We start from the raw sequence: 72089 nt of genomic DNA, 5'->3' as shown, positions 1-72089 counted from the left end.
ACACAAAAAATGTGGCAAGATTCCTTTAGGCGTGTCGGGGATATACCCCACGGTATGACCCGGCCGGAAGTATGACCCGGCCGGACTTGGTGGCTCACAAAGACCTGGCACGTATTTGGTGACTTACTGATGACCCCAACGGCGGGTCAGATAGAAGACTAGGCCCAAGGCCCAGAAGGCCGGCTCATGTTATGGTGGACCGGTTTACGAGGAAAGGCATAAGAAGTTTTCCCTTAAGGGGCAGACTAGGATTCCACTTGTAATAGACTAGTCCTAATCTTAATAGGACTCCACATGTAACCCGCCCCTTCAACTTATATAAGGAGGGGCAGGGCACCCCAAGAGGGACAAGCAAGAAACAATAATATCTAGGGCTAGACACAATTAGAGGAGAGCCCGCTTACCGGCGACTCTTTCATAAGTATAATGAGATCTAGGCACAAACAACATGTAAGGCTATTACCGGATGATGTTTCCCGGGGCCCGAAGCTGTCTAAATCCTTGTATTGTGTTGCGTCTCTCGATTTCGCTCAACCCCTCTCAAGTTACTACAAAGATGCATTGGCCTCACGATTAAGTCTTCACAGTAGGACATCTGACGTGACAATTCCATGACAGTTGACGCCCACTGTGGGGCCTGCGCACGGTGGTGTTGAGTTTTTGGAGGGATTTCTTTCAAGGATCAAGAAGATCGCAATTAGCCGGATGAAGAAGAGCCGGCACAGAAGAATCGTGTAGGATGACCCGGCATGGGACCATTTTTGAGCAAAACTGGCGTGTTCATCATTTTATGATCAGAGTCGTGATTAATTCTACCGGCTCAAAACCAGAGCCAGGGTTGCATGCGGCCGCCGCAAGCGCCGTACGGATCCGCTAGCCAGATCCTCTCGGAGGACGGCCGCAAATCGCCAATCTAAAGCAGGCAAGACTTTCCGCTCCAATCGTGCGTACATGTGCTTGGGTTACAGCAATGAAAAAAATGGATCAGACCCGGGAGCGGATAACGACCCCGACCCGGATTGACCGCATCGGGATGCCTCTGTTGCTTCGCAGCTTCTGCCGAGACCGTATGGAGTTCCAAGGAGAGGTGATCCGTGATCGACTAGCGGCCACCTTGGCGTACGTACGCGGGGGCACGAGCACGCCTGATCTGCTCCTGTTTATCCACTCCCATCAAACCTCAGCTGATGGATCAAGTCCCGGGGCAGCAATCGGTAACTTTTCCGTGTGAACTAGCAAGGTACTAGTAGTGCGTACCGGCTCAGGTGGTAGTACGTGAGTACTGATCGCTTTTGGAATAATTCATGTGGAGGACAAATCAAATCCAAAGCACTTCCAATAGTACTCCAATAGCACTCTGCTTAAGTACTATTCCAACAATTGTTGCAAACGCTGGCTGATCGTACATCAACCCTAGGAGCGACAGTTAAGATTAAAAAAAATTCCAGCATACATCAGAAAATTTGTTCATTGTTGTCCGGCATGCCGCAACATGCATGGGACTCTGACAGAATCACCACCCTGTTAACTCACATCGGCTGGCCTTCAAGTCACCAGTCCGCCGTTGCCGACCGGGCGTTGCTGTGGTTTGCGGCGTCGTGAACTCGCCTGAGCCGCCGCGATGGCCCATTGCTGATTCTGCCGCAAGCTGCCGCCGCCGTCGAGCCATCCTCGCTTCACCGGTTTCCGTCGGGCCGGGCCTGAGCCGCCGTCTCAAAATTTGTTGCTGTCTCTGCCTCGAGCTGACCGCCTTCGAGTCGCCACTGTCCGCCTGGCCGGGTCTACTTCAGTCGCCGCTGCGAGCCGCCGTCACCTTGGTGATTCGCCGTGTACCGCCGTTCGCTTCTGCTGAGAGCCGCCTCAACCTTACTATGCCGGCTTCCGTGACGTGGCCGTCGTTGGCACTCCTCTGCCTATGCTTGACTTTGCTCCGCGGTCGCTGGTTTTGGCCGTCGTCCCTTTGTCTGCTGAGGACTTTGCCACTTCGCCGCCGTATGGAGTCATCTCTCGCGTCTACAGCTGCCATCGGGTCTCCTGTACGAGCTAAATTGCCACACCGTCTCTGTGCAACCCGGCCGTAACGACCCTTGCCAGTAAGCCGCTGCGGGTTAAAACCGCCGCCCTCGATTGGGTCACCTCTAGCGCGCCAATCTCAACCTGCGACGGGCTGCCGCGGCCCGAGCCGCCTTGCCTCGTTCCTTCGGCCACTGCGCCAAGCCGTTCTGGCAAGCCACCGCTGTAACCCGCTGGCGCGTTTTCTCGCTTCTGTGACCGCGACTCTGCCTCCGCCGGTGAACCGGCCTACAACTACAAAGCCGCCGCCCCTTTTGCCATGCTTTGAACCGCCCTTGCTGTATCCGCGGGGGCACGTTGAGCCGGCCGACTGATTTTTTCGACGCTACAGCCGTTGACGAGCCTCTATAATTGCTGGAGGTGTTTGAAGCACTGTATAACATGGTTGCGTGCAAGGCTTTTCAGTTTTTGCAAGCAGTACGGAAAGCCATCTACACTACAAGTCAAAATTCTTTGTGTTCGGCTGCTATGCAATGTCGGGACAGAGGCAGTATTTTCCAAAGACGGCAATGATGCAGGAAAGAATACGGAGCAGTTTCAAAAAAAAAGGAGAAAAAAAGGGGGCCCCGACCTCGAGGGAGACTTGGACGTGGATAAGTCAAGCCTGCTACGATTTGGAGAGCCACCCACGATCCGTGACTCACCTTGCTTCGCACCTGCAAGCCGCCGCCCCGAGCAGTTTTGTTATAATGAAAAAAAACACTTTTCATCATGTCAGAAGATATACGAGGCGTTCACGAGGTGAAGATTACACAGACTATGGCAAATTCTGGCAAAGCCCTTAAAAGGATCAACACAAAAATTCTTGGTTATCTACGGACGTCGTATAATGATCATCCGTCGTATAAAATCAGGATAATTATTCACTACAAATGTGGTTTATACCAGGGTGCGGAGCACGTACTGACAACATTGCGTCCGGCGTTCGTCCGTGTCACGTTACCCGGTAAATGGATGTGTGCAAGATGACACCCCTATAGCCCGGTCTACGTCGACTCACCGGGACCGTGTCTGCGATCGACTCGCCCGTTCGCTCCGGCTTACAATGCCGCGGCCGACTCATCTCTCCGAGCCACTTCTGATGCTGCGGTTGTTTTGCTGTCCGCCCTACGGTCCAGCCTATTCAAAGTACCGGATTGACTAACGGACTTTACGCACAGATCATCTGTCGTTCACAAATATCAGGTGATATCCATCTAAATTTATCTTATTAACATTTATTGTTTTTTGTCAAAGAACAATTGCTCCGCCCTGTAATATTTTTACATAGGACAATTTGTTATGCCATTATACCGCGGATATGGAGTGCATGCACTAACATTCGTTTATGCCACGCTGCTCGACAGACATGCGTGCAAGCCGCCATTCCCACGGTCCAGTCCGCATCAACTCGTCAGGACCGCACGAATTGCCCAATAAAGCGCGCACAAGCCGCCGTCCCCCGCAGTCCGGTCTACGTCAACATACGGCCGACTCGCCCGTCTGCACCGGCTTACAACGCTGGTGCCGACTCTCCCTGTCTGCACCGGCTTACAACACCGCGGCCGGCTCATCTGTCTTCTCCCGCGACCGACTCGGCCGTGATTGATTTCAGCTTCATGATAGTGATCATCAACTCTGCGGCGCATAATTTCTGGCCTAACATATCAGGTGAAATCCATCCATTATATTTTTATATTATATATTGCTTTCTTTAAAAGAGCAATTACTTTGGCTTGCAAGTTTTCCAATGCAGGACAAATTGTCTACTGTAAAAAGGGATTATTATATCACTAAGCTATTGAATAACTCATGCCGGTTTATATCACGGTTAAATATGGAGAATCTCAAGCCAACTCCTCGAGTTGTCTTGAGACTTGGGGGCTACAATGACATGACTCGGGAACTCCGGATCATTGGAGGGAATGATAACCCGCTTCCAGAGGACACTGCCATATTGATGAAAATTTAAAGGCCATCAGAAAATTGTCGGTTCAAAATAAAGATTCCGGTTTAAAATCCGGTTCAAGAGACATCTCTCTCCCGCAAAGCTTTGAAGCTCTCAAATCCGGTTCAAACATCCGGCTCAAGGTAAATTTGTCTCTTACAAAGCTTTTGAAGCTCTCAAACCCGATTCAAACATCCGGCTCAAGGACAATCTGTATCCCACAAAGTTTTGAAGCTTTCAAATCCGGTTTTAAAGTTCCGATTCAAAAAGAATTAATCTCTCGCAAGATTCGAGTTCTCGGAAAAAATTAAAGGTTGCCAAAGAGAACTTGCTGCCATGATGCGTGGTTCAAACATGGGTATCCTACTTTACGGCTTATCTTATTATGGTCACTAGGGGGCTTCCTGTTCAAACATAGGTCGTATTCGAACCAAAGAGAACATAGCTGTCGTAACCCTTTCGATCGGCTCAAAGCCAAACTCACTAGGGGGCTTCTTGATCGTATCTGAATCACAGCTTAACCCCTTTTGGGTCCGACTTGGATCGTATTCGAATCAGGGTCGTTAAAAACCTCTCAAGGTCATTTGGGGGCTTCCTGTTCAAACATACGTCGTATTCGAACCAAAGAGAACATAGCTGTCGGTACCCTCTTGATCGGCGCAACGCCAAAGCCACTGGGGGCTACATGATCGTATTTGAATCCTAGCTTAACCCCTTTGGAACGGTTTACTGATCGTATTCGAATCAGAAACCTCGATTTTTATTTGGTTTAAGTTTTTTCAAACAATCTTTGGTTTTGTCTTGAGACCTTTTTGCTCATATCTGAAGTATATGTGTGTGGTTTCTATTAACCTGGCTCGACTTTTGATGATAAGTCGCCATATATGACAATCATAAACATTTGGAAGTTTTGGCTTCTAAACATTGGGTTATCACCCTTACTGCATAGGTATCCTAAACCGGCAGTGCGATTCAATATCACAAGAACTGGTTTTCCAAACCGGATTATATTATTCTAATCTTTAATAGCCAACATGGCTGGATTTTTTATGGTTATCAATAACCAATATTATGATTGAGGTTTTCAAAGTCGCTTCAGTGCAATGAATATTATTTTATCAATGGATACAATTTATTCTACAATGGAAGGAATAGTCCCGAGTCGCTGCAGGCTTACGACCCGGCACTTGGGGGCTACATTATTCAAATTGAGATTACATCAAAATATGCAGGTCCCATGTCACTGCCAGCATGCATCATGGCACTTGGGGGCTAATGCAAAGTCATTTTTACTGGCCTTATTGAAGACCCGACTCATCACATTATAATGAGTCGGCCCTTGGGGGCTACCAATTGCTCCTGTCAAAATTCAAGGTACACAAGCCTCAGTCCATTATATTGAAAGATCCACTACTCAATTGGTAGAGTACAAAGCTCTTAACCTTATGGACGTGGTTTCAAGCCCCATGGTGGAGATTACATCATATGATGTTATTATCAACGAATTATATACAAAGTCCCAGCTCAGTATTATCTTACTGAGACGGCCCTTGGGGGCTACACGTTGCTGCTCAAGTCTACATGATCATATTTACAAAGTCCCTGCTCATTATTGCTTAATGACCCAGCCCTTGGGGGCTACATTGGTAAAAGTTTTTATGGGCATCAGGCAATTACAAGTCCCAGGTTGCCGCAAGCATGACAACCCGGCACTTGGGGGATACATATATGGAGTATTCAATCTTTATTAGTGACTAAGATGAACAAACATGGATTTCTTCAAAGTGGTAGTATTTATATTGAAGCAAGTCTTAAGCCATCACTTTGTTCTGCTCAAGACTTTGGGGCTACAGATAATATGGATATAAGGGAGAAATGTTTTCCAATTTTCAGTTTTGAGCAAACCAGATTGACCCGGTGTCTACAACAATCATGACCCGGCGTCACCAACAATCATGACTCGGCGTCACCAATAACTATGACCCGGCGTCGGCAACAATTATGACACGGTGCTATCAATATTTACAAACCGGATATTTTGGCAATGATAAACCGGCAAGTTCTACAAGCCGGCTGAAAATCAGATGAGTATTTCAAGACCAATATTTTTGTTAAGCATTGGGAGCTAAATCAAATATTCTTCACAATATATTTCTGTGAGAAGCCAATTGATTATGAAGCTGGTCTATTGACCCAGCCTTTCCAGAAGAAGGAAATAACAAGGACTTAAGGGTGATCAGGATCAGTTTAACATGGATAAATCCAAATTAAACTGGGGGCTAATGTCGGGGATATACCCCACGGTATGACCCGGCCGGAAGTATGACCCGGCCAGACTTGGTGGCTAACAAAGACCCTGCACGTATTTGGTGACTTACTGATGACCCCAACGGCGGGTCAGATAGAAGACTAGGCCCAAGGCCCAGAAGGCCGGCTCATGTTATGGTGGACCGGTTTACGAGGAAAGGCATAAGGAGTTTTCCCTTAAGGGGCAGACTAGGATTCCACTTGTAATAGACTAGTCCTAATCCTAATAGGACTCCACATGTAACCCGCCCCTTCAACTTATATAAGGAGGGCAGGGCACCCCAAGAGGGACAAGCAAGAAACAATAATATCTAGGGCTAGACACAATTAGAGGAGAGCCCACTTACCGGCGACTCTTTCATAAGCATAATGAGATCTAGCCACAAACAACATGTAGGGCTATTACCGGATGATGTTTCCCGGGGCCCGAAGCTGTCTAAATCCTTGTCTCGTGTTGCGTCTCTTGATTTCGCTCAACCCCTCTCAAGCTACTACAAAGATGCGTTGGCCTCACGATTAAGTCTTCACAGTAGGACATCTGACGTGACAATTCCACGACAGTTTGCCAACTTGTGGCTCTCATTTTGATGAACTAACCTTAGGCAAGTTTGGCAAAAATGTGTGGCAAAGTGTGGCAATGCTAGTCCTAGAACCAAACAGCCCCTTAATGCCTCTGGACATTAAAGGATCCTCCATGCTTGCTTCGCCAACAGGGCCAAGTTGAACAACTCGAAATCCTTAAAACCCAATCCTCCCATACTCTTTGGTTGTGTCATCACCTCCCATGAGACCTAGCTAGGTTTCCTTTGGCCGTTTTTACTTCCACACCGAAACTTCCTTATTAACATATTTAGATGCTTACACAGTCCCCTAGTCAGCTTGAAACATGACATGGAGAACACTAGGACCGTCTGAGCCACTGATTTAACTAGTACCTCCTTCCGTGCCATAGACATTGTTTTCTCAATCCACCCTTGAACTCTGCTCCACAAATAGTCCTTCAAATACTTAAAAGCACCATTATTCGAAGAACCCACATGAGAGGGCATTCCCAAATACTTAGCACTTAAAGTCTCATTTGAAACTTGTAACAAAACTTTAACTTCCTGCCTAATGCTTTCAGGGCATTTTTTTATTGAAGAATATAGGTGATTTTATCATGCATTGGGCCTTAAATCTGCTTTAGTTATATAGTACTGTACAGTGAGTCCTGTAGCAGACCGGGTCCTTTGCTGTAGCAGACCAGGTCCTGTCCTATAGCCGGTCGGGGCTGTCTCCTAGCCGGGTCCTTCAGGCACCTGTTTGGCTCCTCCTCGTTTTGTTGGCCAACCCGGTTGGGTATCCCCTCGTCAACGCTCACGGGTAGCCCCTACGGCGACATTGGTAGCCACCTCGAAGCAACACCGCTCATCGTGGGTGGGAGTGGAGAGGGAGGCCCACGAGCGCGTCGGGGGGCGTCGAGGTGCCATGTCGCGTGGTGCCGGCTCTAGGAGGGCTAGACACCGACAAGGCAGGTTGTGGGCATCGGCAGCGTCGAGCCGGGAGAGAAGGCTCGCATGATAGGCAGGTGGGCGGCGTGTACGAGTGGCTGAGGGAGAGAGTTCGCTGACATTGTTTGAGCGTGAGAGAAAGCAAAATGGGAAAATGAGAGAGAAGAAAAGACATAAGGATGAAGGAAAGAGCTGGGTGCGATGGGTGAGTGCATCGGCGCGAGGAAAGTGAGCGGTCTCGCGCTCGGCTGCGTAGCACAATTGTAGACCCTGGATTTGGCCCTGATCAGATGTCGCCCTTCGATCGGTCTCGCCCTCGGCTACGTGGCACAATTCGGAATGCATAATTTCCAGAAGAGTTGAGGTTTTTTTTCTTCCTTCTTGATATGATAGAGGACTTTGCTTTATAATAACAAAAGCGGCCTTAGAAATATCATTGGGCTTGGTAGCCAGCGCGTCACTTCGCTGGCTGGCTAGGGTTTCTATCCATTTCGTAGGCGGCTGCGTTTCCTCCTTCACCTCTCCTCTATAAAACAGCGTCGCGTCCGGGTGCCACTCGGCTTTCACCCGCACCACCCGCACCCCCACCCCCAGCAGCTCACCACCCCAAGCCCAGCGAGACGAGAGGAGAGCGAGAGCGAGAGCCACCGGCGGCGAGATGCAGATCTTCGTGAAGACGCTGACCGGGGAGACCATCACGCTGGAGGTGGAGTCCTCGGACGCCGTCGGCAACGTCAAGGCCAAGAAAAAAAAAAGGCCAAGATCCACGACAAGGAAGGTACGAGCCTTCGCCCATGACCGCCTACATCTACTCGAACTCGACCGATCCTCCCCACCCAGTCGCGCGTGTGCTCAGCTCAAATCGCTCTATTTTGCTCGGTAATCTTGCCCCGAAACAGAGCAGTTTGACATGCGTGACGGGAATTTTGGGCTAGAAATTAGGCATGCGGTAATTTTTGTGCTTAATCATCATCCATGGATTTGGTTGGATAATGCTGTAGTTTGCCCTCTTTTCCTAGGTTATGTTCCTGGATCTGAGCAGCTGCTCTGTTTCCGCAGCTGCTCTGCTCGATTTACAGTTCAATTTCGGTATCCCCTGGATCAAACTGTGGGCGTCTTTAGGTGCTGAACTAACTGTGAACGCTGTGTTGGTTTCAATGATCGCAGGTATCCAGCCGGACCAGCAGCGCCTCATCTTCGCCGGGAAGCAGCTTGACCACGGCCGCACCCTGGCAGACTACAACATCCACAAGGACTCCACCCTTCACCTCGTCCTGTGCATCATCGGCGGGGACAAGGGCTCCTGCTACCCGTCCAAGATAGAGCCGAACCTGCTTGCGCTTGCCCTCAAGTACAATCAGCAGAAGCTCGTCTGCCGCAAGTATGGACTGTTTCCTTTACTATACCACTGAATTGGCGCTGTTACATGCATTCCTGGATGCTTATGAATGATAAAAGCCTGTGAATTTAGATGTTTCTACGTGGTCTGTTCAATGGGGATCATTATATCTCCTGTGTGGTTATTTTGGATCCAAGAACTACCTTATTCCCATGATTAAATTGGATCCAGGAACTAGCTTATTGGCATACTTCTTATAAAGTACTAGTTGAGGTGTATAGATGGAGTATTTCTTCCACTAGGCGTTGATATATGCTGCTGTTGCAATGCATGCTTGTTATCCATGATCTGCCATGGTCTGTTTGATGGGTGTTGATGCATATGTAGATCATATCATATCTCTGGGTGGTTTGGATCCAGGGAACTATCAGCTTATTCGCATACTTTTCATCAAGTACTAGTTGAGGTGTACATGGACTATTTCTTTTATGATATGCAGTTGTTTACATGCTTGTATCTGGATGTCTATGCATGATAGAAGTTTGTGAAATGTGATGTTTCTTTTGCGGTCTGATCCATGGGGATGGATGCATATATGTAGACCATATCTCTGTGTGGTTTGGATCCAGGGAATTAGTAGCTTATTAGCAGGCTTTTCATCAAGTACTAGTTGAGGTGTAGATGGACTATTTCTTTCATGATATGCAGTTGCTGACATGTTTGTATCTGGATGTCTATGCATGATACAATCTTGTGAATTGAAATGTTTGTTTTGTGTTCTGTTTGATGGCGATCGATGCGTATGTAGATCATATCTCTATGTGGTTTGGATCCACAAACCTAGCTTATTAACATACTTTTCATCAAGTATTAGTTGATGCATTACCCTATTTGCCTTATTACAGGTATTAGTCATTCACAAGAGTCTATGATATCCTAACTTGTCCATGATTGTGCATTGCAGGTGCTATGCGCGTCTACCCCTCAGGTCTGCCAACTGCCGCAAGAAGAAGTGCGGCCACAGCAATGACATCCGGCCCAAGGAAAAGCTCCGCTACCATGACTGAAGCACTTGAAACATGATCAAGTGACATGTGATAGCTGGATTAACTGGGAGTTCAAAGTTTGGTTCGAGTCTTAGTTTCTTGGATATGAAGTTTCATCCTAGTTAAATGTTGTCCCTGAAACATTCTAGCCTCTTGTAACAGTTTTTGTCTTGGTATGTGCAATTTGCTCTTGCATGAATGATGAAATCAAGTATTTGAGGTCTACTAGCTTGAATGATATGATGAAGTCAAGTAGTGTTCTTGCTTCCTGAATTTTTGTCCTGGCTGAATCAAGTTTCTCACGGCAGCATTTGCTGCTAATTACTCTAAAACACAAGTTTTCATTGTCAAAATAAAAATAAAGATATGCAACTCTGCACTTGCTGGTCTACATATGTATCTAGTGTAGCATGAACTCTGCTGAAAGACAGTACCCATTTTGTTAGGAAACCAAATGCCATCTGTATGCAGAACAGAGTTGCTGCTCTGAACAATTACCTTGTCACCTTATATTGCCAGCAAGTGTCAATCAGATCACACAGTAGCTTTATAGATGAAATTTCACTGTGACTACGTCATAACCAGGTACATTTTCATCCCAGTTGCAGCCCCCTTGTCTTGTCCACTGAGAAAACATGTGAATAATGATGCTTGTTTTTTTGTCTGTTCAATACATGGGGATCATACCTTTGGATCCAAAGTACTAGCTAGTTGAGGGGTAGATGGACTAATTCCATCGATATGCCGTGGTTTACATGCATGATAGAAGCTTGTGAATTGAGAGATGTTTGTTTTGTGGTCTGGCATATATGTAGATCATATCTCTCTATGGTTTGGATTGAGGATGATAGCATACCTTTTACCAAGTACTAGTTGAGGTTTAGATGGACTTTCTTTCACTGTACATCAATGCATGTTTGTATCTGGATGTCTATACATGGTAATAGCTTGTGAATTGTGAGATTTTTTGTGTGTGTGGTATGTTCGATGGGGATTGATGCACGTGTAGATCATATCTCTGTGTATCTTGGATCCAGGAAACTAACTTACTGGCATATTTTTAATCAAGTACTAGTTGAGGTGCAGATGGACTATTGCTTTCACTTTAGATAGATGTCCCCCATTGCTGGCATGTTTCTGTTGTATATATCTGGATGTCTATGCATGATAGAAGCTTGTGAACTGCAATATTTCTGTTGTGGTCTGTTTGGGGATTGATTCATATGTAGATCATATCTGTGCATGGTTTGGATTCAGGAAACTATCTTATTAGCATACTCCCTCCGTCCCGAATTATTTGTCGCTCAAATGGATGTATCTACAACTGATACATCCATTTGAGCGACAAGTAACTCGGAGCGGAGGGAGTACTTTTTATCAACTAATTGTATAGCACAGCTGTGAACTAGTTAACTGCAAGGACCATGTCATGTTCAGTACTAGTATCTCGTGAAAGACCTGTATATAACCAATAATCAAAACTTGCCACTGCTCCCTGGAAGTGACCAGTGTGTCCAATCTTGAGTACCAACAAAAGGCCCATACATGGAACGGTTACTCTGAAATGTCAGGTCCTGATCTAAGCGGTCCACCTCCACGCCATTTCCCTCCTCGTATTTAAGATATCATGTAGCACCAGCCAGTACTTATGAATTTGATATATCGGTGAAACAAAGGTTTAGTGTTGGTACAAGTCTGAATGTTCACTCAAACATCTCCATGAACTCTGAAAAAAGTTTCAGTACAAGCAATGCGACCCTGCTCAGATTCAGAACCCTGCCTTCTCATCTCCTCCCCACATTCGCTTCGACACCATTGCAACCCTGCTCGGTGTTATCCTCGACATCATTTTGGAGTATGATGCAAATCAGCTGCTGATCGATTGTGAGAGTTAAGAGAGACCGACACTGCGTATTGATGTGACTATGTAAGAAAATGCTAGTAGAAATAAGTAGTCATGCTTCGGCACGCCCCACTTCAGATCTTTGAAAAGTGAAAAATTCGTCCATAATATTTATCAAGGATAGTTCCTAGGGACTTCTCACGGCAAATCCCGCCCGCGGGCGACAAAAGTATGGGACAACGCTCAAAGGTGCAGCGGCGTGGGCCGGCCTAGTTCGAACTTCACTGCACCCTTATGTTTTTTCGTTCGTTGTTTTGTTTTTTTTTTTTGTTTGTGGCTTTTGTGTTTTGGTCTTTCTTTTATTTCTGGATTTTATTAATTTATAAAAAAATCGGGTTTTTATTCTGGATTTGGTTTTCCTCTTGTTTTTTTTGTCTTATGCTTTTTCTTTTACTTTTTTTAGTTTTTATAATATATATTTTCTAATATACGATGAATAATTTTTAAATACACATTGAACATTTATTTAATTACAGTGATTTATATATATATATAGTAAACTTTTTTAATGTATGGTGATTTTTTTGTGTGTGTCATACTTGTTAGCGCGTGTTGCCTTCAGTCATGGACTCATGTTGCAGCAGGTCAGAGCGGGCCAGGTTTTGTGTCACTTCCTCAAGGTTCAGGTCTGGAATGTAATTCTGTTCTTCATCGGTAACAGAGATCACTTTAGTGACGTCAATCTCTGGGTGTGTCTTCTTCTTGCGATTTTTGTGAGCGTGCTCTTCCATCGGACCATGAGTAATATCCAAGTTTCACACAGCAGTTTCAATACTTATTTCTGAACCAGAGTTCATTTCTTCTTCAGTAGTAGTGTCATCCATCTGCTCATTGCTGCAATCCATGGCCAATTCTTCAGAGAGCTCCAGACCCATCTCATCAGCGCCATCAGACCCTGGTGAGAGCAGAGGGGCGAATGCAGTGTCGCAGGTTCTCTTCTCCACGTGAGCAATAGAGAGTGCATTCTGACCAGAAACAAGGCGCAGGTTAAGCCTTGATTGCAAACGCAACAAAGTGTAGTGGAGCTTCTTGCACAGGTCAAGAGCTTGCTGATCGGGAGAATGTCAGCATAGGTGGCATGGCCTTATATATGACAGTTGTTAAAAACATGATCAGATTTCTGAATGGCAGAATGCAAACATTCAGTGTGCCTCTGATGAAACTGAAAGGGCTGCACATGTCTCCTGCCACGTACGGTAGACTGTTTTTTCTTCCAAAAATTCCCGCTTTACCTTATGAACGAACGAGGGACTTCCTCTGTGTACCAGTATCCCGCCATAAACGCTCGGATGTGTTGGTATGTTTTGGTACCCATCTATAAAGGCAGAGGGATTTCCCTCCTTATTCTGAGAAATATTATTGCCCAAATTTGAATACTTGACGAGAGTAGTTTGCTTTTTACCAAAATGCTCACCCTAAATATATTTATTTAGGGACAGAGGTACTAGTATGGTATCTTGGGTGAAGGTATATTGGGCAAAGGAGAGGTTACATTTGAAGGGATTATGGAAATCTTGGGTTTCCATAACAACCATTTGCTGCCTTTTTCCAACAATTCCCAACTAAAAACAATTGCAACAGGAGAAGAGTAAAAAAACAAATCCGCAAAAAAAAACTAAAAACTAAAAACAATTGCAACAGGAGAAGAGTAAAATGCATGGGCGGGATGGAATGTAAGTTGACAGTTGGAATAAAATTTAGACGATCGAAAATAATCTCCTAGGGAGGGATGGATGGAATGTAGCGACCAGATCCGCATAATCTCTGAATCAGAATGCCCATAATCCTATAGTCCAAAACATGACGAAGGCCAAATTTTTCCCTTTTTAGTTTTTACCAAATCAGGGGAGAGATGTTTGAGGGAAACCGTTGAATTTAGGGGGCGGTGGTGAGATTAAGTTGACGAGGGAGAGAGAGTAAGGAAGGAACCCGTGACGTATGCTACGGCTCAGATCGGAAATGCAGGCGTGGGTGGGCCCTTCTGTCCCTGGCTACCGACAACGCGTGGGGCGAAGCAAGATGGCTCGTTCCAACGCTCGCGTGCTAAGGAGTGTTTCTGCGAAGGATAAACCTGGGGTTAGAATTCCAGTCATCATTCAGAGATTGGTCGTCTACCATCTTTGCCTTCTCATGTGAATCTTTGTCAATCTCTTAATTGATCATATGTAATATGTTGGGTGGAGACTTTCAGCGCGGGGGAAACTTCCAAAACATATAGCTTGCCTATTCAGGACCCTTTTCCGTGGTAGGTTCATGGATTCTTGCCGGCAGCTGAACCGTAGAGGCATGAGTAAACTTGATACCAGGAATTTGTTCCTGTTGCTCCTCCAGCCTGTTCAACTGGAATAGAAGAACTTGCTCACAGCGCACTATATCCGGGCAGGCCTCCAACTCCCTCTTGATCTTCTTTATTCTTTTATTAGCCAAGTCACCCAAATCATTCCTACTCCAGCCACAACGGAGAGAAGGCACTCCCTGGAGACTGTTGCAGCCCCACGTACGTGTCTTTGCAGCCTCCCATGCATTCAACACGAGGGCATCGCAATCTTTCTCCATCAACCACATTGCCTTGAACTGCTTCAATGTGTCGAGTGTTCTGTTTTGCCTCATAGGTCTCCCTCCCTCGACGTCCAGGATAACCGGCCAATGATCAGACTTATGCGGGTCTTCATTTACCACTTATAACCGGGAAAACAATCACACCAAGCTGGATTGGCAACAACCCTGTCAAGTCTTTCACGGATATAGCCCTCAACAAAAATTATTATTTCTCCAAGTAAAACACCACCCTCAAAGCCGAGGTCTTTAAGATCACAAAAAGAAAGGGCATCTTGGAAATTTTGCATGCAAGTTTGGCTACGGGAAATTCCCCCTTGTTTCATAACTAAACATGACCTTGTTGAAATCACCAATGCACACCCACGGAATTTTTTCTTGATGATCAAGGGTGCGGAGCAGTCGCCAAGTTTCTGATTTGTTCTTTAGATACCCGTGATTCTCCATTTGAACCCATCTTCCTCAGTCATAGTTGTATCAATATGCATCATCCCTTTCCAACTCAAGGTCAGATTTATTCCCCTACGCCAGAACATGGCAACCCCGCCACTCTTCCCATCATAATCTCTATCCACCATATGCATGAGACCCAATTTTGTTCTGAACTTATCTAACCTCTTCTCGTTGAGCTTAGTTTCCAACAAAAATAGGACATCAGGGACTTCCTTCTTCTGGACCTCCAGAATACCAAATAGGATATCAGGGCTACTCCTTCAGCCCCGCGTCAGTGGTGTTCTCTTGTTCATTCGCGACACGGTCCTCCTTCGGTTCTTTTTCCTTAGCCTCCCATTCCATATCATCCCAAACCGACCCTCTCTTCCTACCACTGATAATAGCAGCATTCAGGTCGGTATCTCCCTTTCTATTCCTCCCTGTTATTTTCTTATATTCTCCCATGTACCCTATGCCTGTCCCTTCACTATGTTGGGGAACGTAGCAATAATTCAAAATTTTCCTACGTGTCACCAAGATCAATCTAGGAGATGCTAGCAACGAGAGAGAGGGAGTGCATCTTCATACCCTTGAAGATCGCTAAGCGGAAGCGTTACAAGAACGCGGTTGATGGAGTCGTACTCACGGCGATTCAAATCGCGGAAGATCCGATCTAGCGCCGAACGGACGGCGCCTCCGCGTTCAACACACGTACAGCCCGGGGACGTCTCCTCCTTCTTGATCCAGCAAGGGGAGAGGAGAAGTTGAGGAAGAACTCCAGCAGCACGACGGCATGGTGGCGATGGAGCTCGTGGTTCTCCAGCAGGGCTTCGCCAAGCACTATGGAGGAGGAGGAGGTGTAGGAGGAGGGAGGGTTGCGCCAGGGAAGAGGTGCGGCTGCCCTCCCACCTCTCCACTATATATAGGGGCAAGGGGAGAGGGGGAGGCACCCTAGGGTTTCCCCTAGGGGCGGCGGCCAAGCAGATTGGATCTCCCTAGGGAAAATCCTAGGGAGACATGCCCCCCAAGCCAAGCAGGTGGAGGCGCCCCACCTCCCCAAGTAACGTGGGAAAGGGTGTGGGGGGCGCACCACCCCTTAGTGGGCTGGTTTGCCCCTTCCCCTTTGGCCCATGAGGCCCTCCAACACTTGCCGGGGCTCCCGAAACACTTTTCGGTCATGCTGGCCATAGACTGGTACCCCCAGAACACTTCCGGACTCCAATACCCTTCGTCCAATATATCAATCTTCACCGCCGGATCATTTCGGAACTCCTCGTGATGTCCGGGATCTCATCCGGGACTCCAAACTACCTTCGGTAACCACATACTATTTCCCATAACAACTCTAGCGTCACCGAACCTTAAGTGTGTAGACCCTACCGGTTCGGGAACCATGCAGACATGACCGAGACACCTCTCCGGCCAATAACCAATAGCGGGATCTGGATACCCATATTGGCTCCCACATGTTCCACGATGATCTCATCAGATGAACCACGATGTCGGGGATTCGATCAATCTCGTATTCAATTCCCTTTGTCAATCGGTATGTTACTTGCCCGAGATTCGATCGTCGGTATCCCAATACCTCGTTCAATCTCGTTACCGGCAAGTCACTTTACTCGTTCTGTAACGCATGATCCCATGACTAACTGCTTAGTCACATTGAGCTCATTATGATGATGCATTACCGAGTGGGCCCAAAGATACCTCTCCGTCATACAGAGTGACAAATCCCAGTCTCGATTCGTGCCAACCCAACAGACACTTCCGGAGATACCTGTAGTGCACCTTTATAGTCACCCAGTTACGTTGTGACGTTTGATACACCCAAAGCACTCCTACGGTATCCGGGAGTTGCACAATCTCATGGTCTAAGGAAATGATACTTGACATTAGAAAGCCCTAGCAAACGAACTACATGATCTTGTGCTATGCTTAGGATTGGGTCTTGTCCATCACATCATTCTCCTAATGATGTGATCCCGTTATCAATGACATCCAATGTCCATGGTTAGGAAACCATAACCATCTATTGGTCAACGAGCTAGTCAACTAGAGGCTTACTAGGGACATGTTGTGGTCTATGTATTCACACATGTATTACGGTTTCCAGTTAATACAATTATAGCATGAACAATAGACAATTATCATGAACAAGGAAATACAATAATAACCATTTTATTATTGCCTCTAGGGCATATTTCCAACAGTCTCCCACTTGCACTAGAGTCAATAATCTAGTTCACATCACTATGTGATTGTAATGAATCCAACACCCATGGGATTTGTTCATATCTCGCTTGTGAGAGAGGTTATTAGTCAACGGGTCTGAACCTTTCAGATCCGTGTGTGCTTTACAAATCTCTATGTCATCTTGTAGATGCAGCTACCACGCGCTACTTGGAGCTATTCCAAATAACTACTCTACTATACGAATCCGGTTTACTACTTAGAGTCATCCAGATTAGTGTTAAAGTTTGCATCGACGTAACCCTTTACGACGAACTCTTTTACCACCTCCATAATTGAGAAAATTCCTTAGTCCACTAGTTACTAAGGATAAGTTCGACCGCTGTCATGTGATCCATTCCTGGATCACTCTTGTACCCCTTGACTGACTCATGGCAAGGCACACTTCAGGTGCGGTACACAGCATAGCATACTATAGAGCCTACGTCTAAAGCATAGGAGATGACCTTCATCCTTTCTCTCTCTTCTGTCGTGGTCAGGTCTTGAGTCTTACTCAATACTCACACTTTGTAACACAGCCAAGAACTCCTTCTTTGCTGATCTATTTTGAACTCCTTCAAAATCTTGTCACGGTATGTATTCATTTGAAAGTATTATTAAGCGTTTTTGATCTATCCTTATAGATCTTGATGCTCAATGTTCAAGTAGCTTAATCCAGGTTTTCCATTGAAAAACACTTTTCAAATAACCCCATATGCTTTCCAGAAACTCTACATCATTTCTGATCAACAATATGTCAACAACATATACTCATTAGAAATTCTATAGTGCTCCCACTCACTTCTTTGGAAATACAAGTTTCTCATAAACTTTGTATAAACACAAAATCTTTGATCATCTCATCAAAGCGTATATTCCAACTCCGAGATGCTTACTCCAGTCCTTAGAAGGATTGCTTGGAGCTTTGCATACTTGTTAGCATCTTTCAGGATTGTCAAAACCTTCTGGTTTTTATCACATACAACCTTTCCTCAAGAAAATCGTCGAGGAAACAATGTTTTGACATCCTATCTGCAAGATTTCATAAATAATGCAGTAATTGCTAATATAGTTCCAACAGACTCTTAGCGTCGCTATGAGTGAGAAAGTCTCATCGTAGTCAACTCCTTGAACTTGTCAGAAAACATCTTAACGACAAGTCGAGCTTTCTTAATGGCGACACTTACCATCATTGTCCGTCTTCCTTTTAAAATCCATCTGCACCCAACAGCCTTACGACCATCAAGTAGTTCTTCCAAAGTCTATACTTTGTTTTTATACATGGATCCTCTCTCGGATTTTATGGCCTCGAGCCATTCTTCGGAATCCGGGCCCACCATCCATAGCTCGTAGGTTCATTGTTGTCTAGCAACATGACTTCCAAGACAGGATTACGTACCACTCTGAAGTAGTACGCATCCTTGTCGTCCTACGAGGTTTGGTAGTGACTTGATCCGAAGTTTCATGATCACTATCATAAGCTCCCACTTCAATTGGTGTAGGTGCCACGGGAACAACTCCATGTGCCCTGTGAAGGAAATATGCCCTAGAGGCAATAATAAAGTTATTATTTATTTCCTTATTTCATGATAAATGTTTATTATTCATGCTAGAATTGTATTAACCGGAAACATAATACATGTGTGAATACATAGACAAACAGAGTGTCACTAGTATGCCTCTACTTGACTAGCTCATTAATCAAAGATGGTTATGTTTCCTAACCATAGACAAAGAGTTGTTATTTGATTAACGAGGTCACATCATTAGTTGAATGATCTGATTGGCATGACCCATTCCATTAGCTTAGCACACGATCGTCTAGTATGTTGCTATTGCTTTCTTCATGACTTATACATGTTCCTATGACTATGAGATTATGCAACTCCCGTTTGCCGGAGGAACACTTTGGGTGCTACCAAACGTCATAACATAACTGGGTGATTATAAAGGAGCATTACAGGTGTCTCCAAAGGTAGATGTTGGGTTGGCGTATTTCGAGATTAGGATTTGTCACTCCGATTGTCGGAGAGGTATCTCTGGGCCCTCTCGGTAATGCACATCACATAAGCCTTGCAAGCATTGCAACTAAGATGTTAGTTGTGAGATGATGTATTACGGAACGAGTAAAGAGACTTGCCGGTAACGAGATTGAACTAGGTATTGGATACCGACGATCGAATCTCGGGCAAGTAACATACCGATGACAAAGGGAACAACGTATGTTGTTATGCGGTCTGACCGATAAAGATCTTCGTAGAATATGTAGGAGCCAATATGGACATCCAGGTCCCGCTATTGGTTATTGACCGGAGACGTGTCTCGGTCATGTCTACATTGTTCTCGAACCCGTAGGGTCCGCACGCTTAAGGTTACGATGACAGTTATATTATGAGTTTATGAATTTTGATGTACCGAAGGTTGTTCAGAGTCCCGGATGTGATCACGGACATGACGAGGAGTCTCGAAATGGTCGAGACGTAAAGATTGATATATTGGAAGCCTATATTTGGATATAGGAAGTGTTCCGGGTGAAATCGGGATTTTACCGGAGTACCGGGAGGGTTACCGGAACCCCCCGGGAGCTATATGGGCCATAGTGGGCCTTAGTGGAAAAGAGAAGGGGCTGCCCTAGATGGGCTGCGCGCCTCCCCCTTCCCCTAGTCCTATTAGGACTAGGAGAGGTGGCCGGCCCCCTCCTCCTCTTTTCCCCCTCCGCGAATCCTATTCCAACTAGGATTGGGGGGGAATCCTACTCCCAGAGGGAGTAGGACTCTCCTGGCGCACCAAGCTTGGCCGGCCAGCCTCCCCCCCTCTACTCCTTTATATACGGAGGCAGGGGGCACCTCTAGACACACAAGTTGATCCACGTGATCTATTCCTTAGCCGTGTGCGGTGCCCCCTACCACCATATACCTCGATAATACTGTAGCGAAGTTTAGGCGAAGCCCTGCTGCTGTAGTTCATCAAGATCGTCACCACGTCGTCGTGCTGACGAAACTCTTCCCCGACACTTTGCTGGATCGGAGTCCGGGGATCGTCATCGAGCTGAATGTGTGCTCGAACTCGGAGGTGCCGTAGTTTCGGTGCTTGATCGGTTGGATCGTGAAGACGTACGACTACTTCCTCTACGTCGTGTCAGCGCTTCCGCAGTCGGTCTGCGTTGGGTACGTAGACAACACTCTCCCCTCTCGTTGCTATGCATCACATGATCTTGCGTGTGCGTAGGAATTTTTTTGAAATTACTACGAAACCCAACAGTGGCATCCGAGCTTAGGTTATTTATGTTGATGTTATATGCACGAGTAGAACACAAGTGAGTTGTGGACGATACAAGTCATACTACCTACCAGCATGTCATACTTTGGTTCGGCGGTATTGTTGGACGAGACGACCCGGACCAACCTTACGCGTACGCTTACGCGAGACCGGTTCCCTCGACATGCTTTGCACATAGATGGCTTGCGGGCGACTGTCTCTCCAACTTTAGTTGAACCAAGTATGGCTACGCCCGGTCCTTGCGAAGGTTAAAACGGAGTCTATTTGACAAACTATTGTTGTGGTTTTGATGCGTAGGTGAGATTGGTTCTTACTTAAGCCCGTAGCAGCCACGTAAAACTTGCAACAACAAAGTAGAGGACGTCTAACTTGTTTTTGCAGGGCATGTTGTGATGTGATATGGTCAAGGCATGATGCTGAATTTTATTGTATGAGATGATCATGTTTTGTAACCAAGTTATCGGCAACTGGCAGGAGCCATATGGTTGTCGCTTTATTGTATGCAATGCAATCGCGATGTAATGCTTTACTTTATTACTAAACGGTAGTGATAGTCGTGGAAGCATAAGATTGGCGAGACGACAACGATGCTACGATGGAGATCAAGGTGTCGCGCCGGTGACGATGGTGATCATGACGATGCTTCGGAGATGGAGATCACAAGCACAAGATGATGATGGCCATATCATATCACTTATATTGATTGCATGTGATGTTTATCTTTTTATGCATCTTATCTTGCTTTGATTGACGGTAGCATTATAAGATGATCTCTCACTAAATTATCAAGAAGTGTTCTCCCTGAGTATGCACCGTTGCCAAAGTTCGTCGTGCCCAGACACCACGTGATGATCGGGTGTGATAAGCTCTACGTCCATCTACAACGGGTGCAAGCCAGTTTTGCACACGCGGAATACTCAGGTTAAACTTGACGAGCCTAGCATATGCAGATATGGCCTCGGAACACGGAGACCGAAAGGTCGAGCGTGAATCATATAGTAGATATGATCAACATAATAATGTTCACCAATGAAATTACTCCATCTCACGTGATGATCGGACATGGTTTAGTTGATTTGGATCACGTGATCACTTAGAGGATTAGAGGGATGTCTATCTAAGTGGGAGTTCTTAAGTAATATGATTAATTGAACTTTAATTTATCATGAACTTAGTCCTGGTAGTATTAGCATATCTATGTTGTAGACCAATAGCTCGCGTTGTTGCTTTCATATGTTTATTTTGATATGTTCCTAGAGAAAATTGTGTTGAAAGATGTTAGTAGCAATGATGCGGATTGGATCCGTGATCTGAGGTTTATCCTCATTGCTGCACAGAAGAATTATGTCCTTGATGCACCGCTAGGTGACGGACCTATTGCAGGAGCAGATACAGACGTTATGAACGTTTGGTTAGCTCAATATGATGACGACTTGATAGTTTAAGTGCACCATGCTTAACGGCTTAGAATCGGGACTTCAAAGACGTTTTGAACGTCATGGACCATATGAGATGTTCCAGGAGTTGAAGTTAATATTTCAAGCAAATACCCGAGTTGAGAGATATGAAATCTCCAACAAGTTCTATAGCTAAAAGATGGAGGAGAATCGCTAAACTAGTGAGCATGTGCTCAGATTGTCTGGGTACTACAATCGCTTGAATCAAGTGGGAGTTAATCTTCCAGATAAGATAGTGATTGACAGAATTCTCTAGTCATCATCACCAAGTTAGTAGAACTTCGTGATGAACTATAATATGCAAGGGATAACGGAAACAACTCCCAAGCTCTTCGTGATGCTGAAATCAACGAAGGTAGAAATCAAGAAAAACATCAAGTGTTGATGGTTGACAAGATCACTAGTTTCAAGAAAAGGGCAGAGGGAAGAAGGGGAACTTCAAGAAGAACAGCAAGCAAGTTGCTGCTCAAGTGAAGAAGCCCAAGTCTGGTCCTAAGCCTGAGACTAAGTGCTTCTACTGCAAAGGGACTGGTCACTGGAAGCGGATCTACCCCAAGTGATTGGCGGATAAGAAGGATGGCAAAGTGAACATAAGTATATTTGATATACATGTTATTGATGTGTACTTTACTAGTGTTTATAGCAAACCCTCAGTATTTGATACTAGTTCAGTTGCTAAGATTAGTAACTCGAAATGGGAGTTGCAGAATAAACAGAGACTAGTTAAGGGTGAAGTGACGATGTGTGTTGGAAGTGGTTCCAAGATTGATATGATCATCATCGCACACTCCCTATACTTTCGGGATTAGTGTTGAACCTGAATAAGTGTTATTTGGTGTGTGCGTTGAGCATGAATATGATTTGATCATGTTTATTGTAATACGGTTATTCATTTAAGTAAGAGAATAAATTGTTGTTCTGTTTACATGAATAAAACCTTATATGGTTACACACCCAATGAAAATAGTTCGTTGGATCTCGATCGTAGTAATACACATAATCATAATATTGAAACCAAAAGATGCAAAGTTAATAATGATAGTGCAATTTATTTGTGGCACTGCCGTTTAGGTCATATTGGTGTAAAGCGCATGAAGAAACTCCATGCTGATGGGATTTTGGAATCACTTGATTATGAATCACTTGATGCTTGCGAACCATGCCTTATGGGCAAGATGACTAAAACGCCGTTCTCCAGAACAATGAAGCAAGCAACAGATTTGTTGGAAATCATACATACTAATGTATGTGGTCCGATGAATATTAAGGCTTACAGCAGGTATCATTATTTTCTGACCTTCACAAGATGATTTGAGCAGATATGGGGATATCTACTTGATGAAACATAAGTCTGAAACATTTGAACAGTTCAAAGAATTTCAGAGTGAAGTGGAAAATCATCGTGACAAGAAAATAAAAGTTTCTACGATATGATCGCAGAGGTAAAATATTTGAGTTACAAGTTTGTTCTTCAGTTAAAACAATGTGAAATAGTTTCACTACTCACGCCACCTGGAACACCACAGCATAATGGTGTGTCCAAACGTCATAACCGTACTTTATTGGATATAGTGCAATCTATGACATTTCTTACGATTTACCAATATCGTTTTTGGGATCATGCATTAGAGACAGCTGCATTCACATTAAAAAGGGGCACCATCGAAAATCCGTTGAGACGACACAATCTGAACTATGGTTTGGCAAGAAACCAAAGTTGTCGTTTCTTAAAGTTTGGGGCAACGATGCTTATGTGAAAAAGTTTCATCCTGATAAGCTCAAACCCAAATCAGAGAAATGTGTCTTCATAGGATACCCAAAGAAGACTGTTGGGTACACCTTCTATCACAGATCCGAAGGCAAGACTTTTGTTGCTAAATTCGGAATCTTTCCAGAGAAGGAGTTTCTCTCGAAAGAAGTGAGTGGGAGGAAAGTAGAACTTGACGAGGTAACTGTACCTGCTCCCTTATTGGAAAGTAGTACATCACAGAAAACTGTTTCTGTGACACCTACACCAGTTAGTGAGGAAGCTAATGATGATGATCATGAAACTTCAGAACAAGATACTACTGAACCTCGTAGATCAACCAGAGTAAGATCCGCGCCAGAGTGGTACGGTAATCCTGTTCTGGAAGTCATGCTACTAGATCATGATGAACCTACGAACTATGAAGAAGCGATGGTGAGCCCAGATTCCGCAAAGTGGCTTGAAGCCATGAAATCTGAGATATGATCCATGTATGAGAACAAAGTATGGACTTTGGTTGACTTGCCCGATGATCGGCAAGCAATTGAGAATAAATGGGTCTTCAAGAGGAAGACGGACGCTGATAGTAGTGTTACTATCTACAAAGCTAGAATTGTCACAAAAGGTTTTCGACAAGTTCAAGGTGTTGACTACGATGAGAGTTTCTCACTCGTATCTATGCTTAAGTCTGTCCGAATCATGTTAGCAATTGCCGCATTTTATGAAATCTGGCAAATGGATAAACAAAACTGCATTCCTTAATGGATTTACTAAAGAAGAGTTGTATACGATGCAACTAGAAGGTTTTGTCGATCCTAAAGGTGTGAACTAAATATGCAAGCTCCAGCGATCCATCTATGGACTGGTGCAAGAATCTCGGAGTTGGAATATACGCTTTGATAAGTTGATCAAAGCATATAGTTTTATACAGACTTGCGGTGAAGCCTGTATTTACAAGAAAGTGAGTGGGAGCACTACAACATTTCTGATAAGTATATGTGAATGACATATTGTTGATCGGAAATAATGTAGAATTATTCTGTAAAGCATAAAAGGAGTGTTTGAAAGGAGTTTTTCAAAGAAATACTTCGGTGAAGCTGCTTACATATTGAGCTTCAAGATCTATAGAGATAGATCAAGACGCTTGATAAGTTTTTTCAATGAGTACATACCTTGACAAGATTTTGAAGTAGTTCAAAATGGAACAGTCAAAGAAAAAGTTCTTGCCTGTGTTACAAGGTGTGAAGTTGAGTAAGACTCAAAGCCCGACCACGGCAGAAAATAGAAAGAGAATGAAAGTCATTCCCTATGCCTCAGTCATAGGTTCTATAAAGTATGCCATGCTGTATACCAGATTTATTGTATGCCCTACCACTGAGTTTGGCAAGGGAGTACAATAGTGATCTAGGACTAGATCACTGGACAGCGGTCAAAATTGTCCTTAGTGGAATAAGGATATGTTTCTCGATTATGGAAGTGAAAAAAGGTTCGTCGTAAAGGGTTACGCTGATGCAAGTTTGACACTAATCTAGATGACTCTAAGTCTCGGTCTAGATACATATTGAAAGTGGGAGCAATTAGCTAGAGTAGCTCCATACAGAGCACTGTTGACATAGAAATTTGCAAAATACATGCGGATCTGAATGTGGCAGACCCGTTGACTAAGGTTCTCTCACAAGCAAAACATGATCACACCTTAGTACTCCTTGGGTGTTAATCACATAGCGATGTGAACTAGATTACTGAATCTAGTAAACCCTTTGGGTGTTGGTCACATGGCAATGTGAACTATGGGTGTTAATCACATGATGATGTGAACTATCGATGTTAATCACATGGTGATGTGATCTAGATTATTGACTCTAGTGCAAGTGGGAGACTGAAGGAAATATGCCCTAGAGGCAATAATAAAGTTATTATTTATTTCCTTATTTCATGATAAATGTTTATTATTCATGCTAGAATTGTATTAACCGGAAACATAATACATGTGTGAATACATAGACAAACAGAGTGTCACTAGTATGCCTCTACTTGACTAGCTCATTAATCAAAGATGGTTATGTTTCCTAACCATAGACAAAGAGTTGTTATTTGATTAACAAGGTCACATCATTAGTTGAATGATCTGATTGACATGACCCATTCCATTAGCTTAGCACACGATCGTCTAGTATGTTGCTATTGCTTTCTTCATGACTTATACATGTTCCTATGACTATGAGATTATGCAACTCCCGTTTGCCGGAGGAACACTTTGGGTGCTACCAAACGTCATAACATAACTGGGTGATTATAAAGGAGCATTACAGGTGTCTCCAAAGGTAGATGTTGGGTTGGCGTATTTCGAGATTAGGATTTGTCACTCCGATTGTCGGAGAGGTATCTCTGGGCCCTCTCGGTAATGCACATTACATAAGCCTTGCAAGCATTGCAACTAAGATGTTAGTTGTGAGATGATGTATTACGGAACGAGTAAAGAGACTTGCCGATAACGAGATTGAACTAGGTATTGGATACCGACGATCGAATCTCGGGCAAGTAACATACCGATGACAAAGGGAACAACGTATGTTGTTATGCGGTCTGACCGATAAAGATCTTCGTAGAATATGTAGGAGCCAATATGGACATCCAGGTCCCGCTATTGGTTATTGACCGGAGACGTGTCTCGGTCATGTCTACATTGTTCTCGAACCCGTAGGGTCCGCACGCTTAAGGTTACGATGACAGTTATATTATGAGTTTATGCATTTTGATGTACCGAAGGTTGTTCAGAGTCCAGGATGTGATCACGGACATGACGAGGAGTCTCGAAATGGTCGAGACGTAAAGATTGATATATTGGAAGCCTATATTTGGATATCGGAAGTGTTCCGGGTGAAATCGGGATTTTACCGGAGTACCGGGAGGGTTACCGGAACCCCCCGGGAGCTATATGGGCCATAGTGGGCCTTAGTGGAAAAGAGAAGGGGCTGCCCTAGATGGGCTGCGCGCCTCCCCCCTTCCCCTAGTCCTATTAGGACTAGGAGAGGTGGCCGGCCCCCTCCTCCTCTTTTCCCCCTCCGCGAATCCTATTCCAACTAGGATTGGGGGGGGGGAATCCTACTCCCAGAGGGAGTAGGACTCTCCTGGCGCACCAAGCTTGGTCGGCCGGCCTCCCCCCTCTACTCCTTTATATACGGAGGCAGGGGGCACCTCTAGACACACAAGTTGATCCACGTGATCTATTCCTTAGCCGTGTGCGGTGCCCCCTACCACCATATACCTCGATAATACTGTAGCGGAGTTTAGGCGAAGCCCTGCTGCTGTAGTTCATCAAGATCGTCACCACGCCATCGTGCTGACGAAACTCTTCCCCGACACTTTGCTGGATCGGAGTCCGGGGATCATCATCGAGCTGAACATGTGCTCGAACTCGGAGGTGTCGTAGTTTCGGTGCTTGATCGGTTGGATCGTGAAGACGTACGACTACTTCCTCTACGTCGTGTCAGCGCTTCCGCAGTCGGTCTGCGTTGGGTACGTAGACAACACTCTCCCCTCTCGTTGCTATGCATCACATGATCTTGCGTGTGCGTAGGAAATTTTTTGAAATTACTACGAAACCCAACACCCTGCTACACACTAGTTGAAGTGACGGTTCAATAACCTCATCAAGTCTCCACCATCCTCCCACTCAATTCTTTTGAGAGAAACTTTTCCTCGAGAAAGGACCCGTTTCTAGAAACAATCACTTTTGCTTCCGGATCTGAAATAGTAGGTATAGCCAACTGTTTTGGGTATTCTATGAAGACGCATTTATCCGCTTTGGGTTCGACCTTATCAGCCTGAAATATTTTCACATAAGCGTCGCAGCCCCAAACTTTTAAGAAACGACAGCTTAGGTTTCTCTAAACCATAGTTCATACGGTGTCGTCTCAACGGAATTGCGTGGTGCCCTATATAAAGTGAATGCGGTTGTCTCTAATGCCTAACCCATAGACGATAGTGGTAATTCGATAAGAGACATCATGGTATGCACCACATCCAATAGGGTGCAGCTATGATGTTCGGACACACCATCACACTATGGTGTTCCAGGCGGTATTAATCGTGAAACAATTTCCACAGTGTCTTAATTGTGTGCCAAACTCGTAACTCGGATATTCATCTCTATGATCATATCGTAGACATTTTATCCTCTTGTCACGATGATCTTCAACTTCACTCTGAAATTACTTGAACCTTTCAATAATTCAGACTTGTGTTTCATCAAGTAAATATACTTAGCATCTACTCAAATCATCTGTGAAGTAAGAACATAACGATATCCATTATGTGCCTCAGCACTCATTGGACTGCACACATCAAAATGTATTACTTCCAACAAGTTGCTTTCTTGTTCCATCTTACTGAAAATGAGGCCTTTCAGTCATCTTGCCCATGTGGTATGATTTGCATGTCTCAAGTGATTCAAAATCAACTGAGTCCAAACGATCCATTTGTATGGAGTTTCTTCATGCATATCTACCAATAGACATGGTTCGCATGTCTCAATCTTTTCAAAAACGAGTGAGTCCAAAGATCCATCAACATGGAGCTTCTTCATGTGTTTTATACCAATATGACTCAAATTGCAGTGCCACAAGTATGTGGTACTATCATTACTATCTTATATCTTTTGGCATGAACATGTGTATTACTACGATCGAGATTCAATAAACCATTCATTTTAGGTGCAAGACCATTGAAGGTATTATTCAAATAAATAGAGCAACCATTATTCTCCTTAAATGAATAACCGTATTGTGATAAACATAATCCAATCATGTCTATGCTCAACGCAAACACCAAATAACAATTATTTAGGTTTAACACCAATCCCAATGGTAGAGGGAGCGTGCGATGTTTGATCACATCAACCTTGGAAACACTTCCAACACATATCGTTGTCTCACCTTTGGCTAGTTTCCGTTTATTCTGTAGCCTTTTATTTCGAGTTACTAACACTTAGCAACCGAACTGGTATCTAATACCCTGGTGCTACTAGGAGTACTAGTAAAGTACACATTAATATAATGTATATCCAATATACTTCTGTCGACCTTGCCTGCCTTCTCATCTACCAAGTATCTAGGGTAGTTCTACTTCAGTGACCGTTCCCCTTATTACAGAAGAACTTAGTCTCGGGTTTGGATTCAACCTTGGGTTTCTTCACTAGAGCAGCAACTGATTTGCCGTTTCATGAAGTATCCCTTTCTTGCCCTTGCCCTTATGAAACTAGTGGTTTTACTAACCATCAACAATTGATGCTCCTATTTGATTCTACTTTCGCGGTGTCGCGAATAGCTCAAGGATCATCATATCTATCCCTGATATGTTATAGTTCATCACGAAGCTCTAGTAGCTTGGTGGCAGTGACTTTGGAGAACCATCACTATATCATCTGGAAGATTAACTCCCACTCAATTCAAGCGATTGTAGTACTCATACAATTTGAGCACATGCTCAACGATTGAGCTTTTCTCCTTAGTTTGCAGGCTTAAGAAACTTGTTAGAGGTCTCATACCTCTTGACATGGGCAGTAGCCTGAAATCCCAATTTCAGTCCTTGGAACATCTCATATGTTCTGCGATGTTTCAAAAACGTATTTGGTGCCTCAATTCTAAACCATTTAGCATTACGCACTGAACTATCATGTAGTCATCAAAACGTGTATGTCAGATGTTCGCAACATCCATAACCGACGCTGGAGGTTCAGCACACTGAGCGGTGCATTAAGGACATAATCCTTCTGCGCAGCAATGAGGACAATCCTCAGTTTACGGACCCAGTCCGCATAATTGCTACTATCAACTTTCAACTAAATTTTCTCTAGGAACATATCTAAAACAGTAGAACCAAAGCATGAGCTACGACATAATTTGCAAAGACCTTTTGAGTATGTTCATGATAATTAAGTTCATCTAATCAAATTATGTAATGAACTCCCACTTAGATAGACATCCCTCTAGTCATCTAAGTGATACATGATCTGAGTCAACTAGGCCGTGTCCGATCATCACGTGAGACGGACTAGTCATCATCGGTGAACATCTTCATGTTGATCGCATCTACCATATGACTCATGTTCGACCTTTCAGTCTCTCGTGTTCCGAGGCCATGTTTGTACATGCTAGGCTCGTCAAGTCAACCTAAGTGTTTCGCATGTGTAAATCTGGCTTACACCCGTTGTATGCGAACGTTAGAATCTATCACACCCGATCATCACGTGGTGCTTCGAAACAACGAACCTTCGCAACGGTGCATAGTTAGGGGAAACACTTTCTTGAAATTATTGCGAGGGATCATCTTATTTATGCTACCGTCGTTCTAAGCAAATAAGATGTAAACATGACAAACATCACATGCAAATTATAGTGTGACATGATATGGCCAATATCATCTTGCGCCTTTTGATCTCCATCTTCGAGGCGCGGCATGATCACCTTCGTCACCGGCATGACACCATGATCTCCATCATCGTGTCTTCATGAAGTAGTCTCGCCAACTATTACTTCTACTACTATGGCTAACGGTTAGCAATAAAGTAAAGTAATTACATGGCATTTTTCATTGACACGCAGGTCATATAATAAATTAAGACAACTCCTATGGCTCCTGCCGGTTGTCATACTCATCGACGTGCAAGTCGTGATTCCTATTACAAGAACATGATCAATCTCATACATCACATATGTATTTAATTCATCACATCCTTTTGGCCATATCACATCACATAGCATACCCTGCAAAAACAAGTTAGACGTCCTCTAATTGTTGTTGCATGTTTTACATGGCTGCTATGGGTTTCTAGCAAGAACGTTTCTTACCTACGCAAAAGCCACAACGAGGATATGCCAATTGCTATTTATCCTTCATAAGGACCCTCTTCATCGAATCCGACCCGACTAAAGTGGGAGAGACAGACACCCGCTAGCCACCTTATGCATCAAGTGCATGTCAGTCGGTGGAACCTGTCTCACGTAAGTGTACGTGTAAGTGTAAGGTCGGTTCGGGCCGCTTCATCCCACAATGCCGCCGAATCAAGATAAGACTAGTAACGGCAAGTAAATTGAACAAATCATCGCCCACAACTACTTTGTGTTCTACTCGTGCATAGAAACTACGCATAGACCTAGCTCTGATACCATTGTTGGGAACGTAGCAATAATTCAAAATTTTCCTACGTGTCACCAAGATCAATCTAGGAGATGCTAGCAACGAGAGAGAGGGAGTGCATCTTCATACCCTTAAAGATCGCTAAGCGGAAGCGTTACAAGAACGCGGTTGATGGAGTCGTACTCACGGCGATTCAAATTGCGGAAGATCCGATCTAGCGCCGAACGGACGACGCCTCCGCGCTTAACACACGTACAGCTCGGGGACGTCTCCTCCTTCTTGATCCAGCAAGGGGAGAGGAGAAGTTGAGGGAGAACTCCAACAGCACGACGGCATGGTGGCGATGGAGCTCGTGGTTCTCCAGCAGGGCTTCGCCAAGCACTATGGAGGAGGAGAAGGTGTAGGAGGAGGGAGGGCTGCGCCAGGGAAGAGGTGCGGCTGCCCTCCCACCCCTCCACTATATATAGGGGCAAGGGGAGAGGGGGAGGCACCCTAGGGTTTCCCCTAGGGGCGGCGGCCAAGCAGATTGGATCTCCCTAGGGTAAATCCTAGGGAGACTTGCCCCCCAAGCCAAGCAGGTGGAGGCTTGCCTCCCAAGCCAGGTGGAGGCGCCCCACCTCCCCAAGTAACGTGGGAAAGGGTGTGGGGGCGCACCACCCCTTAGTGGGCTGGTTTGCCCCTTCCCCTTTGGCCCATGAGGCCCTCCAACACTTGCCGGGGCTTCCGAAACATCTTTTGGTCATGCTGGCCATAGCCTGGTACCCCCGGAACACTTCCGGACTCCAATAACCTTCGTCCAATATATCAATCTTCATCGCCGGACCATTCCGGAACTCCTTGTGACGTCCGGGATCTCATCCGGGACTCCAAACTACCTTCGGTAACCACATACTATTTCCCATAACAACTCTAGCGTCACCGAACCTTAAGTGTGTAGACCCTACGGGTTTGTGAACCATGCAGACATGACCGAGACACCTCTCCGGCCAATAACCAATAGCGGGATCTGGATACCCATATTGGCTCCCACATGTTCCACGATGATCTCATCAGATGAACCATGATGTCGGGGATTCGATCAATCCCATATTCAATTCCCTTTGTCAATCGGTATGTTACTTGCCCGAGATTCGATCGTCGGTATCCCAATACCTCGTTCAATCTCGTTACCGACAAGTCACTTTACTCGTTCCGTAATGCATGATCCCATGACTAACTGCTTAGTCACATTGAGCTTATTATGATGATGCATTACCGAGTGGGCCCAGAGATACCTCTCCGTCATACGGAGTGACAAATCCCAGTCTCGATTCGTGCCAACCCAACAGACACTTTCGGAGATACCTGTAGTGCACCTTTATAGTCACCCTGTTACATTGTGACGTTTGATACACCCAAAGCACTCCTACGGTATCCGGGAGTTGCACAATCTCATGGTCTAAGGAAATGATACTTGACATTAGAAAAGCCCTAGCAAACGAACTACACGATCTTGTGCTATGCTTAGGATTGGGTCTTGTCCATCACATTATTCTCCTAATGATGTGATCCCATTATCAACGACATCCAATGTCCATGGTTAGGAAACCATAACCATCTATTGATCAATGAGCTAGTCAACTAGAGGCTTACTAGGGACATGTTGTGGTCTATGTATTCACACATGTATTACGGTTTCCAGTTAATACAATTATAGCATGAACAATAGACAATTATCATGAACAAGGAAATACAATAATAACCATTTTATTATTGCCTCTAGGGCATATTTCCAACACACTATTCATCCCTTGTGTCCTGAAAACAACGTGTTCCCCCTCGTTGGACTATTCTCCAAGATCCAATAAAGTACCCCCGGATCAGGCTCTCTTTGATCAGGCCTCCATGAACATGACAAACACAAAATAATCTCACCATCATGTAATTTCCAACATATTGATAGACCAACTACAATATTGCCTTATAGTCCTTGTAGCAGGTAGGATGTAGTTCAACAGAAAAAAGGTCTAGTCCAGCCTCCACATCCTCCTGTTCATGGCAATTGCCAAAATTCTCACTTATTCTTTGTGGCCTTCATGCGGACTTTGGCGATCTTTGTCGCTTGAGTCTGCATGCCAGCCATGCAAGCTGGTGGATGAAATGGAGGAAGAATTAGAAGCTTTCATATTCGGACGCTAGAAAGCTCGCGGGCACAGGAGCTCGAGGAAGAAGATGAGGGCTTGAGAGATTGAGAGTCTAAACCTCTATCTCTCGCGCGCACACGCGCCCCTTGGCCTTTTATAGAGCCAATTAGAATGCGAAGCGGCTGCGGGATAATCGCGCCGCACGACAGCAATTTTGCCAGTTTCCCAGACATCATGCACGAGAATCGAGGGGGTGGTCGATTAAACTACCACATATATCGTGGTACGATATCCTTTACTAATATGATGTGACAATAGTGGGGCCTGACGCTCATATGATATGATGACAGTTGAAATGACAATAGTGGGGCCTGGAGAGGTTGGATGTCGCGGTTTAGGGCCACATGCATCGCCATGACGAGATATATCATGTGATCCTAAAAGAAGGCCACCCAATCCATGAGCTCACCCACCTCCTCGGAATTCGACCAGATAATATTCTTCGGATTCCAAGATAGGAGCCTGGCAGATGGGTCCGCATTGAAGGCAAAGTTACCCCTGCCCGAGTAGGATTGATTAGCGGCACATCCCTCATGTGGAACCATTCTTCTTGCTAGTTCTTCACTATGTCCATAAACTCCACCTCCAGCCATTCTGCACCTTGAATCTCATTGATCATGGTGCCTCCACACTCGCATATCTCGAGGCCATTATACTGAAGCTTAACAATGAAATATTTACACCAAATTTCGACATTTGGCTCGCAGCAGAGGAAGGCCTTGTAGAAAGTGATGAAGCGCCAGATGTGGAGGATGGAGTTCGGAGCTAGGTGATGGAAATGAAGGCCTTAAAAATAAAGAAGGCGTCAAAGGAAAGGATGGATGGGAAAGCAAAGGTCGCGAAGAGATGATGAATGAAGATTACCCGCTCGCTGGAATGGGGTTGAGGTACTAAGTCCACCCTTGGTTAGAACACACCGGGCTGGAGTGGCCTCCGGCGCCAGCAGGTACCCGGATTTGGAGAGTTGAGCGATCTTCTCCTCCATCACTATGGTGCCCTTCCGTCGCCCTTTAGTTTGGGAGGCCGTCAATGCCTCCCTCGTGGCCTTCATGCGGACTTTGGCGATCTTTGTCGCTTGAGTCTGCATGCCAGCCATGCAAGCTGGTGGATGAAATGGAGGAAGAATTAGAAGCTTTCATATTCGGACGCTAGAAAGCTCGCGGGCACAGGAGCTCGAGGAAGAAGATGAGGGCTTGAGAGATTGAGAGTCTAAACCTCTATCTCTCGCGCGCACACGCGCCCCTTGGCCTTTTATAGAGCCAATTAAAATGCGAAGTGGCTGCGGGATAATCGCGCCGCATGACAGCAATTTTGCCAGTTTCCCAGACATCATGCATGAGAATCGAGGGGGTGGTTGATTAAACTACCACATATATCGTGGTACGATATCCTTTACTAATATGACGTGACAATAGTGGGGCCTGACGCTCATATGATATGATGACAGTTGAAATGACAATAGTGGGGCCTGGAGAGGTTGGATGTCGCGGTTTAGGGCCACATGCATCGCCATGACGAGATATATCATGTGACCCTAAAAGAAGGCCACCCAATCCATGAGCTCACCCACCTCCTCGGAATTCGACCAGATAATATTCTTCGGATTCCAAGATAGGAGCCTGGCAGATGGGTCCGCATTGAAGGCAAAGTTACCCCTGCCCGAGTAGGATTGATTAGCGGCACATCCCTCATGTGGAACCATTCTTCTTGCTAGTTCTTCACTATGTCCATAAACTCCACCTCCAGCCATTCTGCACCTTGAATCTCATTGATCATGGTGCCTCCACACTCGCATATCTCGAGGCCATTATACTGAAGCTTAACAATGAAATATTTACACCAAATTTCGACATTTGGCTCGCAGCAGAGGAAGGCCTTGTAGAAAGTGATGAAGCACCAGATGTGGAGGATGGAGTTTGGAGCTAGGTGATGGAAATTAAGGCCTTAAAAATAAAGAAGGCGTCAAAGGAAAGGATGGATGGGAAAGCAAAGGTCGCGAAGAGATGATGAATGAAGATTACCCGCTCGCTGGAACGGGGTTGAGGTACTAAGTCCACCCTTGGTTAGAACACACCGGGCTGGAGTGGCCTCCGGCGCCAGCAGGTACCCGGATTTGGAGAGTTGAGCGATCTTCTCCTCCATCACTATGGTGCCCTTCCGTCGCCCTTTAGTTTGGGAGGCCGTCAATGCCTCCCTCGTGGCCTTCTTGCAGACTTTGGCGATCTTTGTCGCTTGAGTCTGCATGCCAGCCATGCAAGCTGGTGGATGAAATGGAGGAAGAATTAGAAGCTTTCATATTCGGACACTAGAAAGCTCGCGGGCACAGGAGCTCGAGGAAGAAGATGAGGGCTTGAGAGAATGAGAGTCTAAACCTCTATCTCTCGCACACACACGCGCCCCTTGGCCTTTTATAGAGCCAATTAGAATGCGAAGCGGCTGCGGGATAATCGCGCCGCACGACAGCAATTTTGCCAGTTTCCCAGACATCATGCACGAGAATCGAGGGGGTGGTCGATTAAACTACCACATATATCGTGGTATGATATCCTTTACTAATATGATGTGACAATAGTGGGGCCTGACGCTCATATGATATGATGACAGTTGAAATGACAATAGTGGGGCCTGGAGAGGTTGGATGTCGCGGTTTAGGGCCACATGCATCGCCATGACGAGATATATCATGTGACCCTAAAAGAAGGCCACCCAATCCATGAGCTCACCCACCTCCTCAGAATTCGACCAGATAATATTCTTCGGATTCCAAGATAGGAGCCTGGCAGCTGGGTCCGCATTGAAGGCAAAGTTACCCCTGCCCGAGTAGGATTGATTAGCGGCACATCCCTCATGTGGAACCATTCTTCTTGCTAGTTCTTCACTATGTCCATAAACTCCACCTCCAGCCATTCTGCACCTTGAATCTCATTGATCATGGTGCCTCCACACTCGCATATCTCGAGGCCATTATACTGAAGCTTAACAATGAAATATTTACACCAAATTTCGACATTTGGCTCGCAGCAGAGGAAGGCCTTGTAGAAAGTGATGAAGCGCCAGATGTGGAGGATGGAGTTCGGAGCTAGGTGATGGAAATGAAGGCCTTAAAAATAAAGAAGGCGTCAAAGGAAAGGATGGATGGGAAAGCAAAGGTCGCGAAGAGATGATGAATGAAGATTACCCGCTCGCTGGAACGGGGTTGAGGTACTAAGTCCACCCTTGGTTAGAACACACCGGGCTGGAGTGGCCTCCGGCGCCAGCAGGTACCCGGATTTGGAGAGTTGAGCGATCTTCTCCTCCATCACTATGGTGCCCTTCCGTCGCCCTTTAGTTTGGGAGGCCGTCAATGCCTCCCTCGTGGCCTTCATGCGGACTTTGGCGATCTTTGTCGCTTGAGTCTGCATGCCAGCCATGCAAGCTGGTGGATGAAATGGAGGAAGAATTAGAAGCTTTCATATTCGGACGCTAGAAAGCTCGCGGGCACAGGAGCTCGAGGAAGAAGATGAGGGCTTGAGAGATTGAGAGTCTAAACCTCTATCTCTCGCGCGCACACGCGCCCCTTGGCCTTTTATAGAGCCAATTAAAATGCGAAGCGGCTGCGGGATAATCGCGCCGCATGACAGCAATTTTGCCAGTTTCCCAGACATCATGCATGAGAATCGAGGGGGTGGTTGATTAAACTACCACATATATCGTGGTACGATATCCTTTACTAATATGACGTGACAATAGTGGGGCCTGACGCTCATATGATATGATGACAGTTGAAATGACAATAGTGGGGCCTGGAGAGGTTGGATGTCGCGGTTTAGGGCCACATGCATCGCCATGACGAGATATATCATGTGACCCTAAAAGAAGGCCACCCAATCCATGAGCTCACCCACCTCCTCGGAATTCGACCAGATAATATTCTTCGGATTCCAAGATAGGAGCCTGGCAGATGGGTCCGCATTGAAGGCAAAGTTACCCCTGCCCGAGTAGGATTGATTAGCGGCACATCCCTCATGTGGAACCATTCTTCTTGCTAGTTCTTCACTATGTCCATAAACTCCACCTCCAGCCATTCTGCACCTTGAATCTCATTGATCATGGTGCCTCCACACTCGCATATCTCGAGGCCATTATACTGAAGCTTAACAATGAAATATTTACACCAAATTTCGACATTTGGCTCGCAGCAGAGGAAGGCCTTGTAGAAAGTGATGAAGCACCAGATGTGGAGGATGGAGTTTGGAGCTAGGTGATGGAAATTAAGGCCTTAAAAATAAAGAAGGCGTCAAAGGAAAGGATGGATGGGAAAGCAAAGGTCGCGAAGAGATGATGAATGAAGATTACCCGCTCGCTGGAACGGGGTTGAGGTACTAAGTCCACCCTTGGTTAGAACACACCGGGCTGGAGTGGCCTCCGGCGCCAGCAGGTACCCGGATTTGGAGAGTTGAGCGATCTTCTCCTCCATCACTATGGTGCCCTTCCGTCGCCCTTTAGTTTGGGAGGCCGTCAATGCCTCCCTCGTGGCCTTCTTGCAGACTTTGGCGATCTTTGTCGCTTGAGTCTGCATGCCAGCCATGCAAGCTGGTGGATGAAATGGAGGAAGAATTAGAAGCTTTCATATTCGGACACTAGAAAGCTCGCGGGCACAGGAGCTCGAGGAAGAAGATGAGGGCTTGAGAGAATGAGAGTCTAAACCTCTATCTCTCGCACACACACGCGCCCCTTGGCCTTTTATAGAGCCAATTAGAATGCGAAGCGGCTGCGGGATAATCGCGCCGCACGACAGCAATTTTGCCAGTTTCCCAGACATCATGCACGAGAATCGAGGGGGTGGTCGATTAAACTACCACATATATCGTGGTATGATATCCTTTACTAATATGATGTGACAATAGTGGGGCCTGACGCTCATATGATATGATGACAGTTGAAATGACAATAGTGGGGCCTGGAGAGGTTGGATGTCGCGGTTTAGGGCCACATGCATCGCCATGACGAGATATATCATGTGACCCTAAAAGAAGGCCACCCAATCCATGAGCTCACCCACCTCCTCAGAATTCGACCAGATAATATTCTTCGGATTCCAAGATAGGAGCCTGGCAGCTGGGTCCGCATTGAAGGCAAAGTTACCCCTGCCCGAGTAGGATTGATTAGCGGCACATCCCTCATGTGGAACCATTCTTCTTGCTAGTTCTTCACTATGTCCATAAACTCCACCTCCAGCCATTCTGCACCTTGAATCTCATTGATCATGGTGCCTCCACACTCGCATATCTCGAGGCCATTATACTGAAGCTTAACAATGAAATATTTACACCAAATTTCGACATTTGGCTCGCAGCAGAGGAAGGCCTTGTAGAAAGTGATGAAGCGCCAGATGTGGAGGATGGAGTTCGGAGCTAGGTGATGGAAATGAAGGCCTTAAAAATAAAGAAGGCGTCAAAGGAAAGGATGGATGGGAAAGCAAAGGTCGCGAAGAGATGATGAATGAAGATTACCCGCTCGCTGGAACGGGGTTGAGGTACTAAGTCCACCCTTGGTTAGAACACACCGGGCTGGAGTGGCCTCCGGCGCCAGCAGGTACCCGGATTTGGAGAGTTGAGCGATCTTCTCCTCCATCACTATGGTGCCCTTCCGTCGCCCTTTAGTTTGGGAGGCCGTCAATGCCTCCCTCGTGGCCTTCATGCGGACTTTGGCGATCTTTGTCGCTTGAGTCTGCATGCCAGCCATGCAAGCTGGTGGATGAAATGGAGGAAGAATTAGAAGCTTTCATATTCGGACGCTAGAAAGCTCGCGGGCACAGGAGCTCGAGGAAGAAGATGAGGGCTTGAGAGATTGAGAGTCTAAACCTCTATCTCTCGCGCGCACACGCGCCCCTTGGCCTTTTATAGAGCCAATTAGAATGCGAAGCGGCTGCGGGATAATCGCGCCGCACGACAGCAATTTTGCCAGTTTCCCAGACATCATGCACGAGAATCGAGGGGGTGGTCGATTAAACTACCACATATATCGTGGTACGATATCCTTTACTAATATGATGTGACAATAGTGGGGCCTGACGCTCATATGATATGATGACAGTTGAAATGACAATAGTGGGGCCTGGAGAGGTTGGATGTCGCGGTTTAGGGCCACATGCATCGCCATGACGAGATATATCATGTGATCCTAAAAGAAGGCCACCCAATCCATGAGCTCACCCACCTCCTCGGAATTCGACCAGATAATATTCTTCGGATTCCAAGATGGGAGCCTGGCAGATGGGTCCGCATTGAAGGCAAAGTTACCCCTGCCCGAGTAGGATTGATTAGCGGCACATCCCTCATGTGGAACCATTCTTCTTGCTAGTTCTTCACTATGTCCATAAACTCCACCTCCAGCCATTCTGCACCTTGAATCTCATTGATCATGGTGCCTCCACACTCGCATATCTCGAGGCCATTATACTGAAGCTTAACAATGAAATATTTACACCAAATTTCGACATTTGGCTCGCAGCAGAGGAAGGCCTTGTAGAAAGTGATGAAGCGCCAGATGTGGAGGATGGAGTTCGGAGCTAGGTGATGGAAATGAAGGCCTTAAAAATAAAGAAGGCGTCAAAGGAAAGGATGGATGGGAAAGCAGAGGTCGCGAAGAGATGATGAATGAAGATTACCCGCTCGCTGGAATGGGGTTGAGGTACTAAGTCTACCCTTGGTTAGAACACACCGGGCTGGAGTGGCCTCCGGCGCCAGCAGGTACCCGGATTTGGAGAGTTGAGCGATCTTCTCCTCCATCACTATGGTGCCCTTCCGTCGCCCTTTAGTTTGGGAGGCCGTCAATGCCTCCCTCGTGGCCTTCTTGCGGACTTTGGCGATCTTTGTCGCTTGAGTCTGCATGCCAGCCATGCAAGCTGGTGGATGAAATGGAGGAAGAATTAGAAGCTTTCATATTCGGACACTAGAAAGCTCGCGGGCACAGGAGCTCGAGGAAGAAGATGAGGGCTTGAGAGATTGAGAGTCTAAACCTCTATCTCTCGCACGCACACGCGCCCCTTGGCCTTTTATAGAGCCAATTAGAATGCGAAGCGGCTGCAGGATAATCGCGCCGCACGACAGCAATTTTGCCAGTTTCCCAGACATCATGCACGAGAATCGAGGGGGTGGTCGATTAAACTACCACATATATCGTGGTACGATATCCTTTACTAATATGATGTGACAATAGTGGGGCCTGACGCTCATATGATATGATGACAGTTGAAATGACAATAGTGGGGCCTGGAGAGGTTGGATGTCGCGGTTTAGGGCCACATGCATCGCCATGACGAGATATATCATGTGATCCTAAAAGAAGGCCACCCAATCCATGAGCTCACCCACCTCCTCGGAATTCGACCAGATAATATTCTTCGGATTCCAAGATAGGAGCCTGGCAGATGGGTCCGCATTGAAGGCAAAGTTACCCCTGCCCGAGTAGGATTGATTAGCGGCACATCCCTCATGTGGAACCATTCTTCTTGCTAGTTCTTCACTATGTCCATAAACTCCACCTCCAGCCATTCTGCACCTTGAATCTCATTGATCATGGTGCCTCCACACTCGCATATCTCGAGGCCATTATACTGAAGCTTAACAATGAAATATTTACACAAAATTTCGACATTTGGCTCGCAGCAGAGGAAGGCCTTGTAGAAAGTGATGAAGCGCCAGATGTGGAGGATGGAGTTCGGAGCTAGGTGATGGAAATGAAGGCCTTAAAAATAAAGAAGGCGTCAAAGGAAAGGATGGATGGGAAAGCAGAGGTCGCGAAGAGATGATGAATGAAGATTACCCGCTCGCTGGAATGGGGTTGAGGTACTAAGTCTACCCTTGGTTAGAACACACCGGGCTGGAGTGGCCTCCGGCGCCAGCAGGTACTCGGATTTGGAGAGTTGAGCGATCTTCTCCTCCATCACTATGGTGCCCTTCCATCGCCCTTTAGTTTGGGAGGCCGTCAATGCCTCCCTCGTGGCCTTCTTGCGGACTTTGGCGATCTTTGTCGCTTGAGTCTGCATGCTAGCCATGCAAGCTGGTGGATGAAATGGAGGAAGAATTAGAAGCTTTCATATTCGGACACTAGAAAGCTCGCGGGCACAGGAGCTCGAGGAAGAAGATGAGGGCTTGAGAGATTGAGAGTCTAAACCTCTATCTCTCGCGCGCACACTCGCCCCTTGGCCTTTTATAGAGCCAATTAGAATGCGAAGCGGCTGCGGGATAATCGCGCCGCACGACAGCAATTTTGCCAGTTTCCCAGACATCATGCATGAGAATCGAGGGGGTGGTTGATTAAACTACCACATATATCGTGGTACGATATCCTTTACTAATATGACGTGACAATAGTGGGGCCTGACGCTCATATGATATGATGACAGTTGAAATGACAATAGTGGGGCCTGGAGAGGTTGGATGTCGCGGTTTAGGGCCACATGCATCGCCATGACGAGATATATCATGTGACCCTAAAAGAAGGCCACCCAATCCATGAGCTCACCCACCTCCTCAGAATTCGACCAGATAATATTCTTCGGATTCCAAGATAGGAGCCTGGCAGCTGGGTCCGCATTGAAGGCAAAGTTACCCCTGCCCGAGTAGGATTGATTAGCGGCACATCCCTCATGTGGAACCATTCTTCTTGCTAGTTCTTCACTATGTCCATAAACTCCACCTCCAGCCATTCTGCACCTTGAATCTCATTGATCATGGTGCCTCCACACTCGCATATCTCGAGGCCATTATACTGAAGCTTAACAATGAAATATTTACACCAAATTTCGACATTTGGCTCGCAGCAGAGGAAGGCCTTGTAGAAAGTGATGAAGCGCCAGATGTGGAGGATGGAGTTCGGAGCTAGGTGATGGAAATGAAGGCCTTAAAAATAAAGAAGGCGTCAAAGGAAAGGATGGATGGGAAAGCAAAGGTCGCGAAGAGATGATGAATGAAGATTACCCGCTCGCTGGAACGGGGTTGAGGTACTAAGTCCACCCTTGGTTAGAACACACCGGGCTGGAGTGGCCTCCGGCGCCAGCAGGTACCCGGATTTGGAGAGTTGAGCGATCTTCTCCTCCATCACTATGGTGCCCTTCCGTCGCCCTTTAGTTTGGGAGGCCGTCAATGCCTCCCTCGTGGCCTTCTTGCAGACTTTGGCGATCTTTGTCGCTTGAGTCTGCATGCCAGCCATGCAAGCTGGTGGATGAAATGGAGGAAGAATTAGAAGCTTTCATATTCGGACACTAGAAAGCTCGCGGGCACAGGAGCTCGAGGAAGAAGATGAGGGCTTGAGAGAATGAGAGTCTAAACTTCTATCTCTCGCACACACACGCGCCCCTTGGCCTTTTATAGAGCCAATTAGAATGCGAAGCGGCTGCGGGATAATCGCGCCGCACGACAGCAATTTTGCCAGTTTCCCAGACATCATGCACGAGAATCGAGGGGGTGGTCGATTAAACTACCACATATATCGTGGTATGATATCCTTTACTAATATGATGTGACAATAGTGGGGCCTGACGCTCATATGATATGATGACAGTTGAAATGACAATAGTGGGGCCTGGAGAGGTTGGATGTCGCGGTTTAGGGCCACATGCATCGCCATGACGAGATATATCATGTGACCCTAAAAGAAGGCCACCCAATCCATGAGCTCACCCACCTCCTCAGAATTCGACCAGATAATATTCTTCGGATTCCAAGATAGGAGCCTGGCAGCTGGGTCCGCATTGAAGGCAAAGTTACCCCTGCCCGAGTAGGATTGATTAGCGGCACATCCCTCATGTGGAACCATTCTTCTTGCTAGTTCTTCACTATGTCCATAAACTCCACCTCCAGCCATTCTGCACCTTGAATCTCATTGATCATGGTGCCTCCACACTCGCATATCTCGAGGCCATTATACTGAAGCTTAACAATGAAATATTTACACCAAATTTCGACATTTGGCTCGCAGCAGAGGAAGGCCTTGTAGAAAGTGATGAAGCGCCAGATGTGGAGGATGGAGTTCGGAGCTAGGTGATGGAAATGAAGGCCTTAAAAATAAAGAAGGCGTCAAAGGAAAGGATGGATGGGAAAGCAAAGGTCGCGAAGAGATGATGAATGAAGATTACCCGCTCGCTGGAACGGGGTTGAGGTACTAAGTCCACCCTTGGTTAGAACACACCGGGCTAGAGTGGCCTCCGGCGCCAGCAGGTACCCGGATTTGGAGAGTTGAGCGATCTTCTCCTCCATCACTATGGTGCCCTTCCGTCGCCCTTTAGTTTGGGAGGCCGTCAATGCCTCCCTCGTGGCCTTCATGCGGACTTTGGCGATCTTTGTCGCTTGAGTCTGCATGCCAGCCATGCAAGCTGGTGGATGAAATGGAGGAAGAATTAGAAGCTTTCATATTCGGACGCTAGAAAGCTCGCGGGCACAGGAGCTCGAGGAAGAAGATGAGGGCTTGAGAGATTGAGAGTCTAAACCTCTATCTCTCGCGCGCACACGCGCCCCTTGGCCTTTTATAGAGCCAATTAGAATGCGAAGCGGCTGCGGGATAATCGCGCCGCACGACAGCAATTTTGCCAGTTTCCCAGACATCATGCACGAGAATCGAGGGGGTGGTCGATTAAACTACCACATATATCGTGGTACGATATCCTTTACTAATATGATGTGACAATAGTGGGGCCTGACGCTCATATGATATGATGACAGTTGAAATGACAATAGTGGGGCCTGGAGAGGTTGGATGTCGCGGTTTAGGGCCACATGCATCGCCATGACGAGATATATCATGTGATCCTAAAAGAAGGCCACCCAATCCATGAGCTCACCCACCTCCTCGGAATTCGACCAGATAATATTCTTCGGATTCCAAGATGGGAGCCTGGCAGATGGGTCCGCATTGAAGGCAAAGTTACCCCTGCCCGAGTAGGATTGATTAGCGGCACATCCCTCATGTGGAACCATTCTTCTTGCTAGTTCTTCACTATGTCCATAAACTCCACCTCCAGCCATTCTGCACCTTGAATCTCATTGATCATGGTGCCTCCACACTCGCATATCTCGAGGCCATTATACTGAAGCTTAACAATGAAATATTTACACCAAATTTCGACATTTGGCTCGCAGCAGAGGAAGGCCTTGTAGAAAGTGATGAAGCGCCAGATGTGGAGGATGGAGTTCGGAGCTAGGTGATGGAAATGAAGGCCTTAAAAATAAAGAAGGCGTCAAAGGAAAGGATGGATGGGAAAGCAGAGGTCGCGAAGAGATGATGAATGAAGATTACCCGCTCGCTGGAATGGGGTTGAGGTACTAAGTCTACCCTTGGTTAGAACACACCGGGCTGGAGTGGCCTCCGGCGCCAGCAGGTACCCGGATTTGGAGAGTTGAGCGATCTTCTCCTCCATCACTATGGTGCCCTTCCGTCGCCCTTTAGTTTGGGAGGCCGTCAATGCCTCCCTCGTGGCCTTCTTGCGGACTTTGGCGATCTTTGTCGCTTGAGTCTGCATGCCAGCCATGCAAGCTGGTGGATGAAATGGAGGAAGAATTAGAAGCTTTCATATTCGGACACTAGAAAGCTCGCGGGCACAGGAGCTCGAGGAAGAAGATGAGGGCTTGAGAGATTGAGAGTCTAAACCTCTATCTCTCGCACGCACACGCGCCCCTTGGCCTTTTATAGAGCCAATTAGAATGCGAAGCGGCTGCAGGATAATCGCGCCGCACGACAGCAATTTTGCCAGTTTCCCAGACATCATGCACGAGAATCGAGGGGGTGGTCGATTAAACTACCACATATATCGTGGTACGATATCCTTTACTAATATGATGTGACAATAGTGGGGCCTGACGCTCATATGATATGATGACAGTTGAAATGACAATAGTGGGGCCTGGAGAGGTTGGATGTCGCGGTTTAGGGCCACATGCATCGCCATGACGAGATATATCATGTGATCCTAAAAGAAGGCCACCCAATCCATGAGCTCACCCACCTCCTCGGAATTCGACCAGATAATATTCTTCGGATTCCAAGATAGGAGCCTGGCAGATGGGTCCGCATTGAAGGCAAAGTTACCCCTGCCCGAGTAGGATTGATTAGCGGCACATCCCTCATGTGGAACCATTCTTCTTGCTAGTTCTTCACTATGTCCATAAACTCCACCTCCAGCCATTCTGCACCTTGAATCTCATTGATCATGGTGCCTCCACACTCGCATATCTCGAGGCCATTATACTGAAGCTTAACAATGAAATATTTACACAAAATTTCGACATTTGGCTCGCAGCAGAGGAAGGCCTTGTAGAAAGTGATGAAGCGCCAGATGTGGAGGATGGAGTTCGGAGCTAGGTGATGGAAATGAAGGCCTTAAAAATAAAGAAGGCGTCAAAGGAAAGGATGGATGGGAAAGCAGAGGTCGCGAAGAGATGATGAATGAAGATTACCCGCTCGCTGGAATGGGGTTGAGGTACTAAGTCTACCCTTGGTTAGAACACACCGGGCTGGAGTGGCCTCCGGCGCCAGCAGGTACTCGGATTTGGAGAGTTGAGCGATCTTCTCCTCCATCACTATGGTGCCCTTCCATCGCCCTTTAGTTTGGGAGGCCGTCAATGCCTCCCTCGTGGCCTTCTTGCGGACTTTGGCGATCTTTGTCGCTTGAGTCTGCATGCTAGCCATGCAAGCTGGTGGATGAAATGGAGGAAGAATTAGAAGCTTTCATATTCGGACACTAGAAAGCTCGCGGGCACAGGAGCTCGAGGAAGAAGATGAGGGCTTGAGAGATTGAGAGTCTAAACCTCTATCTCTCGCGCGCACACTCGCCCCTTGGCCTTTTATAGAGCCAATTAGAATGCGAAGCGGCTGCGGGATAATCGCGCCGCACGACAGCAATTTTGCCAGTTTCCCAGACATCATGCATGAGAATCGAGGGGGTGGTTGATTAAACTACCACATATATCGTGGTACGATATCCTTTACTAATATGACGTGACAATAGTGGGGCCTGACGCTCATATGATATGATGACAGTTGAAATGACAATAGTGGGGCCTGGAGAGGTTGGATGTCGCGGTTTAGGGCCACATGCATCGCCATGACGAGATATATCATGTGACCCTAAAAGAAGGCCACCCAATCCATGAGCTCACCCACCTCCTCAGAATTCGACCAGATAATATTCTTCGGATTCCAAGATAGGAGCCTGGCAGCTGGGTCCGCATTGAAGGCAAAGTTACCCCTGCCCGAGTAGGATTGATTAGCGGCACATCCCTCATGTGGAACCATTCTTCTTGCTAGTTCTTCACTATGTCCATAAACTCCACCTCCAGCCATTCTGCACCTTGAATCTCATTGATCATGGTGCCTCCACACTCGCATATCTCGAGGCCATTATACTGAAGCTTAACAATGAAATATTTACACCAAATTTCGACATTTGGCTCGCAGCAGAGGAAGGCCTTGTAGAAAGTGATGAAGCACCAGATGTGGAGGATGGAGTTTGGAGCTAGGTGATGGAAATTAAGGCCTTAAAAATAAAGAAGGCGTCAAAGGAAAGGATGGATGGGAAAGCAAAGGTCGCGAAGAGATGATGAATGAAGATTACCCGCTCGCTGGAACGGGGTTGAGGTACTAAGTCCACCCTTGGTTAGAACACACCGGGCTGGAGTGGCCTCCGGCGCCAGCAGGTACCCGGATTTGGAGAGTTGAGCGATCTTCTCCTCCATCACTATGGTGCCCTTCCGTCGCCCTTTAGTTTGGGAGGCCGTCAATGCCTCCCTCGTGGCCTTCTTGCGGACTTTGGCGATCTTTGTCGCTTGAGTCTGCATGCCAGCCATGCAAGCTGGTGGATGAAATGGAGGAAGAATTAGAAGCTTTCATATTCGGACACTAGAAAGCTCGCGGGCACATGAGCTCGAGGAAGAAGATGAGGGCTTGAGAGATTGAGAGTCTAAACCTCTATCTCTCGCACGCACACGCGCCCCTTGGCCTTTTATAGAGCCAATTAGAATGCGAAGCGGCTGGGATAATCGCGCCGCACGACAGCAATTTTGCCAGTTTCCCAGACATCATGCACGAGAATCGAGGGGGTGGTTGATTAAACTACCACATATATCGTGGTACGATATCCTTTACTAATATGACGTGACAATAGTGGGGCCTGACGCTCATATGATATGATGATAGTTGAAATGACAATAGTGGGCCTGGAGAGGTTGGATGTCGCGGTTTAGGGCCACATGCATCGCCATGACGAGATATATCATGTGACCCTAAAAGAAGGCCACCCAATCCATGAGCTCACCCACCTCCTCGGAATTCGACCAGATAATATTCTTCGGATTCCAAGATAGGAGCCTGGCAGATGGGTCCGCATTGAAGGCAAAGTTACCCCTGCCCGAGTAGGATTGATTAGCGGCACATCCCTCATGTGGAACCATTCTTCTTGCTAGTTCTTCACTATGTCCATAAACTCCACCTCCAGCCATTCTGCAACTTGAATCTCATTGATCATGGTGCCTCCACACTCGCATATCTCGAGGCCATTATACTGAAGCTTAACAATGAAATATTTACACAAAATTTCGACATTTGGCTCGTAGCACAGGAAGGCCTTGTAGAAAGTGATGAAGCACCAGATGTGGAGGATGGAGTTCGGAGCTAGGTGATGGAAATGAAGGCCTTAAAAATAAAGAAGGCGTCAAAGGAAAGGATGGATGGGAAAGGAGAGGTCGCGAAGAGATGATGAATGAAGATTACCCGCTCGCTGGAACGGGGTTGAGGTACTAAGTCTACCCTTGGTTAGAACACACCGGGCTGGAGTGGCCTCCGGCGCCAGCAGGTACCCGGATTTGGAGAGTTGAGCGATCTTCTTCTCCATCACTATGGTGCCCTTCCGTCGCCCTTTAGTTTGGGAGGCCGTCAATGCCTCCCTCGTGGCCTTCTTGCGGACTTTGGCAATCTTTGTGGCTTGAGTCTGCATGCCAGCCATGCAAGCTGGTGGATGAAATGGAGGAAGAATTAGAAGCTTTCATATTCGGACACTAGAAAGCTCGCGGGCACAGGAGCTCGAGGAAGAAGATGAGGGCTTTGAGAGATTGAGAATCTAAACCTCTATCTCTCGCGCGCACACGCGCCCCTTGGCCTTTTATAGAGCCAATTAGAATGCGAAGCGGCTGCGGGATAATCGCGCCGCACGACAGCAATTTTGCCAGTTTTCCAGACATCATGCACGAGAATCGAGGGGGTGGTTGATTAAACTACCACATATATCGTGGTACGATATCCTTTACTAATATGACGTGACAATAGTGGGGCCTGACGCTCATATGATATGATGACAGTTGAAATGACAATAGTGGGGCCTGGAGAGGTTGGATGTCGCGGTTTAGGGCCACATGCATCCCCATGACGAGATATATCATGTGATCTTAAAAGAAGGCCACCCAATCCATGAGCTCACCCACCTCCTCGGAATTCGACCAGATAATATTTTTCGGATTCCAAGATAGGAGCCTGGCAGATGGGTCCGCATTGAAGGCAAAGTTACCCCTGCCCGAGTAGGATACCCCACCGCCGGCATCCCCCAACCCCCTCCCTCCCCCACCACCTCCGCCCCCAAACCCTAGCATCCTCCATCCAACCTCCTTCCTCGCGCCCGCCCGCCCGCCCGAGACCTAGCCTGCGGCCATGGCGGCCGAGCCCAGGATCCGCCCCCAAGAACAGGACCCGGCGCACGGGAGGGAGGGAGGGCTCCTCTTGTCGGCCGTCGATGCCTCCAGCAGCGGCTGCCTAGGGTTCTTCTTCAACCAGCGCCAGCGGCATCGTCGTCAGTCAGGCGGTGAAGACCACCACGGCCCCGCTGCTGCTGCTAGTGCGGACCGACGCCACGCCATGGAGGTCAGTTTCCCACTCTCTCCTTCCTTGCACCGCAGATCTTGGATTGGATTTCGCAGCAGGTCATCCTCTGCATCCTCAGGGAAATCTAATTAAGGACGAGTGCGTCTCTAGTTTTCTGCCCTTGACCAAAATCCCCCAGCCATGAGGGCCGAGATGGCTTGGCGTACTGTCCCGGCCATCAAGGGCCAGAACCATGCTAGCTAGATCTGTTTCTGTTTGTTGCTATATATCAATGGAACTGGGGCCTTTTGGCCCTTTTATATTATTCTAAAAAACAAAAACTGTTTCTGTTTGTTGTGTGGGTAACTAGACAACTAAGCATTTTTTAGTTTTTGTCAAGGACGTACTTGTAATCTGGTCAACTAAGTATTTTTTCTAGCATGGCAAGTAAGCATTTGTGTAATCTGAAAACTAAGATCTTCTTTAGCATGCCGACTAAGCATTTGTGTAATCCGGAAACTAAGAATTTATTTAGCCTGCCAACTAATTAAGCATCTGTGTAATCTGGACACTGAGCATTTATTTAGCATGGCAACAAAGCAATTGTGTAATTTGGAAACTGAGCATTTTATTTAGCATGTCAACTAGGCATTTGCGTAACCTCGACACTAAGATGTTTTTCAGCATGGGAACTAAGCATTTGCGTAATCTGGACACTTATCATTCTATTAGCATGACAACTAATCACTTTATCTTCCCTTCTTCCCATTGCATTTTTCTAGTTCAGTTTGCCCATCTTTGTTACTCCCTCTGTAAACTAATATAAGAGCGTTTAGATTACTAAAATAGTGATCTAAACGCTCTTATATTAGGGTTTAGGGATCTAAACGCTCTTATATTAGTTTACGGAGGGAGTACAAGGGAGGGAATATACACATGTGTATCTATGTGTAGTTAGCTTTTGGGTATTGATGATCTGGCTGGCTGTTGCTCTACCGCCAGGAAATAATCTATCTTGGCATTAGCGTTTCCTCAAGATTCAAGTTCAGTACGTCATTCCGCTTTAGTTGATGAATTCCACAAATGCAACCTCTCATTGTTGTTAGTGTGTCCTAACAGGACCTTGCTGTCGACTTCCGTGGATTGGACCTTGCTTCGACGCCATGTATTGTATTCGATTCGCATGGCTCCGAGCTCCATCGTGATGGATAGGTGCTGCTCCTTTCTTTCCCCATGGGTCCCCTCCCATGACCTTTTCTTTTTCCCCTGATCTCATTGGATTCGATTTGCCAGCTAATCCGTATTGGGCTTAGTTTTTCTCTGCATCATCATGGAAACAATCCATATTGGGAAAATCTGGGTGATGTGTGCGTTTTGCTTCCGTGGATTTTAGCCCGCGGCAGCTAATCCATGTTGTTTTTTCTTGTTTTGCTCAACCCCCTGTCTCTGTTTGTTGTGTGTGTAACTAGGCAAATAAGCATTTTTCAGTTCTTGGCAAGTACGTACTTCTAATCTGGTCAACTGAGTATTATTAGCATGGAAACCAAGCATTTGTGTAATCTGGAAACTAAGAATTTTTTTTAGCTCGACAACGAAGCTTTGTAATCTGGACAGTAAGCATTTTATTAGCATGGCAGCTAAGCATTTGTGTAATCTGGAAACTAAGATTTTTTTTAGCATGACAACTATGCTTTGTAATCTGGACACTAAGTATTTTATTAGCCCAACAACTAAGCAATTATAATCTGAACACTAAGGATTTATTAGCATGGCATCTAAGCACATGTAATCTGGCAAGGAAGTATTTTTTTTAGCATGACAACTTGCACGCCTAATCTGGCAAGCAAGTACTCCCTCTGTCTAGAAATACTTGCCGCTCAAATAGATTTTTTATCATGCTTACTAATCACTTTCTCTTCCCTTCTTATCATGGCAGCTGTTTGATGATTTGATGGCTAATGAAGAATAAAGATGATGTGTTATGGGGCAGAAGCACGCTGGGGACGGTGAAAGCGACGGGAGCAGAATGGGGATGGTGAAAGCTGTAGCAATGGGAGTGAGATAGAATATGAAGCCTTCTTTAGAACAAAATACAGAGCTGGTATAACCAGGAACCATGCTGCGTGCACGTTCTCAACACAACAGTGGGGTAGGTGGCCTAGTGCATGTCTCAGGCACATATGGTTTTGATGGTTTTTTCTTCATCCACACCCACATTGCATGTGGCTACCGGGCAACCCACATTACATGTGGCTACCGGGCAACCCACATTACATGTGGCTACCAGGCCGCAGCACGGGAAGGCAGCTGTGCTTCACCGCTGTGTAGTTCAGTCCATCCATCTTTGTTACAAGGGAGGAAATATACATATGTGCATGTATGTGTAGTTAGCTTTTGGGTATTGGTGGTCTGGCTGGCGGTTGCTCTACTGCCAAGAGATAATCTATCTTGACATTAGCGTTTTCTCAGTGATTCAAGTTTAGTACGTACCTCGTTCTGCTTTAGTTGATGAATTAATTCCACAAATCCAATCTCTCATTGTTGCTATTGTATCATGATTCATAACAGGACCTTGCTGTCCACTTACATTGGGCTGGACCTTGCTTTGATGCCTTGTATTGGATTCGATTTGCACGGCGTGATGGACAGGTGCTGCTCCTTTCTTTCCCCATGGACCTCCTCCCTTCCCCTGACCTTTTCTTCTTCCTCGGATTTCAGCTCAACGTTATCTTGCTGATATTTCTCTTGTCCTGTTTTGTGCAGCAGGAGCAGCATGGACTTGGTACAGCAAAGGACAAGGGCTGCATTTCAGCATCAATTACAAATTGCCATGGTGAGCTTCTACAGCTCCTCTCCTTCCTTTTCTCCGCTCCTGTGCTCATCGATCATGCTCTATCTTGTGGCCATCCACCCATGGAGGATCTAGGATTACTTAGGGTTTTGCTACTGTTTGGGCTTCATTAGCTGTTAAGTTAGATAAGTTATATGGATTCGTGATAGAGAACTATGCCTGGAATTAGACAAAAGTAAATTAAACACAGAAGAAGCTTAAGAAGCACCCTTTAATCCTGGATTTCAAAGCTGCAATGCTCTCCATGCATGGTGCGGTGATTTGATTTGCAGAGGCCAACTATTGGCTACTTTCTATGATCGTAATGTTGCTTCCTCTATGAGCTATGAAAATAAGCAATGTCCTGGTGAGATCCACATATTATTATAGTGGGTGTATTGTAACGCGTGCAATAGACTTATGCTACCTACTGGGGGTAATGCTTGTTTTCAGCTTCGGCTCTGCATATGTTCTATGGGTTTTAAATACAAAAAGGTATATTTTGTCCTGAGCACCTGTACGTATGGCGACTCCATGTTAATTTACTATATCGATCATATTGTGAACATACATTTGAACAATAATAATTCTGATGTTAGAGAGGGCATTTTGCTTATAACAGCCCTTTGAATTTGCATTTTAGTAGCTTAAAAAGCAGCACCTCAACCGGCCACCGACTCCTTCCATTGGTTGCTGCCATCAGAGGTGCTCCCCCTTCGCCCCCCCCCCCCCCCCCCCCCCCGCGCGCTGTTTCCTTGCTCACAAGCTCCATTTGCCCAGCTTTCTCCCAATCCTTTGGACCTCATCGTGATATGAAGCATGCTTCAGTTCAATCAAAAAAGCTCCAGAAAAAGTTCAGAGTGCATTTTTCTTCTTGGAGATAAAGATTTGTGAATTAACCTGACATAGGCACAATTGATCCGATACATTTCTCTAATTGCACAAAGGGAAGTGCATTGTAACTTGTAAGCAAACTTAGGGGAGGAAATTCGGTGGCTCGGGAGCAACTAGTTCAACAAATGTCCTATGAACAAAGCTAATTCTGAAGGGTGATCCCCAGCTCTCTACCTATCTACGGCTCTAAATATTTGATACCGTTCAATTTTGTACAGAACCCCTTCATGGAAAGTATCCTTAAACTTAGCCATTTTATCCCTGGGTTCTATTGTACCCCCTGTGCAAAATGAAGGAAAAAAATGCTAATTATATTCTCGAATGGAACAAATCACACGAGAAAAAGATCAGTGTGGCTCTTACTTTGCGATTGACCATGAGGAAGTTCAAACCATGTAGTGTAGTGGGATATGCGCTCCAGTATTCGCATATTCTTCCAGTTTGAAATCCAACGTGTCTCTCCATGTCTTGAACACGGGTATTCCATGAGAGGCAGATTGATGATGGCGCGCTGAGTTTTGAAATAACAATGGTTACAAATGTGCCATTGAAAGTAATTTGATGTAATTACTGATTTTAACAAATGAAGAAAGGCAAAAACCGAATCTGACAAAGAACACAACACGGTAATTGGAAGGAGAAAAAAGGAGGCGAGCTTGGTAGAGGAGAATGCAACTCTTAGCTAACACATACATGAATCGGATGTAGAGTACAATCGCTTTACTTAAGTGTCTTTCGGATCGACCAAATTCCCATCTGTTTTTATGAACTTGACCTAAAGGACCGAAATAGGACGGAAATGAGGGAAATGGTGTCATGCATGTGAGGGCTTCGGTAGACGTTGCTGATTGCCATTGTAGTAGACAACACAGAGTTTGGATAATATATATGCCTTTCTCATTGTCATTCTTCAGGAAAACAGTGGTTAGTATATTCATCTATTACCAATATAGATAGATGTCAGCATCAAAATTTAATGATTGCTTGCTGTTTAAGGTTGATTTCTTCTTTTTTGGATTTGAGCTCAAGATTTGTCATTTGTGCTATTCATGTTTGTGCAGGATTTGGCACAGCAGAGAAGGGGTTCATCGTGCCACTGACAGATGCTAGGGCATCGTCTCTGGCCTCGGTGGCGTCTTCCGTTGGCCCTGCTGCCATGCGGCAGTGGTGCTGTTTGGAATCGGCTACAAAACAGCCAAGGTGAGCTCCTCTCCTCCGTTTACGCCGAGCCTGTCTAATATGCCCTTTGCCTTCCTGCTCAACAATACTTGCTATGGTTTTGGTCTTTTTTGGTATGCAATTTGGCTTCCTCAATTCAGTCCCTAATTTAGTGGTACCAAGTCGTACTGAATGATGGATGGTGTATAAATCAAAACAGGACACACTACATTTGTTAGTTAGTTTACAGTTTGAACAAATTAACGATTGTATGGTGGCTGCCTCCTCACCACTCATCTGCCAAATTAATTAATGCCTTATTTGTTCTTCTAGTATTCGCTAGTGTTGTATGGTGTTCAATGAGCCAGCCATGCGTGCTTTCATGTGTAAATTTTCTCATTTTCACTCATGTACGTATGGATGGATGCAGACCAAATCAAGTATTCCTTGGTTTCCTACCAAGCTTCGTTTACTTGTGAAAGCTTTCTCCCTTGATGATCGATTGGTTGTAACTGAAAGAAACCTTTTTGCAGGGGCTTGCCAACCACAAGGGTCAACTTGGAGCTCCTCTCTACCCCTGCAGGTGATTAATCTTGCTGTGGCAGACACCGGGGGAGCACTAGCGGATGTGTTCCCTCTCAAAGCAGTACACCCGCTGCTCCAGCACCTTCTTTTGCTATGTCAAGTAGTCCACATCAAGGTGCCTCCCTCATGAGCATCCTCCCTTCCCTATCATATCTCTTTAGTTTGATGCTGCTTATTTGCACAGCTATTTTTCATCACCTGGGTCCAATCTGTTTATGCTAAATTTTCTGGGCAGAGAGGTAATGAGAATGATTTTATCTCTGCATGTCACGTAATTGTCTCACTACAGTATACTTTAGTTGATGAATTCCACAAATGCAATCTCTCATTGTTTTCATTGTATCATAACAGGACCTTGCTGTCAACTTCCATGGGATTGGGCCTTGCTTAGACGCCATGTATTCCATTCGATTCGCTTGGCGTGATGGACAGGTGCTGCCCCTCCGCTCCCATGACCTTTTCTTTCTTTTTTCTCGGATTTCAGCTCATGATTGTCTTTCTGCTATTTCACTTATCCTGTTTGTGCTGCAGCAGCAGCATGGACTCGGTACAGCAGAGGACAAGGGCTACATTTCATCGTGCCAGTGCCAGGCATGGTGCGCGGCTGTCGTGCGACGGAGGTGGTGCCATTCAGCATCGGCTACAAAATCGCCATGGTGAGGTACTCCGGCTCCTTTCCTTTCTCTGCTCTGCGCATGTGCCCATCGACCATGCTCTGTTTCGTGGCCATCCACCCATGGAAGATCTAGTGTTACTTAGGGTTTTGCTACTATTTGGGCTTAATTAGCTTTATAGTTAAGTTAGATAAGTTATATGATTGGGGATATAGAGCTATTCCTGGAATAAAACACATTAAATTAAACATGTAAGAAGCTTAAGAAACACCCTCTAATTCTGGAATTCAAATCTGCGATGCTCTCCATTGAAATTTTAACATCAATAGAGAAGTCGATGGTGTCATACATGTCAGTGGCTTCGGTAGAAGTTGCTGATTGGCATTGAGACAATAGAGTTTGGATAATAGACGTTTCTCATTGTCATTCTTCAGGAAAAACAGTGGTTAGTATATTCATTTCGTCGACAACCATGTATTATCAATATAGTTATTACATGTCAGCATCAACATTTAACAATTGCTTGGTGTTTAAGGTTGATTTTTTTTAATTTGAGCTCAAGATTTGTCATTTGTGATATTCATGTTTGTGTAGGATTGGGTACAGCAGAGGAGAAGGGGTTCATCGTGCCACCGACAGATGCTAGGGCTTCATCGCCGGCCTCGGTGGCGTCTTCTGTTGGCCCTGCTGACGTGCTGCAGCGGAGCTGTTTGGCATTAGCTAAAACAACCAAGGTGAGCTCCTCTCCTCTGGTTACTATGAGCCTATCTAATGACGCCCTCTGCTTTCCTCCTCAACAATACTTGCCACGGTTTTGGTCAATTTTGATATGTAATTTGGCTTCCTGAATTCAGTCCCTAATTTAGTAGTACCAAGTAGTATTGCATGATGGATTATGTATAAATCAAAACACGACATACAACATTAGTTAGTTAGTTTATGGTTTGAATAAATCGTAATGATTGTATGGTGGCTGCTTCCTCACCACTCACCCGCCAAATTAATAATGCCTTCTTTGTTCTTCTAGTATACAGTAGTGTTGTATGATGTTCAATGAGCTAGCCAGCCATGTGTGCTGTCATGTGAAAATTTCCTCATTCTCATTTGTGTATGTATGGGTGGATGGCGACCAAATCAAGTCCTCCTTAGTTGTGTGGCAAGCTTCGTTTACTATTGAAAGAATTTTTCCTTGATCAATTGGTTGTTTCAGTAGTAGCGGACGGGTTCCCTCTCAGAGCAGTACACCTGCTGCTTCAGCACCTTCTGCTCCGTCAGGTAGTCCACATCAAGGTCCCTCCCTTACAAGCACCCTCCCTTCTCTATCCTATCTCTTTAGTTTGATGCTGCTTCTTTGCACCGCCAGTGTTCATCACCTGGGGCCAATTTGTTTGTGCTAGATTTCCTGGGAAGAGAGGTAACTAGAATTAGCTCTCTATGTCACGTAATCGTCTCATGACACTATGCAATTAGTGTTGGTTGATTACATAATAATCCTAGAGATAATTGGTTTGCTTATGGTTTTGATATGAGGGTGTCTCTTGGCACCTTACAGCATCCATATTAATCGCTACAGATAACCTGGAATCTGAAGACTATTAATCTGTGGTGGAATTATGATGGTTATTTTACTTCTCTAGTATCTGTTAGCTATGCTACTTATGCATGTTAAGTTATGAGCTTATCTGTCTGTCTATATGTTGTATAAGCTCTTGATTTATTGATGGTCGCCCCTGTTTTGATGCCTATGCGCATTGCTCGTGTTTTGTGTTTGGTCTGACGCTTACGTGCCCCACTAGTGCTCATCACCTGGGGCCGATCTGTTTAAGTCTCTTGGGTACGGAGGTGGAAGAACAAATTTAACTCTACTTGTAATGTTTTTCTCAGTTTCACTAGAGTATGCAATTAGCTTAAAATGATTAGGGAACAATCCTGGAGATAATATGTTTGCTTAAGGTTTTGATTTGTGCATGTTCCTTTTCACCTTACACCTGGCATAATCTCTAGAGATGATTTGGAATCTGATTATTAGTTGTATTTTCACTTCTCAACACATTAAAACATGATATACTACATTAGTTAGTCAGTTTATGGTTTGAATTAATCGAAAAGATAATGTATTTTCCGTTAATATGGACAAACTCTCATTTTTATCTTCTCAGTTCACGATCAAGGATTAGCACCAGTGTCATGTGGATTTGTTTCCAGAATGATGAAATTCCAAATATACAATGACGCTTCTAGTTCTAATGGTTGGTTTCTTCACGCAGGTTGTTGTTGCTCTCAGTGGGACACCCAACACCACTAGCGAGCGACTCCCTTGCTAGCGGTGCTGTTGCTGGGCACAACTTTGGCCGGTCAAGAAGCTCTACATGCTCCAACGGGCCGCTCACTCGGACGGCGCTGCTGGTTCCTCTATCTCTATCACTCTTTCATGTTATGTGTCCATGGCAATCGAGACATGGTAAATTTGTGCTAGCCATTGTGTCATGGTGATTTCTAGGGATTATTGTGGTGCACCTGCAATGACTAAATAGCAGCCCAAATTCTAATTTTCTTGCTGCTGCTTTGTGGCGCACTAGTCGTAGCAGCAGCACTTGAAGTGCAAGTCTTGTGGTAGCTAGCACAACACAGCCAGTGGTGGTGTTCTAGTAGGAGTTGCAGTTTTGCAAATGTCTTTTCATGTCCTATGAAATATATGCTTGAGAAATATAAAGCATGTGCTGGCTGTTATGTTTGTAGAGAAGAGGTACTTAAATCGCTGAAATTGGAGTCATGGTCTGTTGTCTGGAGCCAAAATATATACTACACTGTTGCTGCAATTTTCTATGAAAAGATGGTTTCTGGTGGACAAGTTCTTGCGTCCTAAAAGTATGAACTTGTTCATTGATGACTTTGTGTTTTTTTGGTATCTTCATATTGGTCACCCATGTGGAATTTTTCATCTGGTTGGTTGACTTGTGGAAACTCCTTCTAATAAACATGTCTAGTCGATAACAATATGCATGAAACTGCTAGTTGGGTCTTTATAAGTATACATATGCATGCCTGATACTTTACTAGTCCAATGTGGTTTCTTCTAGGCAACTTCATTTCTCTCTTTCTTTCTGATTTAAACATGAGCATCAGCGGAGGCCTTGCTAATGAATATTCTGGCTTCTTTTCTTTATCTCGATCCGCATTTGATGCGTGTGTTGCTTGTGTGCAGTTTGGGATGCCCATCAACAAGTGGGCCTGTTGCCCTCCGAGACGCATAAAGGGATTATTCCTTCTTCCACGGAATCGAGTGATTGTTCTGTGCTGTTTGGGAGCTAGGCCAAGGAGAACCTGCTCTGATTCGATCTGCTCAACATTACCCCCATCTCTTCATTTCCAAGGTGACTTATCTGTCCTCTCCTCTGTTCGTTTTGAAAGAGCCTTCCCGCGTTTGTTTTCTCTATTATAATCTGCTCAACATTTAATGAACATTGAAAAATGCAGTAAGCTATCACAACTGGAAATGTGAGGAAAAGCTAACGCTACCAGAATTATGCGGGAAAGTTCTAGCTGCTGGAAATACGTGGGAATGCTTCATTCAATAAAACTTTATTAATCTGATATTAATAGCACACTTTTGTTGTAGTAATAGGAATGTGTTATTAAATTAGATTGGCCTTGTTTGTACGGAAAAACTGATTTCCATTGATTCTTGGGGATATGCCACATATATGTCCTTTTACTGATCTACCTTGAATGCATTCATTGAACTATCAAAAAGCCGCAACCTTCTGTAAATATGACTGATTTCGAGTAGGATGTACCTGATGGGAGATCAACTTTCCATTGATTTCTGGGGATACTTCACATGTATATCTTGTTGGTTATCTGCCTTCAATCCATTGAGCCATACAAAATCCACCACCTTTTACAGTTTATTTAAAAATGACTGATTACAAATAGGATACATATCTGACATGAGAAAAAGGTTATTTGTAGGGAGGTGTCGTATGTTGATTCGTGAATTGCTTTGTTTGCATGGCTGACCAGGCATCTGTGTCCTGCACATATCTCTAGTGGATAATATTTCTAGGTAGTGCACATTGAACAATGCATAGCTGTCATTGACAGAATTATTTATTTTCCTGCTCAATTTGGCGCAGCAGGCGCTCGACTTCATGGAGGAGGACGACGACCGGGACCCCAAGCCCAAGCCGATTACCTTTACCTAGACTCCGCATACAAGGCAAATGATGTGCCAACTTCCAACGATTGATGTTAGCTAGTGAAAGACTCACTTTTCTGCTAATGGCTACTTGCGTCGTTTTGCTGGACTCACTTGGCTTGGTAAATGATGCTCTAGTGGTTGCCTGTTAGCTAGTTGTTAAACCACTGAAGTTTCCTCTGGATCTGTTCTAGCTAGATAAAATACCGATGTTCTTGACAAGTTAATTACCTAGCATCTTAATGTGATTTTCTCTTTCTTTTTTCCACTTGATAGTATGTCTGGCCTTGGATTTTTTTTCCGAGAAAACGCAATAGACCTTTGCGTTTCATTTCATTGAAAAGCGAGAAGTTCAGTTACAATCGTAGGTTACATCCGGTTTAATGCACGTCCCATGTTTGTGGCAGCACAAGGCGGAGGCCAGGTGCCCTGGCTGCAGCCCAAGAGCAGGCCTCGTCCTTAATTCTATCTAATAGCGCGTTGAAGGATGGCTGCTCTTGGAATAAACTGATATTTATTTGCATGCTCGATTTGGTGCAGCAGGCGCCCGGCTCCATGGACGAGGAGGATGATTGGGAACCCATGTCCAAGCCGACATCCTGACATCGACTATCCACACACAAGGTCGTGGTTCTGCCCCTCTCGTCTGTGAGGTTGTTTCCCCAATTGATTGCTGGTTCATTGTGAACCAAACTGCTATGTTGAGGTCCGTCCTAGGTTTCTTGGTTGATGGCACTAGACTGGACTCCCAGGTTTGTGCTTGTGTATGAAATTCTGTTATTTGCGTCGGATAGATGGAATTGTCAGTGTTCACTCGTCCTAATCTCAAGTTTGACACATACTTACCGTTGGAAGCTGGTGGACAGTTATGACGTTACTTTAGTTTGTAGAACATGCTTGAGTCAACCATCTAGCAGTTGTTGATGGAAATGCGTGTTGTTTTTAAGGCGACGCCTAGGCGTCGAGGCCCCCCCCCCCCCCCCCCCCCCCAGCGCTTTGCAAATATGTCCGCTTTAGGCGTCGAGGCGCCCCCCAGCGCCTTAAAGCGAAGCATCACCTTAAAAACATAGCCGTGTTGGCGTCTTCAGTTGGCCCTGCTGCCATGTGGTGGTGGCGGTGCTGTTAGGCATTGGCTAGAAAACAGGCATGTTGAGTTCGTCCAGCTCCTCTCCCCCTCTCCTCTTGCCAGGGGAAGGGATTCCATCAGTACCTTCTATGTGAATAACAAGTGCTGGCTCTGTTCCTCCTTGTTCAGTTTGCATCAGAATTTTCAGGGGCCCTCACTCTGCATCTGTTCTGCTTTAAGTAAAGAAACAATATGTGTGCATCTAAACAAATATTTTCAAAGTTGTCGCTGCTCTGCTCTAGCACAGTTTCTTCACACTTGCATCGGTTTCTACACATATCCGGGCCTTGTATTTGTACTTGAACCAGCTCATTGTCATTACCTAAAATTGATGATAATGGGTAGAATAGAGATTGTTTGGTCCTTGTCAAAGCTTTGTCTCTAGAGGAATTGATCTCTTTATTAACATGATTGATTGACGTTGTATAGGACAATCATGATGTATTAGTGATTTGATATCGAACATTAGTTTTATGAGATGATTATTTTTCTATTTAGAGCAGCAGACGCCTTCCACTTCCATGGATGACATCGACGACGTAGACGTGCGCCCAAACTGAGGAAATGTCGAGTCCGACCTCAACCTCTACTATGAGGTTGCCCAAAACGGCTCACCATAGAAGGTCAATCCCTCTCGACTGTGAGTTTTTTTTTTCAAGTTATCGCCTCTGCTGTAGCCTAGTTTCTAAACAAAACTTGGTACAGAAAATGCTCTTCGGACTAAACTAGATGCAGAAAAATATCTCCTTCAGCAAAACCAGTGTCACCTTTGACAACTTAATTCACACACTAGTAGCTCTTGTAGGAAACTGTGGTTGTGATTCAGTCACCAAGTTATCGCACCACTTGGCCCTACTATGATTTTTATTTTAGCTGGTTTGAAATTGGAAAACTCAATGGCGGAAAAATTTATAGTTGCCGCCTTAGAGCCAATTTATTTTAATAATTGAAACAGTTTGTAGTTATATTTGTGATTCAGTCTGAAACACTTTATTTTTGGTCTTGAAGCTATCCGATCTGGAATCCAACCATTTCGGAATTTATGTATTTTGATTTGATCCGCACCCATATCAATCTTTACCTTTCCAGCAAATTCAAGCTCCTATATTAATGACATGTTAGATCCTGAAAGCATGTCAACTGGGAATTGCATTAGGAACTGGAAAATTCACAAGCAGATTCCAATTTCAGGGGATGCATTAGTACTACAAGATGACACTGTAGCCTCACTATGCAGTGTGTCATCACCCGCTTTAAATGCGAATTTACTAGGTGAAAAATCATCAACTTGCAAAAGCTTACATTCACTGTAAATCCTTCCAGATAATCTTAGATTCGGGATCCATAATTACTGCTTAACAACTTTGGGAATTCAATTCGATCTGGATTTACTGCTTCCTTCACATGCTTGCTACTCAAATAGTGTAGTAGTATTCATTTACACACGTCGCTTTTAGTATTGCTACCCCAGTAAGTAACAGACAATTCTTGCAGCTGGCTTGCTCGTGGTGGATCCTGGAGTGCCTTTGTCGGTTCATCGCCATCATGGTAGTGGCCTGGAGCTGTCAATCAGTTTGAAACCTCATCAGATTAGGTGTTTTTTTGTGTTTGCTCTGATCTGGATCAAATTGCGTGGATGCGTCACATCGTCTCAATCGCTTTTTTGGGCCTGATTTCTTGGCTCAAAAGATTGCGAAATGTGCATTAGGAGTAAAGGATAGATTTTGTGACGTGCATCAAATTCCTCTATTTCGTGATGAGACTATGAATTACCTTAGTGTTGAAAAGTTATAAAGTGATTCTTGCTGGTAACTTGGTATAGCTTGGATTTAGGCAGCTGCATCAACTTTTCAGTTTTCACCAATCCTGCAGATACTAGATGCTTGATTCTGGCACTCTTGCCACAAATCTTGAGATTCATCTACTCTGCTGTAAATCCTCCAATTCTTACACTGCTATAAATCTTGACATTGATGCACTCTACTGTAAAAATCTTGAGCTGGTTTTGGGAACTTTTGGGTTCATGGCGCTATTTACTGTTTTGTTGTTGAGAGTTAAACCATACCATATTCCTTGTGTTGAGCTGGCTATGTGTGTATTGACTGAATTTGGTGCCGCGCCTTTCACCAGGGAGACATCAGGTCTGCTCTCCTCGGATGTTGTCTCTGCCTCGGTATGAGAGCGCTGGCGAGGAGCTCACGGTGCTTCCCAGGCACAGCAAGGTTGTTGTTAACGGTAAGAACTGAACAAAGTCGTTGCTGGTCAGCCTACATGGTATTGTCAAGAAGGCTGGTGGCCTTGGAGGCTGGCACTGGCTGGTCAGTCTTCGTTAGGCCTTGTACAACGAGGAATGCTTATGCAAGGTGCTCAAGGAGAGAGAATAGGCTTTGCTTCCTGGAAAGAAGAATTGATACCTACAATGGGCAGTGCCTCCGTATAAGTGCTTAGGATGGATTAGTACACGCAAGATTACTACCGGCAGGCAGAAGCACCTGTTAGCACCGGAAGCAAACTTTGGCTTCTGTTGCCTTTCTGAGGCACCTAGCCAAGCGTACGGAAGCAAAGAAACCGTTTTTTATTCCTGAAGCACCGGTGGAGGCTCCAGCATTGTACAGGGCCTTAGAGTACATTATTTGGGCATGCCACTTGAAACTCTGATACTTAGTTGGTTGCTGGCTCTCAATCTTGACAATTGCAATGAGAGTGAAAAGAATAAAGATATGTCTGACTTTTCTTTTCAGAAGGTAGCTAGTCAAGCAATTCTATCCACCCAACTACCCAAGTTTCAGACTAGTATTATTAGCTTGAAAGTTGAAGATGCATATGAAAGCATTAGTAGAAAACAACATGCTCATATGGTATCTTTGTTCTAATTCCTGAGATATTATTGAAAAAGCAGGATCTAAAGAATGGTGTGGAGGTGAAGCTGCAGAGGATTGCCCTGAGTGTCTTGAAAGCTCCACCTGGTAACAAGGACGACGACGTGATCGATGGTCATTCTGCGGTAGCTTCAACATGGGAGAGAAAGACATAAACTAGTGTAAGACCATGATGTTTTTTTTCCGCAATGTAGCCAAATGCTTTATAAACTATCTATGAATAGCACAATCAGATCAGACTAAATGTTCTCTTCCTGTTTTGCGAGCAGCGAGCATTGAGTACGAGAAGCCAACAAAGCCAAGGTTACGGTACACAAGACCATGGTCATCCTACAGGACGATGTCCTGCAGCCAGGCCAATTTTGACTCAACTTGGAAGCTGCGAGCGGTAATCACTGTTGCCATCCCGGCAACTAATCATGACACGGCAAGTAATTACGTCTGTAAGATGAATGAGATTGGGCGAGTGCAGTCAAGTCATTCTCATTGTCATTGTGTTTGTTAGGTAGGATCTGTCACCGCGGTCAAGTCATTCTCATTGTCACTGTGTTGCTAAACTCGTGATATTTGTCCGTGACTCCTGGGAACCTAATAATCCCAGCGAGTCTGTGTACCATGGCAGTTGCGCTGAATGATCTGAGGTTGTTTGTTTTGCAGAGAGTGAACCTGACACCCACACTATGGAGATACTGGAAGCACTTGAACCTTGTAAGTACCACCATCCTATCCTATGTATTGATCCTTGAGCAGCAAATGATCCATGTCAAGCAAGTGTAGTTACCTTTGGATTCACTCCTGATAATATACTGGGGGGTGAAAACTTTGCAGGTGCCACTCCATCGGAGGGGCTCTTCCATGGGGCCCAGCCGCATTTCCTTGAGAAATATCCATGTGGGAGGGAGGGAGCATCCAGCAGACCTTATTGTTGTACTCTACAACTTGCACTAGAGAAGAGAAGAAAAGAGAAGAGAAGGCTGGCAGACTTGATTTGACGAGCCGTCGCTGTATCTTGCTGTTTTGCTGTATCTTTTTGGCCCAGGAGCAAGGGACATGATCCTTGTATCTGTCTGCGCACCACAAATCTTGTTGACTGCACAAGCAAAGCTCTTTCTAAGTAGATCCAAACTGTATGGACTTTAGTCTTGTAAGTGAAGTGGATAGCGTGGATAGATTGTTGTCAAGTGATTAACTATGGCTTAATTGTACATCTGATGATGAATGGCGGGGTTGTTATAATGAATGGCATGTCGCTTTTTAATTTCATGTGCAATGCACAATAAATGCAACGCGTTATGCTTTGAAATTTCTAGCAAGGGTTCTTGAAGGCCATCGTCATTTTTTCATTTGTTAGATTGTTCCTGGGGTGTTTTTGGAGAGTAGTTGTACATCTTGTTATGGACATGTCGATAAAACTAAGGAGGTGTTTGTTTCTGTGACTGGTAATGTAAACGTAATGGGAAACAGATTACGCCCTGTAACAGCTCCGCACGGGATAAACCATGTTTTGTTTGGTTGTGCTGTGTAAAGGAAATGGATCTGCAGGAGGAGGTTGATGGAGGATGAAGAGATTGATCCGGAGATGGGCCTTGCTGCTCCTCGTCGGCAGCTTCAACCATCCACCCTCGTCGGCTTCAACCGTCCACCCTCGTCGGCGGCGGCGTTGTTCCTGGTGACTGATGTGGCGAGGTCGTTCCTGGCGGCTGATGTGCGAGGTCGATCCCGGCGGCTGAACGAGGAGGAGAGGACCGAGGGGAGGCGGCAGCGTTGGACTTGAAGGGAGCAGATGGTGCAAACAGATCGAGGAGAGGAGGGACGAGGGAGTCGCTAGGGAGGAGGAGGGCTCGGGGCTCAGGTGGTAAGGAAACCTTTACCGGTGGGTTGTAGGCGGTATCGATCGATAGCCGTCCTGGATCTGATTAAGAGGAATGATCACCAAATGTCTGTAACAGTATCCGCTTACACTGTAAACAGGTGACGGACGGAATTCTGATGAAACGAACACCTCCTAAATGAACAGCCAACTAGTAAGATGCCTGTGCATTGCACGTAACACCGAAATGCATTGATCCAGGTCATCTCAAGTTTAACAAATATTGATAGGTTTCTTCGGATATTCATTCTTCTCTAGAGCTCACAAACATCCAGGTGAATAGTAAATGTTGGGAAAATAGATAAAAAAATATTTTACAAATAAAAGCGTTCAAGTGTTCAACCTACATCCAAAACTTCATGAAGAGTGCTTTGCAAAAATGATCTTTAAAAAATATTTTTTGAGTATCGATTTTTTTCTAAACCGCCATGAATGTAACTCGGGATGAATTGGAAGGCGGCAGAGGAGATGGCGAGGAGGAGGGGGTCGTGGTGGTGGTCGGCAATGCGGCCTAAGAGAGAAGGCACGAGAGGCGTTGGGAGCAGACAACGCCAAGAGCAGCAACCTCTCTAGCTAGATCCTTCTTATTTTGTCCTGAGATGGCTAGATGAGCTGAGAGGTAGGAGGTTATCTACAAAAAAGGAGTGGAGTGTGGGGGTCTTTTTGCAAAACTAACATAATTTGTTTCAGATGCGTTGGATGTAAATCGAACGGTTGCAAATGAAGGATGGTAGGCACACCATCATCACCAAGTCGGCTTTTTATAGAAGTAGAGATGAATGTATATATAGGTTGATTACATGATAAAAAAAGCTGAATGTTTTCTTTATCTAATGGCCTTGTCGTGTTGATCACATGATCAGTTTGTGGATCATTCACCTGCCTATGCCTATGGTCGATTTGCTTGTTGTATACTCTGGGCAGCATATGCACTTGCTCATGATTCTCCTCAAAATAAGGGAAAAGAGACCGCCCATGCCCACCGCGGTGGAAAAATGACCGACGAACCTGTGCTAGCTGGGGTTGTCAAACCCTAGGTAGGGCAGGGCGTGCTTCGTGGCCGTAGCGACGAGGGCGTTGTTCTCCACTATGGCAGCCTCTTGTTGTGCGGCGAGGGCGAGGGCGACATGCCTTGTTCAAGAATTCGTCCGATTAACCAGTTAACTTGCCGATTAATCCTTACTCGTAGGGTCACCGAGTAGCGGATAAACTGATAAATCGTCCGATTAATTGATTAAATGGCCGATTAACTTGCCGATTAGCCTATTAATCCCCTACTCGTCAGACAACCGAGCAGCTACCAGTTAACGATTTTCTCAACAATGGTGACATGCGGTGACAGCCGCGGCTTCCAGCTTGTCGGCCTGCACCTTCCTTTGGCCAGCCCATAATACGTTCCTTCTTGTTGGGCCTTTTCGCGAACGGCACGAGGCTTGTTGATGGCGGTGTCGGGGATCGGCACGTTTTCCATGACGAGTGGCCGAGAGTTTTTTTTTGGGAAAGGCGGGCCAAGGGAGGTCAAGGATGAGTATCGCGCATGTCCGGTATGTAAGTGGACGCACGTTGGGCCAATTTTTCGTCCATTTCGATCTAAACAAAGACGCGCGTACGGCAAGATGAATCTAACCGGTTGTTAGCTCTTCAACTTTTTTTTTTGAAGGCAAAGCAAAGCTCTCCCGGTGTTAAATCGTTCCATATGTTCCCTTAAAAAAATCGTTCCATATGTGTTGTATACGTGCAATATTAATATGCTGCCAAAAACTAGGTGATCGTTATTATTGCATTTTTTATATATTCTCTTCTCTACTAATAAAAATAGTTATACTAGTAGTAATTGACGGAGTCTCAAGGCTAGCCGCAAGTATAGCTTCCCTGGTTAACGCCTGCACGAGAGGGAGTCAAACCGACCGAGGCGTGGGGAAAAGGCAAGGCAAACAAACAAACAAACGCTTTTGCGGTGGGTGGAGATAAAAGCGGCGGCTCCTCCTTCCCTTCTTTTATAATCATCACGCACGCCTCTCAGCCTAACCCGCGGCTGAGAGGCCTCGGCGGCTGCTCACTCCCATCCTCTGCACGCCGCGCACTGCCAGAAAAGAAAACGAAAACTGGATGGATATCAGCTGGTAAGCAAAGTCTCCATCGTCCTTCTGATGAAAGAAACCAGGCCGGTTGTAAGATTATTAGTCCATCTTTTGCATTGCAGCATCAAACCAAGGAGACAAGACAACCATGGGATGATGATTATATGCGAGCAAATGGTCTCTCTTGGATTGGTTTTCTGCGGCTATGCATAGATTCAGCGCATGTTTCACCTGGTTACCGCTGCATGCTAGGGCTTTACCCTCACCCTGTGTCGTCATAAATCCAGACCGCCGACGGGGACAGAGCATGAAAGGCGTCCAAACCCTTGGATGCGTGTCTGAATTATTCCCTTCGATTTCAAGAGGAACCAGACGATGTGCCCGATGATGATGATCTCCGCCGGGTCATTGTCGATGCAAGGACGCAATGCATTAGTCAAAAGGAGAAGCTGAAGTTCGATCGCATGTTAGAGGATCACAAAAAAGGGTTATACCCCAATTGCGAAGATGGCAACACAAAGCTCGGTACCGTACTGGAATTGCTGCAGTGGAAGGCAGAGAATGCTGTGGCTGACAAAGGATTTGAGAAGCTACTGAAAATATTGAAGAAGAAGCTTCCAAACGATAACGAATTGCCCGACAGTACATACGCAGCAAAGAAGGTCGTATGCCCTCTAGGATTGGAGGTGGAGAAGATACATGCATGCCCTAATGACTGCATCCTCTACCGCGGTGCCTACAAGGATCTGAACGAATGCCCGGTATGCGGTGCGTTGCGGTATAAGATCAGACGAGATGACCCTGGTGATGTTGACGGCGAGCCCCTCAGGAAGAGGGTTCCTGCGAAGGTGATGTGGTATGCTCCTATAATACCACGGTTGAAACGTCTGTTCAGAAACGAAGAGCATGCCAAGTTGATGCGATGGCACAGTGAGAACTGAAAGAAAGATGAGAAGTTGAGAGCACCCGCTGACGGGTCGCAGTAGAGAAAAATTGAGAGAAAGTACTGGGATGAGTTTGCAAAGGACCCAAGGAATGTATGGTTTGCTTTAAGCGCGGATGGCATTAATCCTTTCGGGGAGCAGAGCAGCAATCACAGCACCTGGCCCGTGACTCTATGTATGTATAACCTTCCTCCTTGGATGTGCATGAAGCGGAAGTTCATTATGATGCCAGTTCTCATCCAAGGCCCTAAGCAACCCGGCAACGAAATTGATGTGTACCTAAGGCCATTAGTTGAAGAACTTTTACAGCTGTGGAATGGAAACGGTGTACGTACGTGGGATGAGCACAGACAGGAGGAATTTAACCTTAAGGCGTTGCTGTTCGTGACCATCAACGATTGGCCCGCTCTCAGTAACCTTTCAGGACAGACAAACAAAGGATACCACGCATGCACGCACTGTTTAGATGACACTGAAAGTATATACCTGGACAAATGCAGGAAAAATGTGTACCTGGGCCATCGTCGATTTCTTCCGACCAACCATCAATGTCGAAAGAAAGGCAAGCATTTCAAAGGCGAGGCAGATCACCGGAAGAAGCCCGCCATGCGCACCGGTGATCACGTGCTTGCTATGGTCAATGATTTACACTACGTAATCTTTGGAAAGGGTCCCGGTGGACTAGCTGTTCCGAATGACGCTGAGGGACACGCACCCATGTGGAAGAAGAAATCTATATTTTGGGACCTACCCTACTGGAAAGACCTAGAGGTCCGCTCCTCAATCGACGTGATGCACGTGACGAAGAACCTTTGCGTGAACCTGCTAGGCTTCTTGGGCGTGTATGGGAAGACAAAAGATACACCTGAGGCACGAGAGGACCTGCAGCGTTTGCACGAAAGAGACGGCATGCCTCCGAAGCAGTATAAAGGTCCTGCCAGCTACGCTCTTACGAAAGAAGAGAAAGAAATCTTCTTTGAATGCCTGCTCAGTATGAAGGTCACGACTGGCTTCTCATCGAATATAAAGGGAATAATAAATATGCCAGAGAAAAAGTTTCAGAACCTAAAGTCTCATGACTGCCACGTGATTATGACGCAACTGCTTCCGGTTGCATTGAGGGGGCTTCTACCGGAAAACGTCCGATTAGCCATTGTGAAGCTATGTGCATTCCTCAATGCAATCTCTCAGAAGGTGATCGATCCAGAAATCGTACCAAGGCTAAGGAGTGATGTGGCGCAATGTCTTGTCAGTTTCGAGCTGGTGTTTCCACCATCCTTCTTCAATATCATGACGCACGTCCTAGTTCATCTAGTCGACGAGATTGTCATCCTGGGGCCCGTATTTCTACACAATATGTTCCCCTTTGAGAGGTTCATGGGAGTCCTAAAGAAATATGTCCGTAACCGCGCTAGGCCAGAAGGAAGCATCTCCATGGGCCATCAAACAGAGGATGTTATCGGGTTTTGTGTTGACTTCATTCCTGGCCTTAACAAGATAGGTCTCCCTAAATCGCGGTATGAGGGGACACTGACTGGAAAAGGCACTCTTGGAAGAGACTCAATAATATGCAGGGACGGATATTCTTGGTCTCAAGCACACTACACAGTTCTACAGAACTCTACCTTGGCGACCCCGTATGTCGATGAACACAAGAACAGTCTGCGCTCCAAACACCCGGAGCAGTGCGACGACTGGATTACATGTGAACACATCACGACTTTCAGCAGTTGGTTGGAAACACGTCTCAGAGGTGACAACACTGTTTGTGATGAGTTGTACTTGTTGTCCAGGGGACCATCTTTGACTGTATTGACTTACAACGGATACGAGATAAATGGGAATACATTTTACACGATCGCCCAAGATCAAAAGAGCACCAACCAAAACAGCGGTGTCCGCTTTGATGCAGCAACCGAGAGCGGAAAGGACACATATTATGGTTACATAGTGGACATATGGGAACTTGACTACGGACCTGATTTTAAGGTCCCTTTGTTTAAGTGCAAATGGGTCAATCTGTTAGGCGGCGGGGTACAGGTAGACCCACAGTACGGAATGACAACAGTGGATCTGAAAAATCTTGGGTACACTGACGAACCGTTCGTCCTAGCCAATGATGTGGCACAGGTTATCTATGTGAAGGACATGTCTACCAAACCGAGAAAAAGAAAAGATAAGGAAGCGAATACATCATACGATGAGCCAAAGCGCCACATAGTTCTTTCAGGAAAAAGGGACATCCTGGGAGTGGACGGCAAGACAGACATGTCTGAAGATTATGAAAAGTTTCATGGAATTCCTCCCTTCAATGTCAAGGCTGACCCAAGCATCCTGATAAACAATGAAGATTATCCATGGTTACGGCGCAATAAGCAAATGACACAAGCAAAGAAAAAGTGAAGACTTTCTCCCGCAATAAGCAAATGCTATGTGGGTGAAATTATGATACCATCCCAACTTTCAACTTTTTCAGAGTTCATTTGAAATGCTTTCATGTCTTATGGTTCGAAACTTTGATACTTCTAAAGTGATTGTCCATTTTGTACACGAAGTGCATCAAGTTTTTGTCGTAACCCTCTCTACTTTTTGGAACATGCTATGTGGGTGAAATGATGATACCATGCCAACTTTCAACCTTTTCAGAGTTCATTTTGAAATGCTTTCCAATTTCAGAGTCATTTAGCTCAAAGAATGAATTAATAGCAAACAGAATTGTAAGTATAAATAAAAAATAAATAGCAAAGAAGAAAAAAGATTCTAATTTTATACTAAATTTATTCATAAACTAGTGATTCACACAAATTTTTAAAAATTCAAATTTAAACTATTTAAAATTTAAAACTAATGGCACTAACAGAAAGTTTATAATTTTTGTGACCTAAAAGCAAAATCAAATCACTAAAAAACTGTAACTATTTAGTTGTAAGTAGAAATAGAAAATAAATAGAAAAAAAAAATCTAATTTTATAGTAAAGTTATTCATAAACTAGTGATTCACACGAATTTTTAAAAATTCAAATTTAAACTATTTAAAATTTAAAACTAATGGCACTAACAGAAAGTTTATAATTTTTGTGACCTAAAAGCAAAAAGAAATCACTAAAAAAACTGTAATTATTTAGTTTTAAGTAGAAACAAAAAAATAAAAAACCAAAAAAATGTAGAAATAGAAAAGAAAAAACCAAAAAAAAATGCCACCTACTGGGCCTCCACGGCCTGAATACGACTAGAAACCCTACATGGGCCAGGATTCAGGCCCGCAGAGGCCCAATAGGCCCACAGGCAGTAGCAGTTTAGGCCCAAAAGCCTGCATTTGAGAGGAGCTCGAAAGGGGAGGCAGAGCAGCGCTTATAAACCAGTATCGACGCCCTTCAGCTAGCGATGTGGGACTAAACTTCTGGGCGCGGGGCGCACAAGGGCATTGGTCCCGGTTGGTGGCACCAACCGGGACCAAAGGTCGCCGCTTCCCGCCCTTTGTCCTGCCGAAAATTGACCTTTGGTCTCGGTTCGTGGCACCAACCGGGACTAATGCCCACCTTTGGTCCCGGTTGCTGCCACGAACCGGGACTAAAGCCTGTTCTATATAAGGAAGCACTTAGCATTTTTTCATTCTCATCCTGCAGTTGCCCCGACGCCGCCCGCCCCCATCGTCGCCGTCGCCCGCGCCCATCGTCGCCGTCGCCCGCGCCGCGCGCCGCCCCGGCCCGCCCCCGTCGCCGTCGCCCTCGTCCCTGCGCCGCCCCGCACCGCCCTCGTCCCTGCCCCGACGCCGCCCGCCCCCATCTTCACCGTCGCCCGCGCCGCGTGCCGCCCCGGCCCGCCCCGGCCCGCCCCCGTCGCGTCGCCCACGTCGCCCGCGCCGCGTGCCGCCCCGACGCCGCCCGCCCCCATCGTCGCCGTCGCCCGCGCCCATCGTCGCCGTCGCCCGCGCTGCGCGCCGCCCCGCCGTCGCCGTCACCGTCGCCCGCCCG

The 72089-nt window shown here is 45.8% G+C and overlaps 1 protein-coding gene and 1 pseudogene across 47 annotated transcripts; both read left to right on the top strand.

Annotated features, from left to right (window-relative positions):
• The first annotated feature begins 8323 nt into the window (after positions 1–8323).
• LOC125538532 (ubiquitin-ribosomal protein eL40 fusion protein-like) lies at positions 8324–10446 on the top strand (annotated as a pseudogene). The gene is made up of 3 exons (XR_015615338.1): positions 8324–8575; positions 8965–9178; positions 10101–10446. The product of XR_015615338.1 is annotated as a ubiquitin-ribosomal protein eL40 fusion protein-like (transcript).
• Positions 10447–48683: 38237 nt separating this feature from the next.
• On the top strand, positions 48684–64524 carry LOC125540445 (uncharacterized). Of its 46 annotated transcripts, XM_087545582.1 has the most exons (22): positions 48703–48996; positions 50056–50148; positions 50873–51085; positions 51505–51585; positions 51700–51769; positions 53722–53860; positions 54352–54518; positions 54588–54642; positions 54755–54835; positions 54935–55059; positions 55612–55751; positions 56228–56292; positions 57285–58391; positions 59157–59337; positions 59623–59839; positions 60848–60964; positions 61836–61889; positions 62472–62576; positions 63241–63381; positions 63490–63725; positions 63878–63928; positions 64049–64516. In XM_087545582.1, exons 3-7 carry the CDS (start codon positions 51053–51055, stop codon positions 54407–54409), a joined length of 381 nt encoding a protein of 126 aa, XP_087401708.1. In that variant the 5' UTR covers positions 48703–48996; positions 50056–50148; positions 50873–51052; the 3' UTR covers positions 54410–54518; positions 54588–54642; positions 54755–54835; positions 54935–55059; positions 55612–55751; positions 56228–56292; positions 57285–58391; positions 59157–59337; positions 59623–59839; positions 60848–60964; positions 61836–61889; positions 62472–62576; positions 63241–63381; positions 63490–63725; positions 63878–63928; positions 64049–64516. The 46 variants fall into 46 exon arrangements, 44 of the variants coding, with proteins under 44 accessions (XP_087401699.1, XP_087401705.1, XP_087401713.1 ...); XR_015617762.1 differs by lacking the exon at positions 54588–54642 and having other exon boundaries at positions 48684–48996; positions 54960–55064; positions 64049–64505; XR_015617761.1 differs by lacking the exon at positions 54588–54642 and having other exon boundaries at positions 48684–48996; positions 54935–55064; positions 64049–64505.
• Positions 64525–72089: the final 7565 nt, after the last annotated feature.

This window comes from Triticum urartu, chromosome 2A, assembly GCF_056163025.1.
Source record: "Triticum urartu cultivar PI428250 chromosome 2A, HENAU_Tu73, whole genome shotgun sequence".
NCBI classification, from domain to species: domain Eukaryota; kingdom Viridiplantae; phylum Streptophyta; class Magnoliopsida; order Poales; family Poaceae; genus Triticum; species Triticum urartu.
The sequence above is the reverse complement of the archived record's forward strand: the minus strand, read 5'-3'. Positions and strand labels throughout refer to the sequence as shown.

Excerpts from the sequence above, each read along its gene's own strand:
- LOC125540445 (XM_087545571.1), top strand. The coding sequence starts at position 53,764 with ATGCTAGGGCATCGTCTCTGGCCTCGGTGGCGTCTTCCGTTGGCCCTG. Across the intron at positions 54,519-54,754 it reads GTCAAGTAGTCCACATCAAG|GACCTTGCTGTCAACTTCCA; the intron begins GTGCCTCCCTCA and ends GTATCATAACAG. Across the intron at positions 55,060-55,611 it reads TCGGCTACAAAATCGCCATG|GATTGGGTACAGCAGAGGAG; the intron begins GTGAGGTACTCC and ends ATGTTTGTGTAG.